A 60948-nucleotide genomic window follows, 5' to 3' on the forward strand; every position below is an offset into this window, starting at 1 on the left:
GCCTTCATACAAGACTTGCTTTAAGCCTGGTCGGCCTAGTTCTCACTTTGGAGTGTAATCAGCACAATAGACCTTTAACTACAATTTTAGATGGGCAGGGCTCAGCCCATGGCCCAACTCCTGCCAAAAGCCCAACAAAGACACATTTTTATCAAACTGAATTTGAATGTGTTAGAACCTTATCATTGGATTATGGATTAGGGTAAATTTCTGAAACCTCCCCTGAAGTTTGATTATTACAATCACCTCTCTTAAACTTTTTGACACAATTGCAAGTAGACCCCCTCTGTTAGAATCCTCTAACAAAAGACACAAAAATGTCTAAAATACCCATGGAATTAACAGAGAGGCTGGTTTCTAGATAGAAAAAAAAAAACAATACAAACTCCATAAACAACAAAACGAATTGCATATGTAGAACAAATTTAAAAAAAAATATTTAAAAAAGAGATTGGAAGAATTTGGGATAGCAGTATGAAGAGGAAATTTGGAGAATAAACATTTTGATCAAAAGTTACTGCATGGATATTTTGATATTTTCATCCATCTTTTTAAAAAATTCTAACAAAGAGGGTCTACTTCCAATTATATTAGAAAATTCATGGGAGGTAATTGCAATTATCAGGGAAAGTTTCAACGATTTACCCTTTAGATTATACCCCTATTTGAATTTAATTCAATCCACTAACAACTCTAACTATGAGAGTTAGAAGCTACATAATGTTTCAACCAGAAACGTGGTTTATTCCACGACCATACAATACTACATAAATTTAGCTAGCTGGGCTATCGAATGTGCTATACAGTTCTCAGCTCTTGATATGATAAACAAAATACACATAGTTAAAGCCATGGTTTTCTGTCGTTGATCAAGATGGTCGGACCATTCGGCTCGGGAATCATTCAAGCAATCAGTTTCATTTTACCCAAAACCTGTTCTCTGGCCAAAGACCATTGAATCAGTCTACGATCCATTGACCTAAACGGTCGAACCGTTGCCCAATTGACCTATTCAACGGTTTTGACTATTTTTTATTTTTTTATTTTTAATTTTTATTATCAGAACGAACCATCCATTTGAACCGGACAATCGAACCATTGATCCAGAAACTGATGGCCAGAAGGATTTCATTTCCAAATCATTTTTTAAAACCATGATTAAAGCAGATAAAAATAGGGTTAATCAGATTTAATTGAGCACCATAAAACCATGGAATCATATGCATTAAGGGCTAAAACAGCATTCATAGTATCCGATTACACCACCAAAGACTTCCATCCTTTGCAAAGATAACGCTAATGGTCCATTTGATTGCCTAGAAATAATGGGATGAAAAAGGAAATTTTGTTCTCTTATTTTGACATTTTGTGTGTAGTACTTTAGTTATTGAGATCAATTATCTTGCAAAATTTGCTTTTCAGTGTTTGGTTCTATTAGCATGCTCATAAGAATCATATGCCATTGATGAAAGAAACAGAGAAAAAAACAAAAAACAAAACAACCATATGCAATTGCACAAGATTTTATGGGACATATGGCATGCCATCATATAAAAAGAAAGAAGTCAGAAACATCGCCAATAATATTTACTATGAACAAAGAACATAATGTCTAGAACGATAGATCTATATATATAAAAAAGAATACCATGTTTAACACATTTTTTCTCGTCGGGGTCACACCATTTCAGCACAACCCCACATCCCACTAATTCTCATCCTGTCTCGGCCACCAAACACTTGAAAATGGGAATCTAATGGAAATATTCTCATTTTCCCATTCTAGTCACAACAATCAAACAGACCATAAACAGATTGCACCAGTAATAATACCACTTCAATACTGTCTTTTAACAGGGCTGTATACAGATCGAATTTGGACTGGAACTAGTTGTGTTTGCATTTACATTTGATTATGAAACCCTTAAATTCGCTTCTGCATCCAATTATCATGTTGGATTTTGAATAGAATTCAGGTTTAATATACAACTATCTTTATCAAACTTGAATTCTAATCAAATCGGAGGGGATTAAATCCACATCTGATTAATGGGATGTAAATTCTGGATAATCAGATTCGGAGTCAAATCGATTATCAAACTATCAGAGTTGATTGACAGCCCTAATCCTCAACCAACTTTAAAATGCATGCCACAAGATATTTATCACATTGTATGGTTTTATATGATTCATTAGACCTCTTACCAGCTTCTCTCGAATTTACTTTTACTTTTATCTTAACTTGGTAGCAACTTAAAGGGAATCAACCCTTAAATAAAGTTAAAATAGAAAAAAAAAAAAAAAACAAAATCAGAAACTGATACGCAATGCAATATGTGGCAATTAACAAGATTTGGAATCCCGGGCATGAAAGATAATACACACACAGAGGACTGGGTAGATGACAAAAGGTATACGAGATTATGGAACAAGTGATCACTAGCCCGTGGCATAAAAATAAGGGGTCTGGGCTCATCTACCTAGCTAGGCTCAACGGCTACAAAATAGTTGGGGAGAAATTGTACATATTCTACCACCTCAGTGTATGTGGGGTCTGAACCTATAACCTCCTCAACTTTTATTTCTATTATTATGAGGGAATTGTAGTAGCATATGACTGCTGATGGTTGAACATGATCTAGGCAAAGCCCAATCTACCATCTTATGGTAGGGGTGATCATTTCATCAGCCTGGCCCTGCCCAGCCCCGCCAAGCCCAAACACGGCCATGGTTGAACATGGCTGGGCTTGGGCTTGGGTTTTTTGTGTAGGCCCAGGCCTGCAAATTTTAGGACTGGGCTTGGGCCTAATTTTTTAGGCCCGGCCCAGATATTTGTAAATTATTTAAAAAAAAATTGATAATTGATGTTTTATATATTAAATAGAGATTTGTAGGAAATTAAAGATTTTTAATCCTAGGGTCTTAGATATTATCAAATTCTAATTTAGTATTTAATGAAATATAGAAATTACTAAACCCTAATCTTTCCGTTCTTGGCTCTCTCTCTCTCACCAATTTCACAAAACCACCAATTGAAACTTATAAATTATAAGGTATAATTATTTAATTTTATTTTATTTTATGTTAGAAGCTTTTATCTTGATATTAAGTTTAAAGTTTCTTACAGGTACTATAGTCTCCACAACAATAAGTGAAAAAAAAAGAGTATAGTTGTTAAAATTTGGAACTAATAATTAGGCCCGAAATCTTGGCTCAACCTAGACCGGGCGCAGGCTTATATTTTTAGACCCATAATGCAGCCTGGGCCTAGCCTAAGCCCATTGTTATGAAGGCAAAGCCCAGCCCGACCCATGATCACCCCTACCCCTATCTTAGGGGCTAGAATGCTACACCAGAATCTTAAAGAAGAAACATATAGACAATGGAACCCTATTCATTCAGCATCATTCTCACGTGTTTATGTAGGGCTGCAAACAAAATCCTTTCATCTGAATTTGAATCTGATCTGATTGAAGGATATCCAAATTTACCTATTCCTCTGTGATCTTGGTGAGATTGGTTTGAATGTTGTATGAGTATTGAAGTGTCATATGTTCAAATTCTCATGGAAGTTAATATCAATTCATTTTAATCCTAATATACAATATTAAACTCATTTTTATAGTTCATTGGAAGGAACTTAAAAGTAATTCGAGATAAAATGAGAGAAAGGAGATTAAGAGGGCTTAGCCATCGGCTGAAAAGACCATGTATCACACCCACAAATACGAAGTGATCAGGATTACAGTAAGACCGATACAAACACTCATATTAATTCAGTTATACTATTTCAACCTCATATAATTAAGATAAAGCTTATATGATGGATTATTTTAATTATTTAAAAGAGATCAACTAATCCGACATGCGTTCCCTGTGGACTGATTTGCGTGAAAGAATCTGTTTAGTTGAAGTACTGTACTCAAGTGAAAGGCAATTTTATGTAAAAAAAATATCAAGAGATTTAGAATAAGGGAATTATTTGTAGCTGTGGCAGAACTGTATTTTATTATAATGCCGCTGCTGTTTTGAAACGTTATGTAGGCGAAATAATTAAGGTTTACACATGCATTAAACAGGGCGCCCAATTTTTATTTTGCAGTTGGACGATTGCAGAAAGTGATGATCCATACGATCTAGATTCTTTGTAACCATCAAACTTAGAGCTATAAAACTGGTCCTGCTGGGCCGGCACGACACGGCGAGTGTGTGGTTTATGCAAAGTGCGGGCCAGCCTCCCTCCTTTGAGATAGTTTGAGAGGTCAACCCGACACATTTCATCGCCCGAGTCCATACAAATCTGTGTCGTGTCATGCCGTGCCATGGGCCAAAATGATCAGTAAGGCAAGTCTTAGCTTAGGTCCGACTGTAAATCGAGCTATAGCTAATATATAAATATATATGGGCCGTGTTAGCCAGGATAACACGGCCCCATTTATACCTTTACATCAAATTGTGAACCGTGACTAAATAAAACCTAGACCAGACAATTTTTTCTTTTTGAGAAACTATTCTGATTTGTTTAAGCATGTCTACTCATTCATCTCTCCTTCACAAAGGTTGTGTTTGATTTGATAGAAAGTAAGAGAGAGAGAGAGAGAATATGGAGGATAAGTTCTTTAATAACTTTGGTGATATTCCTAGAAAAATTTTCATCCATTTACTATGTTTCTACCCGAAACATTTTACATTTTGGATCGATCAATATAAATTGTTGTTTTTAATCAAGATGATGTTTTCACTAAAAGCATAAATGATCAATCGTATTCATGAAAATTTCTAGATGAAATGACTTTTATATGTGATGTGACATTACATGGTTGAAATGAATGTGGGCCCTTTTGTCATCAAGTTCTCAACCCAGAGGGTCAATCTACAACTCTATCGGTTTCATTTTCTTTGCAAAGAAATTCACTTGTAAATGGAGAAATTAACTACAACTATGGCAACAGCATAAAATGTAAAACATTTGTCATTGATTAAGGTTAATTTTTAACTAACAATCCCATTCTTTATCTATCCTAGGGGAGTATCTTTGCAAACCCCAAATGGGGAAATGGGTCTTGGTCCATGACAAAATAGTAGAGTAGAGACCCTATGGCCTATATTCAATTAATGTAGCGGTGGTCAGTGGTCACTCTAATCCAAACCTCGAATAATGAGGACCATCACATAGGGAGTAGTTATCAAGGATTATTTACTAAAGTAGGCAAAGTTACAATTGTGCTCATGGAGCTAGGATTATTTACGTTTCTCAATGTAAATTTGGTGGAAAAACTTTCGACTACAATGAAAACTCTCTGCAAATGGAGTACAAATAATATCTGAAATATGTCAGTTGAAGAGAAAATTAGCAAAAATTTTCAGTTCCAAGTCTGAAAGTTAGGTTCCTCCATTGGGAACTAGCCTGGAGAAAGAAATCAAACAAATGGAAACATACATACATTACATGTGCATATATATATAAATAATCAATTAGTGAAGTTGTAGAGCTCAGTGTACAAAAGGAGCACATGATCTGAACCAACCCCATGAGTCAAGATTCAAGACTGCACACAAAGTAACAGAGCTTAAGACAAATGGCTTCTTCCATTATCCTGCCAGAATTGGAAATTTCTTCTAAGCTCTTCTTTTTTTTTTTGTTGGGTTGACACAGCTGAACCACATTTGTTAATTTTTTCTGTTACTGTAAAGATTTTTCATGAAAAGGGGCCCATTATATAGAGTAGACAGCCATGATGCATGGCATCAATGCATCATCAACCACTCTGTAATCTTATCAAAAAATAAAATAAAACACTGTGCAGAGAAGCATGTGGTATTGAATGATGAGTGCTTTTCGTCGTTCCAATCCATGCATAAATGAGAGAAAGATGAGTCAAGATAATGAAGCTACCTCTGTATTTCACTGGTGACTCCACTGTAACTAGAAGCAAAACATTTGGAATTATAACACAATAATTCAATAGATGGAATCCTTTCAAATCTAAATGAAACCAGAGTTTACAAAATGAATTCGCTCAGACGACATGAATTCCACCTATCGCGGCCAATTCATATCTACAGAGTAACAGCCACTTATTTCATCACCTTCCCACTCATATTTATCATCGCCAAATACAAGAGAAAAAAAAAATTGCAAATTAATGAATCAAAGTTCTCGCAAAGAAGAACATTTAACAGAAAAAAGAAATCAGTTTTTAACTTAATGAATATCGGCAACTCTTCTTTCTCCTCTGCTCTGACGGTTAGTTTAATTCATTAACCTCTCCACTCGATACACTGCGATGTCGGCCTCGTTTTCTGGTTACCTGCTTTCAACGGGCAAGGCGTCTGCACTGGCGGGACCATGCAATTATACTGCAAACAGAGTGAACTGCTCACCGGAATCTCGACCGCCGGATTAATCTGGATTCCCGTCAGGTAATTGTGCTGTAGATAGAGTACCTGTATGCCCGCAGCCAATAGCCTATCCACGAAGCTGCCCGGGACTAGTCCCGTAAATTTGTTGTTGTTCAGATACAAATTCTGGACGGTCGAGAACAGAGGCGATATTTCCCCGGACAGTCGGTTGTAGCTGAGATCAACGGTCGGGATTGTTACCTGATCCAATGGAAGTACCGGACCGATGAACACGTTCCTCTGTAACTGAAGGTTCGTGATCGGGAATGTGAATAGATTGCCCGGGATGATGCCTGTGAATTGGTTCATGCTCAGGTCCAGGTAGTTCAAGCGGTTAAGCCGGGATAGTAGCCGGTACACCGGCCCGGTAAGTCGGTTGTAAGATAGTGCGAGGTACTGAAGCGACGGAGGCAGAGACGTAGGCGAGAGAGTGCCCGAGAGATCATTGTGTTTGAGGTCGAGACGCATTAGGGATTGCGATAAGAACGGAGGGACCGAACCAGAGAGACGATTGTGACAGAGAATGACATTGGATAACGCAGGTAGAGTTCCGATTGATGGTGGAATCGAGCCGGTGAGTTGGTTGTAGCTAAGATCGAGAGTTTGAAGGCTTCCGAGTTCGGCGAGATTAGCTGGAATCTCGCCTGAGAGGAAGTTCCGGCTGATGGCGAGGAACCGGAGGTCCTTCAACTGAGATAGTGCTTGTGGAAGAGTGCCAATGATTCTACCAGGAACTACGGAGAGATCGGCTAATGCTGAAAGTTTACCAATTGCAGGATCGAGACGCCCGGACAGGCCAGGAGAACCGGCTCTGGGATCGCCGAGATTTAAAGCGATTACCTTGTCGTCTTGACAGAGCACGCCGGCGAAGGTGCAGGGGTCGGAAGTGAAGTCCCACGAGGAGAAAAAACTGGAGCCTGGCATGTCATCTAGGGATTTCCGAATTGACTGCAAGGCTAAAAAATCAAGAGGATCCAATATGGCAAATGCGCATAACGGAATGTACAGCGAAACTAAGAAATGGATAACGGAGAACAGAGGTGGTCTGCCACTGTTCTGCATCATCTCCAACTCCTACAGAAGCTTGGAGAGAAGAGATTTCAGGAAACCTGGAAGGTCTAGATTGACGCAAAGGGACTACAGGGGTTATAAAGTGGAGGGGATGACCTTTTCTGCAACTTTTCCGTGAGATTTCTCGTGCGAGACGGCGTGAATGCTTTAATGGCGAAGCAGTTGAAGACGGCATCAATGGGCAAGACTCGAGCGAGATAGTTGGAAGACAGACAGATATATCTTGAGAGAGAAGATTAGGCTTCTTCTTCGATCTTTTTCTCTGGTCTCTACGGTGTTCGCTTGTTCATTATTCTGGCTTCTCAGAGAAGGCGCAAGGAGGCAAGGACTACTGCTTCTAGAGTTCTGCAACTACAAAGCAGCTACGAAGACTTCCTTTTTTTTTATCTATTTTGATTAATTTCTTGTTTTTCTTACCTAGGGAGTAGGTTCGGGAGGGCAAACGGTTCTCCGAGCCTAGGTGGTGATCCTAACCTGAGGCTCGTGACACAGCTCATCGGATCCCAACCCCCGCGAGTCCCATGTGAGCGTACGACGTGCCAGAGAGGGAGGAGCAGCCTTTTGGTATCACATTGCACAGTCACCAGACACTGAGACACACCACCACTACCAACCGCGGCTCTAAATGCCACGTAATCGATTTGAGCCACGTCATATGCCGGGAGAAGTATGGCAAGCGTTAGCCGGTAACCCATACCGGCAGGTGGCGGTACCGAGCCGGAGAGTGTGTTGTCGTATTCCCACCAGCTCGATCTTATATTATTGGGGACAAATATCTTTTGACGCGAGGCACCATGGGATAAGGGTCCTTGTATGAGGGGACACCAACGGTCTCTTTCTCCTTGGCATGTTTTCATGCAGTGGGGACGGGGGATAAATATTATTCCACGCAGCTCACCTGCAAGCTACAAGGTAGTATACCATGGACGACCATACATCTACGGTGATTATTTGAGGACGGGTGGGGCCAACATCAGGTTGGCCAGTTTGATGTGGGGCCCAGAAGGTTAAATGGGGATTAATAATAAAAGAGATCAGTTGGGTGATGGTGGAGGTGGCTAGGTGGGGGGTGGTTAGCGAATCATGTGACTTCTTGTGGAGTAATGGCCACTTGGCGAGTTTCATGGTTTGCTGGGAGGAGTCCGTCTGTCTGTCAGACGAAACAATCAGAACTCAGAAGCCAGAAGGGGAAGAAAATGAATGCAAAAGTAAGAGTTGGGAGTTAATGTGTGGAGACATGGAGTATGGTGTGTTAAATGGAGTGAGAGACTGAGAGGAGTGGAGTTCTTTTTGTACCATATTTCCTCGTTGTCTAGTTTTGGAGCACGATTTGATTATGTGGATGGCAGCCCGGTCTCCATCAGCCAGGGAGGCCGTCATCTTCCTCATGGTTGTGGACCTTGTTTGGTTGTCAATGTCTCGGAGATTTGGATCGGTGCATCCAAATCAACGTATGAAATGCTTATATATAATTAAGCCGAGGTTGTATTTGGCTTGAAAAAAAGAAAAAATGCTTTATACAGATTTACCTACCTTTTTTTTCTTTTAAACCAAACACAGCTTAAATGCTTGGATATTTACCTACTTTTTTTTTTTTCTTTTAAACCAAACACACAGCCTAAATGCTTGGATATTTACTACTCCAAAGTCTACCAACATCTAAGACCCACATCCGTAAAATTTCAGTGGAGCCCACCTTTACGCCCAACCATCAAGTAGATCAGAAGGTTGAGTGCTCTTGTTCTTGTGCAAATGATCTTGGTGGTTTTACCTTTTTAGCAACATTAATTTTTACATGAGAAACGACAAACATGAGCCAGGTTTCTTTTAGCTGAAATTTCTTCTAAAATCTCAGATATATAATTAATAATAACATAGTTTTTAAAATCGACCCGGAAATCAAATCAGTCAGGGGTTCGGTTACCGGGTCCCAATTGTTCAGCTCGTTCTGATAAAAAAATTAAAAAAAATTAAAAAATAATAATAAATAATAAAAAAATCAAAACCGTTAGAACGGTTCAAATAGTTAATCGTCCAGATTAATGGTTTGCTGACCAAAATTAACGGTTTTTTGAGAAATCCTGGTTTTGGAAAAGAATGCAACCGATCAAGTGACCAGTTCTTGGTTTTTCCAGTCTGACGGTCCGGTCCAGTTTTAAAAACCGTGATTAATAATGATGTAGTATTATAAAATAAAAGGAAATATAATAATAATATAGCTAAAATTTATTTACGAAAATTAAAAAAAAATCTGAAATTTATAAAAGGGCAGAGAAAAGGTCCAAGGCTATAATATAGTATGATTAGCATTTCTCTTTGTGTAGACTTTAGGCCATAGAAATACTAGCAATATATAAGATTTTCTCTTCAAATTCGAACCTATACAATGCCCATATACCTAAAAAAGGCTAAAGAATGCGCAACTGAATAATTTCTCTCTTTTTAAAAATTTTTCCCAATGCAAAAATTAACTACAAAAGATGGGGTCGTTCATGAGTAAAGGCTAGCTCGTACTTCATCATCTTCTTTAGCTAGTTAATAATTCAATTGTCTTTTAAAATTAAAATTCATTTACAAAATCTCAAAAAAAAAAAAAAGAATAAGAAAACTGGTTCCCGAAGTGCAAATGATGCTTTTCTTGAACCATAATGGGATAATTGAATGTGGTATGACCTTGAAGACAAGCAGAGAATGTTTAAGACCTGAGACATACACGTACAACAACCACATAGCTAGCACATCTACTAGCAGACAAAAAAATACAATTATAAAGCCTCAATGAAGTTTAGTGTTTAAAATATCGATACATACGATACAAAAATTTGTGTATCATACGCATTTTGATTGATAGATTTAATTTTATTTTCACTTTGATATTTATGGATGAACTTGTTAGTAGGGGTGTCAATTGGACTGGATTTGGTCTAATCCGATCCAGTTTAATATGAGTCTATTACAAATGGATCAGTACAATCTATTCAAATTAATTTTATTTTCAGTTTGATATTTATAGATGAATTTGTTTAAAATCCAATTAATATTTTGAACTAATTTGAATTGGTCCAATTTAATGTCTGACTATTCAAATTCATTTTGATTTAGATTGGTTTCAACTCAAATCCGATCCATTGACACATATATTTTTATCTTATATCAATGGACCAGATAATTGGCTTAATCCAACTCAATCCAATATAAATCGGTTATCAACAAACCAGGTTCAATCCAATCTAATAAATATTTTGGATCAGATTGGCCCAATCCAATATGCCTTATTGGTCTATCCAAACCATCCAAATTGATTTTGGACTGAGTGGGGTCTAATCCAAAACCGGTCCATTGACACCCTTATTTGTTAGGATGTCTAAAAAATCAGCTATTTTGGGCTGTTAATAGATCAAATCTGGGTCGAGACAGAGTAAAACCGGTTCCAAATTTTGGCCTTCTAAATTAGTGTTTTTGAAATGGGACTGAACTGTTAATTTGGTCAGTGAACCGCTGACTCAGACAATAGTTTTTTGCCATATTTTGTTTTTGTTTTTTTGTTTTTTGGTTAAAATGGGCCACATTCGGACTGAAAGACTGGACCATTCGATTCAAAAACCAAACCCCAAAACGGTTCCACGTCTGATCTAGTTTTAAAAACCTTGTTCTAAATTTACAATATATATATATATATATATATTATCAAGATTTTCTTCCCTAACGAATAATCACTTGTTTTAAATTGAGCAAAGAACAAAAAGTTTTTGAAAACATTACTCAAATGATGATTACAAATTGAACATTTTGATTGTTGATGGAGAACATGGCATTTCCTCTACTACCTGAATGAAATATGGTAACGCACTTAAATGCAGGGGCTACCAATAAAGAGATGTCAATCTCATAGCATAGTTGGCAAAGTCTATACAAACCTAGGAATAGGAATGAATGTAGTGTCTCTCAACTCTGAAAAGGAGATGGGAAATTTCTTAAAATCAAAAAGCGTGTGAACATGTTGAGACTTGAGAGCAGAGCATTCTCCTTTCTATTTTTTTGAGAATAATTTCAAACATTCCCAATCTGCTCTTTTTGGCACGTTGTGCCTAAAAGCCTAGATAACCAATCACACAGCGTGGCATGCAGTAGATCAAGGCCCATTTCCAACTCATTCCTTTTTCTTTTTGATGGATTCTGTTAGGCTCGGTGTGGGAAGAGTGGAAATACAAATATGTACATTTGTATAAGTACAAATACAAGGTTTACATATATAGTATGCATATTTTTATTTGCACTTTTCTCAAACTGAGCCTTTACTTATTTTTTGAAAGGGAAAAATCCTAATTAGTACCCTACACTTTGGGCTTAGTGCCAGTTTGGTCCCCAGACTTTAAAATGTGACAATTCAGTATTAAAATTTTAAAATGTGATAATCTAGTACCTATCGTTAACTAGCTGTGGCATTTGAAAAAAAGACACAAATGCCCTTCAAGTATTATTTAATTTTCTTTATCAACCATCTAAACATTGACAAAATATTAACAGTCCCAAATCCTTGCCTTTTCCATTCAAGAAAGTTGGGGTCACGTTTGAGTGGGCATTCTGGTGACTCCAACTTTCTTGAATAGAAGAGGCAAGGATTAAAAATTGTTAATTTTTTGTCAATGTTTTGATGGTTGATAAAGAAAATTAGATGACATTTGAAGGGTATTTGTGTATTTTTCAAATGCCACTTAACGACTGGTTAACAACAAGTACTAGATTGTCACATTTTAAAAGTTTGGATATTGAATTGTTGCATTTTAAAGTTTGGGGACCAAAGTGGCACTAGGCCCAAAGTACAGTGTACTAATTGGGAATTTTCCCTTTTTGAAATGGAGTAATGGCTTACTTCTTATCCCTATATGGATGTTCTGACTTCTGAGGGGTAGCTTAGGATCTGTTTGGTTCACAAGAATAGGGATCTAGAATTGAAATCAGAATGACCTATTTCAGTTCCAACCGTTCCATTGTGATGAACAGGATTTTAATTCCCATTCTTGGTGGAATGGCATTCCTCCAAGGGAATGGATGAATAAAATTTTCATTCTAGCCAAGGTTCAAAATATCGATATGCCCGATATGCTGGTAGGGGCATATCGGGCATTTCAATACTTATTTTTTTTACTTTCTTTTTATTTTTTTCAAAACCGGTTCAGGGGAGCCAGTTTAGGACCCCTCCATCCCCTGAACTGGTTAGACCCTCGATACACCCACTATAGGGGCATATCGGAAGGGTCTTCGAATGATATGTATCGACCGATATAGGTCGATATGTAACGATACTTTGAACCTTGATTCTAGCTGGTCAAAATACACACACACACACACAAGTGAACTTAAAATCCCCCCAAACACTATTTCTTTTTATCTGGTTCCAACCTTCCACGGGAATTGTATGTATCTTATGAGATCCAATCTCAAATCCCATTTGAGGCTGGGTTGGTTCAGGTTCAGGTTGGGCCCACCCAAGTTGTACATTTGCACTCTTAGTGAGGAGCCTAGATTTTTTGACCACAAAGCATTATGTATTAGGGGTGCAACTTGGGCAGGCCTAACCCAAGCCTGAAATATTACATGGGTTGGGCTTCAATTTTTGGTCCTCAGATTGGGCTCGTGCCTAAAACTTTAGGATTTTTATGTTTTGGGTTGTCATTTCAGTTGCCACTCCCATTGCTAGCCTAGTTCATTGCCGCCTTGTCGGAGAATGTTTGTTGTCATTCACCACCTCACCACCTTGCTAGCTCCCTGCTACCTAAGTTCATCGAAGAAAGTAATGTCGTTGCCGCCTACTGTTGCTAACCTATGTTCGACAGTTGACACCGACTTGCCGGAGATCGTTGGTTCTTTGGTGGTGCTGGTGGTTACTACTTGCTAGTTATCATTGGTTAAGCTAGAGAGAATGAGAAGTGAGATTGACGAAAACTGAAAAGAGGGAAAGGGTTAGTCGGGTTAAGGTTTAGAAATTATAAAAAAAGTAATTATATATTTTATATTATGGGAAAAGTCAGGCCGAGCTAGGCTCGAGTTGGGATTTTTTGACAAATCCTGAGCCCGACCTGAAAAATAATCAAATCAGGCTTTTAGGCCCGAGGTCAAGCCCGCAGGCTGAAAAACATGTCCAAGCTTGTCTGGAGACCGAGCTGGGCTTTTTTGACAAATCCCAAGCCCGGTCTGAAAAATAATCAAGTTGGGCTTTTAGGCCCGATGTCAAGCCAACAGGCTATAAAACATGTCCAAGCCCGTCTGGGAACTGGGCTGGGCAGGGCTTTTTTGACAAATCCCAAACCCGGCCTGAAAAATAATTGAGTTGGGCTTTTAGGCCCGAGGTCAAGCCTGCAGTCTAAAAAACATGTCCAAGCTCGTCCGAGGATCAGGTTGGACCGTCGGGCTACCCGACCCATAAACATGTCTAATCATAAGGGAAGGGGAATACATGATTCGTAAGTTTTTACAATTTCAAATATCTACCAAAAGAATTAAACAATACAAATCTTATCCTCATACCCAAAAATAGCTCATGACTGTCCCATCAGTCTTTGCAATGTTCATATAAGATTATTTTGAAAATGGATGGTCAGTAGACTTTAACCTATTTTGCAAGATTTGATTTATTAAAACCTGTCATATTACTAACAACATTATTTAGGCAAGAAAAATATTGCATAAAATGAAGAAACAAAAAAAGGCAAGAGTTGTATAGCTCTAGAGTTGGACATGTCAAAAGGCATTTGATTAAATGAGATGGGATTTCATCATATCGGTAATGGGAAAGATGAATTTTTTAGAATATTGGATTAACTTAGTACACCAGTGAATATTTCTCTACCAAAATGGGAGGAGAGGTCTCGGAAGATTTTAATCTAAAGAGAGGGTCGAGACAAGGAGATTCCTTGTCACCATATTTATTTATCATAGGGATGGAAATCCTTACACAATTAATCAATAAGGAAGTTTCTTTCTCTTGGAAATCAATGTTACAAAAGTTTGAAGATGCTTCAGGTCAAAAGATCAACTACAAGTCAAGCATTCTTTCTATTCAGTAAAAATTTTCACAAACAACATAGTAGGTTTATCTCAGAAACACCTAGGAGTGAACACAAGCTAGCTTTGAAGCAAACAACTATTTGGGTGCAAAGCTCTGGCTAGGGAAAAGCCTACTCAACAACATATAAATATTTCATTGAGAGAATCAAATAAAAAATGGAGTCATAGAGAGCAAAATTACTATCCCAAGCTGGCAAGCTGGTTGTACTACTCTCATTCAATCAGTTACTCAAGATATGCATACATATACCATGTCTACTACCATATTGACAAAAGATCTTATCAATAAATTTGATAAGGAGCAAATGAACTTTTGGTGGACAAGCTGTGAGGAGAGGCAATAAAAACACCTAATTTCTTGGTTAAAACTTGACCAACCAAAAGCAAAGCAAAGGGGGGATTTGTTTCAAACAAAGCCAATATATGAACAAGGCCATGTTTGGGAAGCAAGTATGGAGAATTCTCACTAACCCCAACACACTCTTGGCCAAGAACATCAAAGCAAGGTACATTAAAGACTGTAGTCCATTTCAGATTAAACCAAAGTCTCGTGATTGTCTTTGGTGGAAACATGCAATTAAAATAATGGAAGAACTCAAAGTAGAAGTGATTTAGCTGATTAAGGATGGATCAAGAATTGATACATTGCGTGATACCAAACACTACCCGGAGGCATCCCACAGTTGTCGGACAATGGTATGCATAATCAAACACATTTAAGAGTCTGATTTTCTGCTTTCAAATGGATGGTGGAATCTAGAAGCTCTTCAACAACATTTTAATTAACCGAATTAACTGAATTAAAATCGAATCAATTTGAATTTGGTTTGGTTCAGTTTGATTTCAAGTCGAATTTGATTCGATTTGATTCATGAACTGAACCAACCAAATGAACACCCCGATGTATAGGGACTGGAAAACAACAATCTGATACAATTGCTATCATCTATTGGTCTTCTTGGATTGAAGACTGGTCAAGAAGCTTAAGGATACTATTCACCTTTAGAATATGAACATGCTATTCAAGACAAGATACTACACTTTCAGTCTACAGAACATGAACATGCTAGTTCACCTTTAGAATATGAGTAGGGGTGTCAATTGGACTGGATTTGATCCAATCCCATCCAGTCTAATGTGAGTCCATTATAAATGGATCAGGTCCAATCCAATTCAATCAATGTTTTGGACCAATTTGGACTGGTCCAATCCAATATTTAGATCGTCCAATCTGTTCAGATTCATTTTGATTAAGATTGGTTTCAACTTAAACCCGGTCCATTGATACATATATTCTTATCTTATAATAATAGACCAGATATTGACTTAATCCAACCCAATCCAATATAAATTTATTCCAGACCGATGGGATCCAATCCAATCTAATAAATATAAACCAAATTGATTCAATCCAATATGTGTTGTTGATCCCTCCAATCCATTCAAAACTGGTCCATCGACACCCTTAAATATGATGCTTGTACATCTGGAAAAACTCGAAGATACCATATGCTAGCCTCTGATAATGTACGCATATTCTCACAAGATGTTTTACCAGAAAAAAAAATAAAAAAAAAACGGCATGAACACTATTGGTGATCACTGTTCGGCTGACCACTAAAGTGTGAACGCAGCATCTACATCCGCACATCGGGAGAATTTCTAATATCGTTCCATGTGAGATGTTTCCAATGTGTAATTTGCACACGAATGTAGCCAGCGTTTTGTGATCAGCAGATCCGCGCTAGCTATAGCTATTGACCTCAGGTCCTCAGCTGAGAGACAGAACGATTAGTGTCACTGTTTCACGCAACCGTTGTTTCCCTTTCATGCAATTTACAACGGTTAGTGTTTCTCTTTCATGCAACCCGCATGGGGTTGCACCGTGCAGCTGCAACCCCATCGGGCTTTCTCCTTTCTCTTAAATGTGGAATTGTTGACCGGATGTCCGCGTGGTAGCTTGCCACGTGTACTTTTCGTGGTCTCCAGTTTCCTGTACTCCCATCTTTCTTTCAAGTTTCAACCCTCTGATATTTTGTGGGGCCCAGAACGATTGACTAATAAATGAGTCATGATCAGAACTAAAAAAATATGCGTGCGTCGAAACTTCACAAATCCAGAAGGTAGTAGAATTTGATGGCTGAGATCTTAGTAGTACGTTATTAGAATGTTATGTTCCGTATTTTGTAGATTTCTCCGTATGGCGAGACTTTACCGCCTAAACCAAGGCCGACACTACAGATTGACGGGGGATCAGAGTTAACGAGACATCGTCGTCTGGGTCCTTTGCCAGATTGATCATAACTCGTTAAGTCTCCCGTCTCCGGAACAAGCGATCGTCACACGTTTATCTTTCTTTTCCTGTGTAGCGGAACGGAGAAGGAGAAGAAGGAAAAGATGGTCTCTTCAGCAGCCAGGGTTTCATTTCGAGTGGTTTTCTTTGTTTTACTGCTCCTGGTGGCCTTCTATATCGGTCGTCCTCTCTACTGGAAAATTTCTGCAACAATTCACGAGATCCGAGAGAAGAGACAGACTGTTAAAGAAGGTCTCTCTCTCTCTCTCTCTCTCTCCAATTAATGTATTTAATTTATTCAAAGAAACCTATTTTAACCTATTTGCGTGTGGTTGTGTTTGTTTCAGGGATTTCGCAAATCGTTCTCGAAGCCCAGAGATCCGTCGGATGGGTTCACGACGAATCAGATCCCGGAGTTAGTGAGGATCAGAGAATCGGTAAAACTGGAGTGGCCACAACTAGACGAATCCTTCAGTTTGTTGATGCGCAGCGAAGCCAATGATCAGGTTCTGTAGACATTCTTGTGAACTCCTTTTCGTTATAGATAGTGGAACTAAGCACTAGTGCTATCATGGGATTAGATCTGGTTGTCTTGATTGTAATAACGGGAGAATCTCAGCATGTCATTTCAGTAAAGTCCCGAACTTATCCTATTGCTCACCTGGAGTTCCTTGGCGAAACTTACAATTTCTTGGTCTGGTGAGTTTGACGATTATAAATTTGGAATTAAGAATGTGCTAGATTTTTAATGCCGGCCAATATTACTTTTCTTCTTCAATATACAATTCATTGATATGAGTGGAGAGAAGAACTTGCTGATTCTGCTTTAGTACTACTGATAAGTCATAAAGCACACTGATTAAATTCCTTTCTGTTGGAAATGGCTTTATTTGGGACAATGCCGTATGCTATTGTATAAAATTGAATGTGCAAATTGGATTGTGTTTCCATATGGAGTATTACACTGCTTTATTGTCATCTAATGGAAGCAGGAAGAACTTCAGAACTCACAATACACTCACAAAACACTGATTGGTGGCAAGGTCTGCAATACGGCGATGAGGACAAACATGAAGGGTGGAACATAAAATAAGATTTTGACAGTAGAATGGGATTTTTTAAGACCATAGACTTAGCTTAACTTATGTAACTAGCAATGCAATGAGTAAATATCTTAAAGTTCTTAAATATTGCTTTTTGATCCTCAATCCACCAGTTTGTTACTTCTTGAGGACTTTGTAAAGTGAACCCTGCCTTACCTACCTCTTTTAATCCAAATTTAGAGAAGCAGCTCACCCTTTAATCAGATGATTGTTGGCAACTGCTATTCCAACTGGAGTTAGGCTTTCTTCTAATCTTCTCTGAGATCCTTTTGCCAAACATTTGTGGTTGATGACATTAATCCTGTTTTACCACTCCATTCTATCATTTACCGAGGACAATATTGTTTATGAATTGTGAATAGTCAGATTCTTTTTTTAATCCTTAGTACTTCAGCCTGCATCCCTTTTAGCCTCCTTGCTTTTTTCTTAGAACCGTCCATTTGAATTACTTGGCTCTTTTTCAGTCGTAATTTAGATGTCTTTTAATGCTCTGATCAAAGCAATCTCAGTTTGCTCTCTCTCCTTTGTCATTTATTTTTGGTCATAAATGCTCTTTCTCATTGAAGATTGTATACATTTTCTAGGAAAGCAGCAATCAATCTCGGTGAAATATACTTGTAGAACTAATAATTCCATTGTTCACTTTTCGGCAAAGATATGAATTAATGCTTGTTGTAGTCATGTCTGGGAAGGCAGTACCCCAGATTACATTGTTGAGCGTGTAAATAAGGAGGTCGTGTAATTCTTTGATTGATGGTGAATGGAATAAGCGTAGGGGATACTTCAAATAAAAAAAAAAGCTCTTTCTCATATACTACCCTTTTAAGTTTAACCTTACCACTTCTCCATCTCAACATTCTTGTCCCTACTACTCCCATTGTATGTATATTTTTTTTCTTAATTGCTCTACACTCTGCTCAACATTAGTGGTCATATGGTTGTCTTACAAAGTTTTTCTTTCAATCTAATTGGCATGAGTTGATCACCCAATGCTAAATGCCAAGTTCTCTGCTATTTATCTAAAAAATGCAAAGTTCTCTACTCCATCCACTCCACTCTAATATTATTGGCGGCAACCTTTTAGATCTCTTGCTTGTTATTGGTTATTGAACTGATGTAGTGAAAATTATTGTTCTATCTTTTGGTTACCAATCTTGTAACTTCATTCCTATTCTTGTCATCACTAGTTTCTGCTGCATACATTCCATTTTAATCTTGTTTAATTTTAGGTAATTTTTTATTCAGACTCATCTATCCACAATTTTTGCTTTGCATTTACTTCAAGTATCTACTTTGACTGGATTTTTTTTTCTTCCAGATGTCCTCGTTTTCTTTATCACACCATCATGCATATTCCTATCTAGTTTGATTTACCTAATTGGGGCTCAAAACTCAATTTTGGCGAGAAGTATGGTCATTCTCATGAATATGCTTCCAATGAATGTCTTGTAATAGCCCCAATTATACGTTGCTTAACTTTTCAAGTTTGTTTCCAGTCTCAAAATTTTTCATTGTCTCTATAATCCAGTATTTATGATCATACCAATAAATTCAATATGACTTGTTAGTATTGCACCATCCACTGTATCGAGATTGTCATCCTCTTGATGCATTTATGATCCTTTTTTCAATGGTGCTATTGGGTTAACATCTCTGTTTGTGTTGATCCCTCAAAAGATTAAAAAGGGGGAAAAATAGAAAGAAAGAAAGAAAATTCTTTTTGATCTTTTACCCTAATGGTGTGTTTGGTTTGTAAAGGTTTCCTTACCTTTCTCTTCCTTTCCCTATCTTTTCCTACAAACCAAACATAGCCTAAACTTCTTTTCCAAACAAAAAACAATTTGTGATGACATGGGAAGAGAACCTTCCTGCCATCTATTACCCAGATATAGCAAGAACATGGCTGGACAAGGTGTTAGATACAGAATTTGCACTAGAAATCAAAGCATTTGACATGAGGTGGCACCATCATACAAGTATCTGGTTATAATAAGTTGCCATTCAGCAGTTCTGTTTATGAAAAACAAATATTACCTTAAAACTTTTTTCTTATAAATATACCCCAAAAAAACTTTTCTTTTATAAACAAAGAAGTGCAAGTTATGCAGACGCTGAAGTCTTCTGTATATCAACTCATTCTCTGACAGAGTTTAGGGTGGGAAAAGATTATGATATTTTGGTTCCTTTGTTGGACTAGCAATTTATTTATGTACTAACATTCACCTTAGCAATACAGTTTCTTATCTTATAAATAAAAACAGTGGAAATAATCTATAAAAAAAAGAAAAACTCTTGAAACAGACGGCTAACTAATAATATTTGACCTCTTGATGAACTACGTTCAGGTTATTCTTTTCTTCCTTTTGCTTATAACGATGTGCTTGGTAGGAAACATCACTGAAGATGTATGGTGTATCATGACAATTTTCTTGGGACACCATTATACTTGAAGGTGTTCTACAACATGAATTCAGATTTGCTCCTCACAAAGTGTGCCCCACACCAACCTCACAGTGCATCGCAACTGTGCATTGGGAACATCTCTCCATGAATGATAACATCAAGTATGGGAGATGTTCTCAATGCATCGCTGTGATGTGCTGTGAGGTTGGAGTGAGGTGCGCTCTGCGAGTAGCAAATCTGAACAAAAACAAAAATGTGATCCTGAAGGGTGTTTTTTGCTCAGAAAATAAAAAAAAGTTGGTATTGCTTAAAAAAAAGCAATACACGTTTGAAACCATCACAATAATCATTTTTAAAACAAAAACAAAAGTCGCAGTATAGAAATTAAATCATTTATGGGACATGGTATTGGAAATATAAAACACATGATATAACCAATGCGATGTTTTCTCTTCTTTCTTTTCTTTTTCTTTTCTTTTCTTTTTTTTTTTTTTGTTTCTTTCCCCAATTTTTTGTTCCATGGGGCTACAAATTGGGGGGGAGGGAGGGTGGGGGGTAGCTGGTGGATCCCCCAAATCCATAATGTGTCCAGTAAAGGCGGGAGTTGATCTCAAGTCTCCGCTACACCCAGTCACAGACCTTACCCACTGAAAAACTCTGAAATTGTGGAATATTACATATAAAAAAATACAAAGAATAGATAGTTTTTTATCATCTATTCCTGAAATTCTTGAATCCTGTATTTGCAAAATAACTGTGGTCTGTGGCTAGCAAGTGGAGTTCAACAGGAGTTCTGGAAAGTGATAATTAACAAAATAAATCCATGTACGGGACCTCCACTAATAGATGACAGACATCAGATCCATTACCACACTGTTTTCAACTGTCAGAAAGGTTACTACACAATAACTGGCCACCAAAAGAACACTAATGTATCAGTGTGAGTGACAGGTTAGATGGTCTAAATAACTTCTACACCTTCAAAGTAACGGGATTCTTTTCTGCACAGGGGCTCGGGTGTCTATAGATTAGAGGAGAGAAATTAGAACTATTAGAACAATTTGAAGTAAATGGGCATCACCTAATCAAAATCAAAATATAAAACCTTGAAAACTACAAATCCTTGAAGCAATAGATCAGACATGGAGAAATTAGCTTTTTTTCTTTTCATTTCAAGGGGTAAAATAGGAGTTTTAGAATATTAAAAGAGGTCTTTAAAGGGGAAATTAAATGGAATTCGGATTAATTGAACGCTTTGGCTGTTCAGCGGCTGTGGAATCAATGGTGAGGCTCTATATCAGTAATAAATTTATGGGGCTCACTGTGAAAGATATAAGCCCCGCATATTTTATTACTGGCATGGAACCTTATCATTAGTTCCACAGCCTGCTGAACAGCCAAAACGTTCAGCTAAATCAGGGGGTCAGTCCATAAGTCTTTAACCCTAATTTTTAACTTGCAATAAGAAAAATAATTCGCATTGGAGAACAATCCCTTAATATTTCAAGTATGCAGTACATTCATTTATGACTTGAAATAACATAGTTCACATCATTGATGATCAAAACACAGAACCATCTACTTCCTACATTCTCACTCTCGAAGGATTTGTAACCAATATGATCTGATCATCTTAAGTAACCAAGAGCAACTCCAATCTGGAAGACTGTCTTAAATTCACAGCTATTTTTGTTTTTGAAAAGCAACACTTTAGTAATGTTAAAAGAAATGAAATGGAACGAAAAGAAGCTATCATGACAAGTGAGGAATCATAATATAGAAAATGAAGAAAAATTACGTACATAAACCCAGCCTTTAGTGCATTCGATCTCATGGATATTGCCTTTGCCTAGGAAAATCCTCCAGAGTTCAGAAAACCCGGGGATTCCAAGATAATGAGATGCCGACGTAGAATGGTGTGAACTGTGTACCTCTCCAAGTATATAAGCTAGCCTCCAAGACTGAAAACAGTTGTTGAGCACAAATTCAACGAAAATATTAATTCCTTGTTCTACCTTTATTCACTTAAGCTAGTAGATTCTTAGTCCCTTCAGTACTATAAAGCAGGGATTTCCACTCTCAGAAAAGCCTTCCACCTGTGGCCTGTGGGTGGCGGGGTCTGATAACTCAAAGATGAGATTGGATTCACTGTTTGAAAAGTGAAAACTTTTGTCATTCATGATTGACTTGGCTCCTTTAAGAAATGCTCATTCTTCTTCAGCTTGCTGTAACTCCGATGAGGATGGAACTACCGCAAGTATGGTAACGGTATCATTCGATATTCCACAGCAACATCTTGAAATTGAATGCATTAGTAATTCTTGTAGGGTCCACGGCAATATGATACTCGCAGGTCGCAGTTGCTTATGGATTTTTATTTGGAAGTTTGAATTATTACTAATTTACTATGGAGCATTTCAACAGAATTAATATAAAGCTTGCTTTTCCCACTTACACGGAGATTTATTTATTTTTAATATTTAAGTGGTAATTCTGGGGGATGAGTTCTTAGTAGGTGTTTGGCATCGATGCAGTTGTTTATGTTTTCTGAGAAGATGGTGTTGCTTGTATGAAGGTTTGTTGTACTGTTTTCTCAAAAAATGGTTTTTTTTTTTTTGGCATTGATGCTGTCACATAGGCTATTTTCTGGGAAACAACACTGGTTTTGTTTGGTATCAGTGCTGTAGAACCTTTTTCAACATTGGTCTATATTATCTAACGTCCAAGATAATGCCATATTGTTGCCACATCATTGCACTATTGGCAGCAACATGTTTTTTGAGAAAGCATTGAATTTGGCTTTTTTCAGACCCTACTTTCTCGATTTTCAAAGTGTGTTCTAGAGCAACGTTTTTTCTAAAAAAAACAGTAACAAATAAGATGCCATTTTCTGAAGCACCGCTTTTTCTGATGTGGCGCCTACATGGGTGCCGTTTTCTGAGAAAATAGCATTGATGCCAAACACCACCTTAATCTTCTGAGCCACCAATACATAACTACAGCCCACTCTTATTTTCTGGGATTCTTCTCTAAACTTCGAGGGATCTCTCCCCATTGATCCATTCTTTCTTATGTTATCGATACTTGGGATTGTTATCTACATTTACTCTTGCAATTGCCTCCTTTAGTGGTTTTCAGGATTTCATCTTTTGCCTTGATATGGGTGATAATGGGCTGGGTTTCTCATTTATGATCATGGGGTCCAAACTCTGGGCTGATATGCCAGTGTCCATATTGAGAATTTCGGATAGGGTGTCAATGGACCAGTTTTGGGTTGGATCCCATCTAAATCAAAATCAATTTGGACAGATTGAATAGACCAACAAGACATTGAATTGGACTAGTTCCGACTTTATGGTCCAAAATATTTATTGGATTGGATTGGTCTTGATCCATCCATAATAAATTTAGATTAGATTGGGTTGGATTGAGTCAAAATTTGGTCCATTGATAGAAGATAAGAATATAGTCAATGGACTAGGTTTGGGATAGAATTAATCTAGATTAAAACAAATTTGAACAGATTAGACCATCCGGGCATTAAATTGGATCTGGCCAAAATGATCCAAAATATTCATTGGATTGGATTGGACTGGTCCATTTGTAATGGACTTACATCGGGCTGGATTGGATTGGACAAAATCTACTCCAATTGACACCCTTAGTTTTTGTGACTGGAGTCCTTTTTTCTTATTCTTTCTTTCTCTTTTCTTTTTTTTTTTCTTAACTTTTTGTTTCATATTTTTACAGGGGAAACCTTGCCTATGGGCTATATCCAAGGCCTGGCCCAGGCCCGTCCTAGATGCACCCAGGCTGGAGATATAAACCTGAGCACGGGCCTACGTGGGCCTGGTCCGGGCTTCCAGGTCTATAATTTTAATTACACTATATTAAATATAAAAATATATATATATGTATAGATTGTACTTTTATAGTTTATATATTATCGGTTTTTATTCATAAATATATAACATAAGATTAAATGAAAACATATTTCGTATAAGCAAGGCTATGGCTATTAAGGCCATGTTTGGGAGTGCTTATTTGAATCGGGATCACACCATTAAACACTAATTAGTGTTTAGGAAATAAGTCCAAAATAATTGCTTATTTTAAAAATAAGGGCTTATTTTTTAAGCCCAAATTTCTAGCTTTTTTAAGTGCTTATTGTATAAGCACTGACTCAATTTTTTCTTTTAAAATTATCCCTAGTTGAATTTTAAAATACCACTTATAAAATTATCCCTAGTTGAATTTTATAAAAGTACTTTTGTAAAAGTATTTTCATAAAAGTATTTTCGTAAAAGTGTTTTTATAAAAGTACTTTCATAAAAGTGCTTTTATTAAAGTATTTTCATAAAAATACTTCTGTAAAAGTACTTTCATAAAAGTGTTTTTGTAAAAAAGTACTTTTATACAAGTACTTTTCGTAAACATGATTTTATTAAGGTGCTTTCATAAAAATACTTTTGTAAAAGTACTTTCATAAAGTGTTTTTGTAGAAGTATTTTTATACAAGTACTTTTCGTAAACTTGCTTTTATTAAAATGCTTTCATAAAAGTACTTCCGTAAAAGGAATTTTGTAAAAATATTTTTATAGAAGTGCTTTCACAAAAGACTTTTATAAAAGTGTTTTTGTAAAATTTGAAAAAAAATAAAGGACAAAATAATCACAAATGCTTATTTAAGTGTTTATTGGAGAAAAAGACTACCAAAAACCAAATACCAAATATGAAATGAATACTTATTCAATAAGCACTTGAAAAAATTGAGTTCCAAACTGCAGTTTACACATTTCCTATACATGGGACATTACAGCTGTGCATTGGGGCATTGGGAATATCTCCCTTGTCATAAGGAGATTATTCATGATCGGATCAGCTGCCAACATAACGCACCCCACGGACGCCCCACCATGCACTGGGAACATCTCCCGTATTTGTGATGGGGATATATTTCCAGTGCACGGAGGGCAGCTGATCTCGTCTCTGGTGGTGTTCTATGGGTTATGACGTAGGAGCAATTTTAGCAGATCCCGAGTGAACTTTCAACGTCTGAAGCCCAGGCCCATCTCCGTCATGTGAAGCCGTTACAGACTTGCAGTCTTCCAAACACAGAATGCTGCTTGAACCCTGTAGGGTCTGGGTTGGAATTGGACTTAAAGCATTCCAACTTATAGTATTAATTCATGAAATTGTAATTTTGATGCAAATGGAATTAGTTTTGAGAATATACTTTTTGTCCTTTTGCTAATGGCAAAGCTCATGTTCCTCAACCTCAACGTGATGCCTTTTTTTATGCTTTCTAGGGGTGCAAATGGACTGCTTTATCTGAGATTCGATCCTATTTTGTTGGATTTGGATCTTTTTATCTTTGGATTAGATCGGGAAATAGGATCCGATTTGGATCACTTCTATCCGATTTGAGAAGATCTGATCCAATATATATGTTATTTATTTATATAAATATATAATAAATATATGTTATTTATTTATTTATAAATATATTATTTATATTGCATTTCTGTAAATTTATTATATTAATTATTTTTTTATAAAAATATGTGTATATATGTATGATAAAAATAATTGAAAAGATACTTGTATTTTTTGTTTTTCCTTTTTAATTATTATATTATTTCTTTTAATAATTTATTAATTTTTAATCAATTTAAATCAGATCAGATCCGAAAATCTAGCTTCTTCATCGGATTCGAATTCGAATCCATACTTATAAGATTTGATTGGATCAGATTCAAATATACCCTGATTCGAATATGATCTGGTCTATTTGCATCCTTAGTGCTTCCCGTGTAAACGATGGCTCTTGAGCCATTGCTTGTATCGCTAGGAATAGATATAGCGAAGTCCTAGATGTCAAAGCCGGAGTCACCACAATCGATATGGCTGAAGCTTGGGCAGCGTGGGAAGCCTACAATGTGGCTCTCAATTTTTCTAGACATCCAATTTCCATTGAGGGGGATTCTCTTCTCATATCTCGCTGAGGTTTCATGGAGATTGAAGACCATCATCGAAGAATGCCACAAGTTCCCTGCTGAAGTGTGGAGTCTCCTACCTTCATGTTTTTTCATGAAACAAATCAAATTGCAGACATACTGCTCATGAAGCTCTCTCCTACAGGGTGTCTCCTATTCACATATGCACTCATGTCCTTCCCTTAGATTTGTCTTCCATTTGTATTTCAGATGCTTCCCTCCCCACCCTTTGTGTAAGGCTGCATTTGGCATTCTTTATTTTAAGGGCTTATCTCCTTTTTATAGTTAAAATGCCTCTATAAGCACATAGTTTTTAACTGCAAAATGAAGATAAAATCCTTAAAATAAATAATGCCAAATGCAGCCTAAAATTCTACTTCATCTATTATTTCACCGGAGGACCCTTTCAGTTGATCCACCATTTCATTTCAACCCATGAGTCCATGACATTTGAATCTATTTATACCAAATTCTGTAACCAATTATCATTAGAGAAGGTGACTGTGGAATATAGATGTGGACTAGTGACTCTACAATGGATTCCTCTATTATGTGGCAAAAACAGGGGTTGGTGATGTAGGGAATTTCCCTACTTGATCTGATTAGTGAAGTTGTTTTAGAGAAACTAGGTTTGCCACTGGGATGAGTCTTGTGACATTCTTCCTAGCAAAATTTGAAAGGCCAATTTGGTAGAGTCTAATAAAACCCCAGAATTATTCTCTTCTTCATCGTCAAAGAACGCAGCTAAAACGAAGTCCCCTTTTGGGCTGAGCCTTGGATTGACATTTGTCTTCAAAGAATTCCCCCTTCTGGTGGGGCAATACTTATCCTACCGCCTCCTGATTTTCAAAACTCCCCTTTTGGGCTGAGCCTTGGATTGACATTTGTCTTCAAAGAATTCCCCCTTCTGGTGGGGCAATACTTATCCTACCGCCTCCTGATTTTCAAAACTAAACTTTAAATTCTTATATCTAAACCCTAAAATCTAAACTCTAAATCCTTAAATTCCAAGTTCCTAAACCTTAAACCCCAAGCCCCTACCTTAATCCTAAATATTAAACCCTAAAACCTTAAAATATAAACTCTAAACCCTAGAACCTTAAAATACAAACACTAACTAAAGTGAGAAAAAACATCTAAACACTAAATCCTTAAAACCTAAACCCCTAGCCTTAAATCTTAAACCCTAAACCCTAAAATCTAAAGTCTAAACCCATAAACCATAAACCATAAAATCTAAATTCTAAACCCTTAAACCCTAAACTCCAAGCCCTTACTCCTAAATTTTAAACCCTGAAATCCTAAAATCTAAACTCTAATTTTTAAACCCTTAAACCTTAAACCTTAAACCCCTAACTTTAAATTTTAAGTTCTAAACCTAAAGTCTGAACTCTAAACTCTAAACTCTAAACTCTAAACCAAGGTTTTAAAAACTTTTCAGGAAATAGAACAATTCTAGCTACTAGTTTTCGGGTCAGCGGTTCGACCGTCTGGGTTGAATGGTTTACATTAGGGCAAGATAGAAAATGCCAAATAGTATATGAGAAACAAAGAAAGGAATGGAGGAGTGGAGAAGAGTCCTTTGTCGGCTGAGAAAGAAGAGAAGAAAGAAAGAAAGAAAAGAGAAAGGAAAAAAAAAAAAGGAAAAGAAGAGAAAGAAAATGAAGGAAAGAAAGAGGGAAGTAGGAAAGAAGAAGGAAGCGGAGGAGAATGATTCAACGCTCACTGGCGACAGCAGTAACAATGCAGATGATAGATCGGAGATCCTCGTATCTCAGATCTTAAACTTAGAGTGAAACGAAACCGATTGCTTGGACGGTTTCTCTCCTCTTTGCAATTTCTCTCTTTAGATAACATATCTGAGTTCGTGTCTCAAACTTAGAGTTTCTCTCCTCTCTGCAATTTCTCAAACTGTGAACGCTGTCTGGGTCAAATGAATCGACGGTTTGACCACCCAGGTCAACGGTTTCTGATAAAGTCAACGATTTTTTATCCAAGAGCGGGTCAGGAGTGAAACGAAACCGATTGCTTGGACGGTTTCTGAGCTGAACGGTCCGATCATCTGGGTCAACGGCAGTTCAAAAACATTGCTCTAAACCATTAAAGTGTGAATCTTAAACCCCTAACCTTAAATTTTAAGTTCTAAACCTAAAATCTGAACTCTAAGCTCTAAACCATTAAATTGTGAATCTTAAACCCCCTAACCTTAAATTTTAAGTTCTAAACCTAAAATTTGAACTCTAAGCTTTAAACAATTAAATTGTGAATCTTAAGCCCCGAAACCCTAAAATTAATGTATAAAATAACTATGGTAGGGTGCATGCCCTCTAATGTGGTAGGAGCCAAGTATTTTTCCTTTTGGTGCACGTCTGAAGATTCATATTTTTTCGAAAGCAGAAATGAATGAACTCCTTTGTTTTTATTCTCTATTTCTCTTAACCATAAAAAATGGTTTCCATTTTACATGTTCCTGTCAAGGGCAATAAAAGATGACAACAAAATTAACCATTTTATTAAGGCTCATTGGCTGCAGTGTTGGCTGTATTCCATGAAATTTTGGTAGGTGAGCTTTGAGTTATCCCCTTCATTCAGGTGGTATTTGCCATTGCCGTTGGGGTCATTTTCCAGTCGGTCTATTCTACAAAAAAACAGTTAATTTCGTTGGCTTTGAGCAATAAAAGACGACAAATTAAGGCTCATCGGATGTAGTGTTGGCTGTATTCCATGAAATTTTTGTAGGTGAGCTTTGAGTTATCCCCTTCATTCGGGTGGCGTTTCCATTGCCATTGGGGTCATTTTCCGGTCGGCGTGTTCTAAAAAAACGGGACCCATTTGGATGAATGAATTCAATATAATACCAAATATAAATTAATAAAAATAATTTTGAATTTATTTTGTTCATGATTTGGTCAATATAGAGGGAGTGGGCCTCAGGCTCTCAGCCCTTAGAGCTCAGAATCGGTGAAAATGACTTCATTTCGTGTTACAAAATGGAGATATTCTCACATCTTTTTTTGTATACTTTAGAATCTAAAGTGCTTTTTGTTAAAATGTGGTTTGAGTTTAATTTGTTATCTTAAATTGCTTCAAACAAATCCAAATTCAACCTCATTGCATATCGATGCGCACGAGACGCAAATATTGCATTCCACATGTAAAAAGATGATATTCTATTTTTGCAGATGTTTCATGGACCAGGGTTAAGAATGTTTATATGGGCTCTTATATTTGAGCACAAAAAACACTCCACAAATCTATGTGGGTGTTTGGCATTGACTCGTTTTCTGAGAATATGGTACCATGTAGGCATTACATCAGAAAAAGTGATGCTTTAAAAAATGGTTTTTTATTTGGTACAATTTTTTTTATAAAAAGCGTTGTTTCAGACTATGCCTTGGAAATCGGGAAAGTGTGGTCTAAATCAACGTCAAATTTGATTTTTTTTTTAATTGTTGACAATAATATAATGATGTGACATAAATGTGGCATCATCTTGGATGTTGGATAATATGATAAATGCTGAAAATGGCTCTATAATCAGGTCATTTTCTTAAAAAACAGCTTATGTGATAGCATTGCTTTCAAACAAAAACTAAGTACCCTTTTTTCAGAAAATGGTGTTTTCAATTCACACATGCTCAGCATCATTTTTATAAGAAAATGGTGCAGTGTTCCCAACACCATTGCTAAACACCTACTATGTAAATAGCATTTTAGTGGGTTCAAAAACCAATGGCAATAGGTTTAGGTAAGGTCCTTGAATACGTTTCTGTTCTCTAACATCACTTTTATTGGGCTTGAAGCATGGATAAATATATGTCTATTCATACCTTGAATTTAAATTTAATTAATTATAATAATGATAGTGAAAATGAAAGGCTAAACCATTTGGTCTAACAAGCTTTGATAGAATCTCAAAATCTTAAAGAATTATTCATCCTTAAAGCTTAAACTGTCCTGAACATATTTGTTCGGATGTGAAATCCCATTAATCAGAACTTGAAGTATGAATTTGATAAAACAGATTTTAATACCATATCAAGTAACCTGTGAGGTCCCTGAATAGTTTTTTTTTTTTTTCTAACAATATAAATTAAAATTATCTCTCTCTCTCTTCTCCATTTATAATCACCTCCTACTTTCTTTTCCTCAACTCTATATCCTTCTTTAAAATTTCTCATCTAAATTCACAATGCTTTTTTCTTTTCTTTTTTTTTCTGCTTAATTTACTCTATAAATGATGAGTGTACGTACTGGTTCTCCTGCTAGACAAGGGAGTTTCTTCACACAAGACACGAGGTCACCTCTACTTTCAAAATAAAGTATCCACTCTAAAAGCAATTCTATTGAATCCATGGTACTACTCTCAAAAAATTAAAGGGTTAAATATGTAATTACCTCCACCCTGGTTAATTGATGCCAAATTGCCAAGAAACATCATTAATTACAAATTAAACCTGATTTAATTTTCCAAGCTAAATAATAAATCTCCATCAAGAAAGTTGAATAAGAAATCGACTCAAATTTCCCAAACAGAATATAACAATGGGTGTTGTTAGGGTTTAAATTATCGACATATAGTTCATTGTATCATGTGTATTATATTGGTATCGAGACTTGTAGGTATGATGAATACTGCTTCAACATCTTAATGACCCCTAGATATGTATTCCATAGACATTTTTTTGAAAGAAAAATACAAGCAACCCACAAAACAAGAAAACAAATACAATTAGACTTGACAAAAAATTGATCCAACCCGTGAACCCGACCCAGCCTAATCTGAAAAAACAGGGTTAGAATTTCACATTTAGCTACCTGAATAAGAGAATGACCCGACCTGACCCAACCCAGAAAAAACTGGGTTGGTTGGGTCATGGGTCAACCCGCTGACCCGATTGTCAAGTCTAATTGGGACTATTTATGCATTGTTAGAAGTTTCTGCTCTTTAATTTTTTCTATTTAGTCTTTACTCTTTAAATTGTTAAATGTTCAAATTTTTTATTTTATATTTAGAATTTTAAGGTTAATTCATTTAATTTTGGCAATTTTCATGAAGTTTTTCTTTATTATTTTTTAATTTCAGTTATTTTTTGAAATGACCTGAATTAACCCATTGATCAACCCTAACCCATCCGAACATTTAGGGTTAGGATCTGGTATTTGATAACCCAACCCGATCCTGAAGTATTTTGACCCAACCTGAACCCGACCCACCCAACCCAATTATCAGGTCTAAATACAACAAAAAAACAACTTACAGAAATTCAAGAGTGACTCGCATCACGTAAAAATTGACTCGATGGACCACCTTGATGGCCCATGCATAGATTCTTTGAATGCGTTCGTAACGCATGGATCTCTTTGTTTTTGAGTAATGGTGATGCAACTATATATGATAATTAATGCATCCTCCTATATAGTTTTCAGGTCTCATCAATGTTTGTCAATATCCACAATTGCTATGTATGTTATCTCCTTCAATTGTGATTGATTTTTTCACTGTCATTCTTCCTAACTGTACATACAAAAATTTCTAGAGTAGAGTAATCAATAAAAACTCTGGTTTTGTAGCCGTTTGGATGTATGGAGTGTAATTAAATACCAAAAACCGATATAAAATTCTATTCATATCGAGTTTGTAAACATTAATTTTGATAAAAACGATGTAAATTTTTTAAATCAATAATTCTGGTTTTTATAGAGAAAAACAAAATCATTTATATATAGACAAACACCTCCTAGGTTTTGGAATAAAAAGAATAAACATTTGAAAGCAACAAAACTATCAACCTGTCCTGCCCCACTTCTCCAAAAGCAATGGCGATAAAAGACATCAGCCGTGCTGCTGGTGCATGAATTCGCCATTCATAGAACATAGACATGGTGATGGAGACATCAACTTATCGTCGGTGATCGATATAAGGACCCCAGGAGGTTCATACTTGATACGTTAGTTCATGCAGGGAGAGCCATAACTAAAATTTTCTCATTTTAAGGGCCTGTTTGGGAGGGCTGAGTTCAAGATAAGCGTTAATTCAGTAGTTTTGAATAAGTCGATTCACATATAAACTATGTTTGATGAAAATTACCCTTAAATTAATTGTCTAAGAAGTTAGAAAAGTTGAATGATCTTGGCAAGGGGCTCTGTATGAGCTATTGAAAGAGATTGAAGTAGACAGCTCTTGAATTGGCCGATCGCAGCTGATTTTGACTCTTCAGATTTTTTTCACCAAACATAGCTTATAACCTATTTGTGTAGGCCGTATACATGAACACCCGGAAGCCGCTGTGGCTTCTGTCCTCCCAAACGGGTACTTAAATTATGAATTCGACATTATTTGGGCTTGGTCTGATCTAAGTCAAACACAACATAAGCCCATGTCAGCCCATTCCGGTGGCAATGTTAATTATCCTGCACCCACCTTACTGGGACAACCACATCCTCTGTTATCTTCTCAAACCTCCAACCAATAAGGAGAAAGAAATTGAACATAAAGCTGAGAAATCTCCTACTCTCAAGGCAATAACCAGGTGACAAACATCTCATATAAACTTTCCGTTTCATCAAAGCTAAAACATAAACCTACACTTCCTGGAGGAGATTTGTGCCAGAGAGAGTTGACTAACATCCCCAACTCCTGAAGCTGATCAGAAAGTGGGTGATGCTTCCTTCCCTGAGCTACAATTGGAATTTTGAAAACCGACTGCACCATTCTTGAGATTCATCCAGAACTAGGTCCTAGGGTTAGAGTGTTAGAGAGTTGCTTTTCTCCTTAGGGACACCCATACAAATATGGGTCTTTGGCCATCAGTTTTCTGTGCTAAGTGTGAACATTTTGAACAAAATTAAAACTCTCCCATCTTAAGAAAGCAAGTTGACCTGAGTATATATGCATGGTTTACACTGAAGAGATGGCTTGAGCTTTGGAGTTTTGAATCTTTGATGGGAAGCAAAACTAATTTGAAAACTTGGTTTACTTGTTTATTCTCTAGCTTAATTTCTCATCTTGATTTGTACAATTCTACTTCACGCTATGTATTCTACACCTTTTTAAGCTATGTATGGGTTGCATCCAACTAGGTCAGCTACAGCCCATAGGTAATTAACAGTACCCCAGCCCAAGCTGCGCTGTATCATGGTTCTATCTTTAGTACAACACTAGTGTATGTTATACGACTTGAATATAATAGATGAAATAAGGCCCCAGCCCATCTCCTTTCAGAACCATTCTGTCATGTCGTATTGGTTTTTTTTTTTTTTTTTTTTTTTTTGTAATTTTAATTCATTACTTGGTGTAATGGAATGGTAAAACCTTGAACCGACAGGTATGAGGTGAGGCCCACTGGTCATACCGACCATTATTTTGTGCATAAAACTGCTAACACAGTATCCAATTTACCTCTCCCAAAACCCTATAAAGTCATATCAACATTGGATAATTAGGGAAATTTTATACCTATCTTTTAATATCATTCAATTCAAAGTTCAAACTGGACAGTAATTTCATGGCTTTTTCCTACTTTATTTTTTGATATCAGACTCTAGTTGGGTTTTTTGAAATTCTGAAGTCAGGTTAGTCGGCCAGAAGTTGGACAGAAATTCCACATTTATTTTTACCTTCTTTTTCATGTATATCTGAGAATAGTCAGGTTAGATCACCACTCACCTCAAAGTGGACAATAGTTGGGTAGATGTTGGACAGAAATTCCACATTTTGTTTTCCCTATTTATCTTTTTTTTTTTTGGTATTTGAATATTCAAATTAGTCAGTGTGAAGTTGGACAGAAGTTTTCACATTTTTTTTTGCTTAATTTTGTAGTTGGTAAGATGTTAGTAGAGATAGAGGGATGGGGACAAAGCAGGGTGTACACCCAAAATCCATGTCATATACCATAAAAAAGCCTGCAATTTCATGGGTTTGAATCTATGTCCTTGGTATGAAAGTGATGGTGAATTGGTGAGTGACCATCTCAACTATTGGATTTTTGGCGCGTTCCATTATTAGTAAAAAAATGGCTGCCTAAAAAATATATACAAAAATGATGTAGGGTGTGATATAATTGATTGGTTATACAGCTCCTAACACAGCCACCTTGTTCAACTAATCCACCTAGACCAACCCATTACTTGATTACTTCCCTCAAGTTCTACATTGAAGTTGTATCAACAGATCCCATCTATCATCACTCATTGATTAACTATCAGGCCCATGTGGATGAGCCCAGTTTCGCAGATAATAAGGCGCTACCAACAGAGCTTCCAACATGATCTATAGCCACACATCAATACACAAGTATGAGTAGTGTATGACCCATCAATGACAATATATACAAGTATGAATACATATTTATGTGACCATGGTGTTAGAGAATATCAACCTATTCAATGACCTCACTTAATAGTGACCAAGTGATCTACTGTTTGATTTTCATTACCCTCATTACAATTAATTAAATTTCAGCCCAAGGTATAGGTGGGCCTGTGCTTGTTCACACTTTAAGTCCAATGAACTTTCATGTAAAAGAACATATTTAGCAAATATGAACCTATTCAAGGACCTCACCTAACAAGTTAAGCATTTAAGTTGAATAGTTCTTTGAAACATGGATCATATTGGGGGGTCAGCTCATAACTAAATATAAAAGAACACTTAATTGGGAGACTACATATATTTGTGGTGTGAAGATAAATATGATAGGACTGGAGGCATTCCTTCCAAACGGTAAGAGTCTCAAGTCCTGAGTCTTGACCCATTTCAATTTTATTACTCGAAAAGATTAAGAATGCTGCTTCCTTGTAATATTGCCTACTTGGTTGGACGAGAAGTGGGCACAATTGGTGCGATTACTCTCACAGGTCTTGACAGAATGTGATTGAGTGAGAGCTGAGAAACCCAATTGACCATTTCTTCTGCTGCTATTTCAATCTGTCTGTGGTGTCAATTCTTTAACATCCTTTCATTGATGATTTGGAGAAAAAGGGAAAAGAAGAAAAGAGGTCGGTGGTTACAGGTTCCTACATTTTATGTCCCATGCAGTAGGCCCTTTTTGAAGGATCAACAAAGGGGGAAGAGTTGAGATCTCCCACAGAAGAGTCTGCATCCATATATCCTTCCCAACGGGGCTCCACCCCTATCGGAATCTAGATGTACATGGTCCGACTGACATGCTTCCAAGGACAGTGATACAGTGGTAGGTGGAGGGGATGGGCAATTCCTGATCTGACCCACCAATCTCTCCTGTTCCTACTGACCTAGTGACACTCACTGGCTGCTATTATTTGGACACCAGATCAGCGTGCCACTGGAGTCCAGATCTGCTCCTCACACCGTTCTCATAGCATGTTCTAGCCGCACATTGGGAACATCTCCTTATTTATATATATTACTCATAGGAGATGTTCTCCATACATGGTGGGGTGTGGTTATGAGGTGCATTCTGCCCAATTCGCCCCACATGCATATCTCAACATGCATGAAGAATATCTCCCATATTTATCATTGAGAGATATTGTCAGTCTCTGAGGTGCCAATGTGAATTCTATTATTTACCAATTGGTTAATTCACTTTTATACCTCACAGAATATCCCAATCGTGTATTAAGAATATCTTCCACTCACAATTTCGATAAATGTTTTCAATGCATGCTGAGATGTACATGTGGGAGAGGCTAGTAGGGCTGTTGTATCACTCATTGATCACCTAACCTAGGATGATGTTGAGCCAAAAATGGCCAGGCAGTTTAATTAGCTTGGGTTAGTATATATGACTCGTATAGAATCATAGATGCCTGCTTTGCTTCTCTTGCAGGCTCTCAGATGTTTGTATAGAAACTGTATAGGCCCCACAATGGGTGTCTCATCAATTAGAGACCTATCTGGACAAAGGTGGCATCTTTCATTAAGTTTCCTTTCTATTTACCCATCCTTTTTAATTTCATAAAAGTACACTACATTATATTGCAGGAATCTGAATTTCACTGCAACTCCACATAATTCAAAATGACAAATACCCTCATCCTAAAATATCAATATCTCACCTGTGTATTAACATCAATTCCGAGATAGCACCTGCCCCAATTATACTGTGGAACTAAGGATTTTTAACAGTCATGAATAGTCACTCCCATGCCCCATCACCCCGACTCCCCTAGGAGGTGAGGAATGTCGGGCTCTCCTTGATATGGGTAATAGGGATAGAGACGAGTTGAGCTGAGTTAAATATTAGATTGTTCTAGATAAAGTATAAGGTCCGAGTTCAGGCTTGAATTTGATTCAAGTTAGAAATACTACTTTGAATTCAACTTGAGTCATAAGCTCATGTTTTCAAGTTTGGTTCGGTCGAGGCTTGAGTGAGTCCAGCTTCACAAAAACATTATAAGAAGTTTATATTTCTTATTGTACATATAAAATATAGAAATTAAAAATACTATATATAAATTTGATTAGGCTCACAAGTTGCATACAATAAAAAAAAGTTTCATAAAATATATGTCTCAAACGTGACTCAAAGCTCAATTTAAACCAATCTGATCTCGAATGACTTGTGAATAGCTTGATTCGTATGCACTCCTGATTGGTAGGGCGAAGCTGACCCCGGTCTATCAATTAGGGATTATCATGGTTTGAGATAGGCTAGGCTCGGGCTGGGTGTTAACATGGTTTGAGCTAATTGTAAGGCATCTCTTATATTGAGGTGGCACGGTTTCAAATCACAAAAGATAAGTTTTTTAGGTCCCATTTTGCATCCTATCACGAGACTGAATCTGCTCCTCACACCGGCATCACAAGCATATCCCACTATGCATTGAGAACATCTCCCGTATTTATATGTTATTATTTACGGGAGATATTCCCAATGCACGGTGGAATGTGTCCCACCTCTTCTTTCACTCCTTTCACTAAGTCAAACATAACTTTTTTGTTCTTCAAGGATATGTACTCACTCCACATACCCTATCATTTTGAATCCCGAAGGAACCTTAGACTCTCCCTGGTATGGGCAGTGTGCCCGGTAATTCATTCACCATCAAGTCGGTGTCCTAAACATTTTTTTGGGCAAATTATTGATTCTTCTACTTCACAAATTTTGTCATTATTTATAACAATAACAGGTAGGGAATCTGAAATAATACAAAAAATAATATATTATATACTAAGTGAAAGTTTTGCAAAATAAAATAAAAAAACAAATAAAAATGTGTAAACCATAATTTTCATTTTTTTTTTATCGAAGATGCAAAATCTTGGCATTATGTGTCACTGGGCCATAAGTGCATCCTGTCACTAACCCCATTTACCCTGGCTCCAACCTACAACACCTAGCCCTTGTGGGGTTAAAGCCGCATCACCGTACCGAAGAAAGGTATGGGCAGTGGGCCTTAACTGCACCCTTATCTGTATACGACTACTCGAATTTCAAAGTTCAAGCACAACAAGCCACAAGTACGGAGGATACAATTTTCATGACCAAAATTGGATTATCACAGCAAGCTAAATGGGTGTTTCAGATTTAAAAAGAAAAAAAAAAAATCAAGTTAAAGGGCTGTTTGAGTTATGGAATTAGGTGCATTTTGGTGGTTCCCGTTGGCCCTCTCTATCTCCTCTCTATCTATACAAGGTTTATACAAGTTTTTCTACCTTTTTTCCATGGTTTTCAAAATTGAACCGGACCAAATGGTCAGACCGGGAAAACTGGGAACCGGTCAGGTGACCGGTTCTGTTTTTCCCCAAAACCAAAATTTTCTTAAAAATTATTGATTTTGAACAACAAACTGCTAACCCAGACGATTGATTGTTTGAACGATTTTGACCATTATTTATTTATTTTTTATTTTTTTGTCAGAATGAACCGACCATTCAACCTGGAAACCGAACCCCTGATCAATTCATTCTCCAAATCAATTTTAAAAAATTTGCTTTTTTCTTCATTTTCCTACCTTTTCTTTCAAACCAGACAACCTTAAAAGGGGATGGGCGCATGGCACACCGTGGTACCATTATCAGCCAGTAAGTTGAACAGAGATTTGCTTAATTCCACTCAATAGCCACATCTCCAAACACAGCCTCAGATTTATTTGTAGTAACAATAAAGGTTCTGACAAGCAGAAAGACAAAACAGCTTGATTGCTTTTCTGGGTTTGACTTAAATAAACAATTGAGTAATTATCCTTCCGGCCACTTTTTGTTGTTTAAGGAAGCAAAAGAGGGAGTTGGACTTTTTGATCTTCCACCATGGAAAGAAGTAGAAGGCAGGAGCCCATTTGCTCAAGATGCAAACCCTCATTCAGTGGTTAAGCCCATCAAGTACTATCTATATCTGATAAATAATAGCCAAAAGCCTCAAAGCTAAGCTGAGGTGGTTGACAGTTACATCAAGTACTAACCGATAAATATGCCTAGTTTGTGATCAGTCACGTGGATGAAATATTAATTCTGAAAAATAGGGAGTAGGTTGGAGAACAAAAATGAGAAATTGATTCAGTCCGGAGTATATATTTACAGGTAGTTCGAGATGGTTGAACCGCTGGACCAAGGCGATTAAACCACTTACTCAGAAACCAGTGGTCAAAGAGATTCTGTTTCCGAGTTCGTTTTTAAAACATTGGATTTGAATTGAATCAGTATTATATGATGACAAAAGGGAATTTTGAGTAAAACTCACAAGTTTTACTAAGGAACCCTAATGATCATTTGATGGACTTAATATACAGTAAAAACCGTCTTTGTCTCTATCTATGAAATGGTTTATTTATGATCTAAATTTATGTCTATAAAGGGATTAATTTAAATTAACCGTTTTTGAAGTAATTTCTTGTTATTTAAAGTGCTTTACTTAATGGAATTTATGGCTTTGAAACTTCATTGCTGTTGGGAGGTATCAAACACCTACAAATAAGTGGGGGTACCGGGGTAGTCTATTGGTCTAGATTCTCATTTGTGTATGAGCAAGGTTCAAAATATCGGCCCGTATCGGGGCCTTTCTGATATGTTCCTATAGGAATTGTATTAGGTCAGGCCATGGTTCAAAGGGTTGTCGGGATTTAAACCAATTCTTCTGAATCAGTTTTAAAAAGAAAAAAATAAAACACTAAAAAAACACTGATACAGGCTGATGTATTAGCCTGTATCGATATTTAGAACCTTGTGTATAAGAAGGAGAAATAGAGAGTTCCTCCCAATCAAGGCAGGAGTGTGAATCCAGAGGGAATCGAAGCTGAACTCACTAATTAAATTTATAAATTTTGCTTGATCTTAACAGGTTATTAAATCTTGTGAAGTATATTACTTTGATTGAAAAAATGATGAATTCAACTCTAAGAATGCCAAAGGCAATTAAGGGACCATTACTTGGTGTGCTAATAAAATCTCAGGCTGGCAAGTGAGAGAATGCAAATTTGGGTCTAATAAAAGAGACTGTTTTGTGTTAAAAATACCAAAATAGATAGGACCAACATTAGGTCCAAGAATGATGCCAATTTTTTCCAATTTGGGTGCATTAAATGTCTCCCATGCACTATCAATTGGGTCTGTGAAATGTGAATAACTGAATATATTATTTGCATTTTGTTTCTATTCTATAGTTTTATTGACATTGCTATTAATTTTGAGTAAATTACAGGGACCTCTCCCATGGACCCTAGATCTTTTGTAATTACATTTAGGTCCTGTATGTTTTTTGTTAAATTACTTATTCAGGTAATACGTTCTTTTATTTTCCATTTTTTATGTAAATAAGACAATGACCATTTTAGCCATAAAAATCCATTATCAAAAGAGACACTTTTGTCCCATTGAAGTATTAATAATTTTCCTCCAAGTGGGAAAGTTATTTATCCACTTAAGAGATGGGGTAAGTGATACCCAAAAAAATTAACTTTTCCTTGACCCTCACATAAATCTGAAAAAAGAGCATGAAATTCTTGGTCAATAAGAATCAAAATCCTATTGACCAACTTTCCCCCTCTAAAATCCAGAAAATGAACGTCCCTCAGTGTGTAACAAGTATCTCAATATACATAATTACTTTCACTCTCAGAAAAGTATTCACTTCAAATGACATGGGACCAATATTAACAATATATAAGTTTTTAATTTAGTGTTCTAATTGAAATACAAGATTTACTATACTAAACACAAATTAAACCTGATTTAATCTTTCTAAATTAAATCTAAAATCCAATTCATATTTATCACATGAATAATATATCGAAACAAAATAATAGGTGTGGTTGCCCCGACACTTAGTACGGGGTGGCCAGATGCTAATGAATGATATACAAAGAGGACAACTGTCACATGTCACACATACTGAAGTGTAAGAAAAAACAGAGGCTCAGTTTGAAAGGAGTAATACAAAACCTTATATTTTGTATTATTTGGTATACATCTGTACTAAATATACTTATATTTATATTCCTTCCAAACTGACCATGGGAAAAAATCCAGACCCTCTCAAATATGTTCAAGGGAGGGTTTGCCACAGTTACCTAAAATAATTAGCTAACCTATTGATGATGAACGGAATCTATTCATAATTTGGCCCTAATTGAAAAAACAAAAAAAAAAGAAACCCAATTGGTTGCTATTGAATATCCCTATAGTTTAAGAGGTGAATGATGCACTGAATTGTAAATTATGATAATATATACTCCATTACCATTCACTTAGTCCGCAGTACTTTATATAATAATTTTGCAGAAAAATTATGATGTATTCATATTTTCAATACTGATTAATTATATCCTCTCTTTTGTTTTTTTCTATTGTAATACTGATTAATTAAAAATATTTTATATAAGATGGCCACCCCTTCACCAGGAGTAACTCATGCATTTTTTTGTTCTCTAATATCAATCAAATAATCTCAGTTATTAAGTACCAAATCAACCAAACAATCTAGGCTGTTAAAGTGGTATTCAGAAACCAATTAATATTGGCCATTTAAGTAACTATTAAGATTTCAATTAATCAGAGCCGTTCAAGTGATGCATCAAATTTCTAAAATGCATTTCACATAATGATGCACAAAGTAGCCTCTTAAGATTAGTCAATTAATCTTGGCCATGAATATTATTTACCAAATCAACCTAAAGATTCTAGGCCATTGAAGTGGTTTCATAAGATCAATGTACTAATCTCAACCATTAGAATGATGTACACCAAGGACTCAAACAATCTGAGCTATAAACAGTGTTTCAAAATCTACCCAAAAATCTAGACCATCAAAATAATCTTCTAGAGCAATCGATTAATCTCATACCAGACAAATGCTATGCTAAAGTTTCAATTAATCTAGACCATGGTTTTGAAACTGTTTTTGAGATGGTCAAAATTTTTCGAATTCTATATCAGTTTTTAAAACATTGATCTAAATTATCCAAATTACACCATGCATGTCACCAACACTCTAATCCATCCAAGTGGTGCATACAAATGAATCAATAGAATTAGGCCATCCAAGTGGAAGATCATGAAGGGCTGTCCTGTACCGACCTAAATAGGAAATTAGTTGGTGTGGATTGATTCACACTATACCTTACACCTTACGGTAGGAATCAACTACATCACACTACTATTTGTAGATGTTCTATAAAAATGTACAGACTAAAATTGTTCATGCTCATAGAGGCAATTTTTTGCCCTCAATAAAAGATAATATTTTTTTTTTTTTATAAAATAACCCAAAAATAAGATTTTTTTTGAAAAATATCAACAAAATTGCCTTCCTCTACCGCTAGAATCGACAATCCCGGCCGGAAGACATCTTGGCTGGAGCTGTCATGGGATGAAGTTATAGCAACCGTTGCTCTCTCTCACGGCCGGAAGACATCTTTCCTCTCTCGCACGGAGACCTTCATGCCGTTATAGCAACCATTCGGGCAGATGAAGTAATAACATTTCGCCTTGTCAAGCGGGATGAAGCCCTTGCCGCTGCTCCAGTTCCCGACAGCTCCGTAAGTGTCGTAATTCGTCTCGTGAGATCTGAAGGTGGGGTTTTAGGGATTTTATCAGGGATTGCAAGGAGGGGGAGGCATTTACAGATGAGGTCGCCGACGTAGAAGGTGTGGTTGTTGGCCCAGAGTGTATAGTTGATTCCAGGGTTCCAGCCGTGGTTGGCTCCGATGATGTGGTCGGTTCCGCTAACGAAGGTGGCGACGGTAGTGGCGACGCATACGAGTAAGAGGAGGCGGAGGAAGGAAAGACAGAGAGCTGAATTCAAACATGTCGCATTCTAAGACAGGTGTCGTACATTCAATAATAATTCTTTATAAATATATGAGAAGTGGGAATAAGCTCTCATTCTCATTCATTCCTAAAAAATTGCAGAAAATGTAGAAATTGTTATCCACAACTATTTTAGTATGTAATTTCAATACTTAGTGTTATTTGAATTTCAAATTAGACAAATAGTGAAACTCAAATAAAATCTTCTAAAAAGTCAAATAAAATAATATTACTATACAAAACATAAAAAAAGAGTAAAAATCAAAACAATACGTATGCATCACTGCCCCATAAATCAAATAAAAATTTGTCAAAACAATAAATGAAAAACCTAATATAAATTTTTAATATAAACGATTTAAAAACTCACCACATTAAAGGATGCAACTCTCTCTCTCTCTCTCTAGCCAATTCAATAACAAAAGTCGACTGTATGGTGTAATGTCCATTTTCTTTTGGTTCAATTTTGACACTATGATGTGACAAAATCGATATTCATTAAACCATATTGGAAGGGCATTAAGAATATGCACATTAGTTATAGAACATGAAATAAACTGCTTGCTTACTCGTTTTAGGACTGGAGAATAATTTCACACTAATGCATTAATTAATTTGCATACCTTTCTTCTGCTTGTGATTTTGTCAATGTTTCATAAGCTAGTGGATATAAATGTAATGTGTCATTGCACGTGAGAATTTTGGAGTGGGGGAGGCCAAACCGCCAAATCACTTCACATTTATTTTGAACGTAATTAAAGCACATATCTACTGAAACAACAACTAACATATGGGTGTGATTTGAATTATATACTTTGTTTTCTTAATGGAGTATATATATATCCTTAATAATTGGTTGAAGAGGATATTTTAAAAATAATATCCATTCTATGTATGACAAACATAGGTGGGGCATGCAAATACACATTGAAAATATCTTCCTCTCAATTTAATACATGAAAGACACACTGTCTATCATAATAGAGCCCATGAAGTGACACAAAATAAGACAAAATTAGGCAAGTGGTATCACCTTATCAATGGGGGTGAGGTATCCAAGAGTTTCCAGAATTCTATTTTTAGTAGAATTCTTCTTTTTGAAATATACCTGGTGGTTTATAAAAAATCAAAATGGCCCATTCCAATTCTAACAGTTTGTTGGGTGCAATAAAAATAATTTGATTATCATTCGCGGTGGAATGTCATTCCAGCTTATTCTAATTTCCATTTGAACTAAACAAACTGATAAGGTAAAATCGTAATGGACCCTAAATTTTCAATTGAAAAAGATTGATTTTTTTTTTTTTTTTGTGACATTGACAATTTTGATTAGCCGTGCCATAACTTTTTGTTAGGGCCTATTTGGTTCGTGAGAATATGATAGGAGTCTGGAATCAGAATTGAGATGGGCCATCAGTTTGGTTAGACGAAATCGTATTTATATTCTCATTTTCATTCTTGATGGAATGGCATTCCCTCATTTCCTATCCCTCCCTTGGGAGTAAAATCCCATTGCAGTTTGTTCTAATTCTCATTCTGATTCCTGTCTGAACTAAATAGACTATAAGAATAGATCATTTTGATTCCTATTCTGATTTCGATTACAATTTTTAGTATAAACCAAAACATACCCTTAGTTCTTCTTTATATCTAGATGGCTGTCATGATTTGTTTTCAGGGTGTTTTAAGAACCCACTAAAATCTGTTATAAAGCTTCTAGATAACAGAAGGAAGAAAATTTATTAACTTATGACCATGTCTATGTTACACCCAAATAAAAAAAAAGAGCATTAATTGTTTAATGTTTACACTTTGCCCATTTATGACTTAAAAAGGCAGAAGAGACTCATAATCTAGAAATATGATCATCTTGGTAGAACACGGTGTTCTAACTATCATTTATCCGAACAATCAGACCATTTTGGGAAGAGTGTCTAATTGGTGGATGGGAAATTTAAGTTTTATGAAATCAGGCCCTGAAATTTGATACCTTTTCTAGTTCCTATTCCCAAGCCATGCATGGTGATCCAAACACAGCCTAGTGATTGATTGCACTTTACATAACTACACATTTGTTTTCATGCTAACGCTTAGTTTGGGAAGAGTGCAAAATTGCATTGTACATATTTGCACTCTTCCCAAAAAGGGGCATATAGTATTTAAATTGTATGAAATCAGGTCCTGCAATTTGATGCCTTTACCAGCTCCTATTCCCCAAGCCATGCACGTCGATCCAAACACAGCCTAGTGATTGGTTAGGTTGCATCTTATTAGGTCCAGTCAAAACAAATGCAGCCATTATTGAACTGGTCTGAAAGCATAAGATGGTGGTCAGAGATCGGCTTCTATGAGGGCAACTATACCATTCTAACAGCCTTTTGTAATCTTGTATTAGGAATCTCTCCATGAAACAAAGTATATAAGTAAACAGTAAAAACTGCCAATATGGACTTTTCTCTAACTGAAGCCAACTCAGATCAAACGTACATAAGAAGATGGTGGTCGAATCAGACATTGAAATTTTTTTCATTTCCTTTGAAAAGAAGATCAATCAAATCAGCCCCTACAATGTTTTACAGCTCCTGCCATACATTGAAAACATCTTTCGGTGATAATGCTAAAAATGATATTATCATCATCGAAAAATGTTCTCAATACACGGTGAAGATGTACTATGAAATGAAACGTTATGGGGGGGGGGCAATACTTGTGGGGGCTGATTTGAACTCTGAAAAAAGTGAGGTTAGGCTTCTTTAAATGGTGGGTACGTAACAATTAATAAATTAAAGCTTACGTCCCGTTGCCCATGTATGAAACAATCTTAGATTTTACGTGATAACTAAAGTTTGTGATTGACATTTGAACAAGCAAATCAAAACCCGATTAGTGCCGGGGAAATTTGATGGTGACCATGTTCATGCTTGTTGCTTTTGCTTCATAAAATATACATTTCATAATAACAAGTTGAAACTTTGTCAAAATACAACACGGAAAATGCATACGAATATGAAGACTTTGATCTTCAAATATAAAGAAAAAAAGGAAACAAACAAAGTAGTGAAGTACATAGCAAAAATCCTCCATGATCAAATCTATGCTTGGTTTCAAATTGCAAAACCAAATAACTAATGAAGATTATTTGTCGCACAAAATCCAAAAATAAAGATTTGAATGATACAAGAAAATTAATAAAAATAGAAATAAAAAGTAAGAAAAGAGCATACACAGATTTATGTGGTTAGATTTATGGCCCACATCCTGAGGTAAAGGAGGAGAAGAAATCTAATATGAAAACAACTATGAAGATCGCATAGTAAGCATCACATTTTTCACAAAAATCTTAAACCCCAAAGCACAAAAAGCCTCTCTATTTGTCCTGAAGGCTTCGTTTGGGATCAATGTATGAGTTTTTACATTGAACCGTAAAAAGTTGACTGTTACATCAAAAAGTGTGGAATTACATTGATTTTATTGATATAGTATTTATGTCGATATATAATCGATGTAAAATTCTACATGCACGTGATGATATTTTACATCAACGTAAAACTCCACTCCATCTAAATGCCAACCAATCCAAATTAGAATGGAATTTTAGGTTGATTCTGATTTACACTCCTTTCAAATGTCAACAAAACTGAACCGATGTAAATATTTACATCAACCTTGATTTACATCACTTCCAAACGCCGTCTTTAAGTAAAAACAAATGTATACAAGAGAAAATCTCCAAATTACATAATTCTTCATATTTCAGTTGAATCCATAAGCTGAATATAGATTGGGTCCGTATTGCTCTAAGTTTCTACCACAAATCAATATGAAAAATTTCTTTGGATTTTTCTCAGCTTTATTGGGTTATGGGGTTATGGGTAGATAGTCATTTGAATTCCATGGAATTGAATCTGGATGATTTTACTGCCCACTGATCATCAAAATCAAACAGTCTCTCAACAATACTTTTTATAATTCTTTTCCTTATTCTTTGGGGTTGACACTGTTGCACGTAAAATTCCCAGAGTGATGAAATTAAAAGTGGTGGATGGGCCCCCTTCAACCCTCATCTAATGGAATACGTGTAGATGCAGTTCAGAGCGAACTACAAACATTCTCCTGATAACTTAGTAAAGCAGTAGAGTAGTAACAGGGCTGAGATGAGCTGAGCTGAGATCTGATGAGAGTCCACCGTCCATAGCAAGAAACTTCATCTTCTCTGTGAGTCAAATATTAAAGAAAGAAGAAAAGGTTCAGCAATTGGAGGGGGATGGCCGCGTTCCTGGGCCGACCTCATTTGTCGTCGTTAGCTACTGCTGCTGCTGTTGCTTATCTCTAATATCGCTGTCGCTGTTGTGCCTTTAATTTGCTCTTTCTTTTCTCTATCTTCTTCTTTATTATATTCGTTTTGTTTGACTTTACTACTGATACATATATAACTGTATCACCCGTCATTAATTAGAATAATGTATTATTTAAGCATCTTCTCTCTCTCTCTCCTCTTTGTTTCATTACAACGTACTGGTCAGCTCCATTAAAGATGATGTTCTTTCAGATAAGCAAAGAAACAGAAAGAAAGAGAAGCAAAAGAGGAATGATCGATGATAGAGGTGCCCAAATTTGGAGATTGGCTTGATTGCTTACCAAACAAAAAAAAAGGGGGGGGGGGGGGGGGAATTTAAGAAGGGGTCCCCAAGAAATTAAAAGCCTTAGAACCAGTGCGATTCTTCAATTAATCATTTTTATTGAATTCAAAGATGCCCTCTCATAAGAGGAGGAAGAGGGTAGGAGCTATAAATGATCATGCTAATATTAATGGAAATTGTTAATTGTTTTATTAATTACTTTCATCTGAGGCTTTTGAATATCCTATCTAGACTAGATTAACATGCTGCAGTGCAGACCATATGGGATGGTGGGTCATGGCCTCATGGGACATGGGGTCCAATAATTAAGATTCAAAGGGTGTTAGTCTTAGTCGTACCTACTACCTAATGACATCAATGATGGTCTTATCAACAACCTCTGAATGGCCAATGCAATTGACCATGCACCCATAAATAATAAATTAAGTACTCTTATTAAAGGTATAGTACGTAGAGCCAATCTCATTTTGACACGTGGGTTCTTCAAGATCCTGGGGCCCATTCAATGGAAAGTGCTAAGAAGGTATCGAGAACAGCTTTTGAATTTGTACTCTTTTAACACACCCTTTATCCTTCAACTTGCATGCTTAACGTGTTAATTATTTAATAATATTTATATTTATATATTACTAAGAGTCTAAGAGACTAATAGAGACTGTAAAGAGTAAAAGAAAAGAAAGAAAACCAGTTACCAGAGGCAGAAGTAGGCTAGGCTAGTAGACAGACAGACAGCTTACAGCTAGGAGAAGCACCAGGTCTGGGCTGGGCTGGGCTGGGGCACAACCAGTTTCCATTTTCTAATTTCCACCTAAAGCGGCAAAGCGTGCGCAAAGCAGTTTAGTAATTAAGAAGCAAATCTTATCTTAAAAAGGAAAATGAAAACCCAAAAGGCCAAAGCCCATCTCCGTGGATTTCCAATTCCATTCCGATTCCATTGCATTCATTATCATTGAGTAAGAAGATAAGGAAAAGTGTAAAACCAGGTCAATTAAACCACGTTAACTGAAACCGATAACCAACCCAGCAAAGCACGCAAGCAAAAACAATTGACTAAACAATAACGACGACGACAATCATACCATCGTCATCACCATTTATTTCATCAGTATATAAAGGCATAGCCAGCTGCAGCACCATTGCCATTATCAATCAATTCATCAACCACGAAACAAAGCTAAGTGCCCAAGTGAAATAAACTGTGCGTACAGTTATCACTCTCTCTCTCTCTCTCTAAAAGTATTTTCTTTTTTTTTTTTAATTTTCAACTCTCCTACTCTGTCTGTCTATCTGTCTCTATGCCGTTCTCCCTCTGGTGTCTTGCTTTGTCCTGGCTGCACTGCAGCCTTTCCTTCTTCCAAATGCATAGAGGTCCCAATAGGCAACTTCCCTCAGAAAACCCAGAAAAAATATCAATAAGATCTCCCCACCCCACTGTTCCGCTCTTCCAATCTCTCTCTCTCTCTCCCTCCAAGAATCCAGTAATAAAGACTCTCCGGCATCCCTGCTCCATTTCACTGCAACTTTCAGGCCGTACAACACTATAACATCCTCCTTTTCTTTTCACCAACTTCATCATCATCATCATCATCATCATCATCATCATCATCATCATCTTCTTCTTCTTCTTCTTCTTCTTCTTCTTCTTCTGTTATACGTCTTTTGCCTTTTCGTTTCATTCCATTTTATGTCTTTTCCTTTATGAGTACTAACCAGTTAGTGATTTTTGAATTGTTTTCAGGAGTGAGATTGATTAAGCAGTTTGTATTGACAAAGCAATTCTATTTCAAGTGAAGGAATTACTCGTACTCGGTTGCAGACTGTAACGGAGAAATGTGGCTGGGGAGACTTCTCTGCTTGCTGGTTTTGTTTGGATTTCTCGGGACAGAAAGTGTATCCGGGATTGTTCTGCCAAGACGGATTCTTTTCGATACCGACGTCGATACTGATGATTTCTTTGCTCTTCTGTATCTGTTGAAGCAGAACAGAACAGAAATCGAATTGAAGGTATTGTTTCTCTATCCAAGAACTTCAGACGATTGCATATTTGTGTTGTGAACACTTGGAGTTCAAAGCATCCCTTTGACCACTAACTTAGCCAGCAGATAGAGTGGCTACAGTCCTCTTGTCGGTTTTTGAATTATTCATGATTGATTCATGCAGAAGAATCAATTGAGAATTGTATTTAGATCAAGTCAAGTTGGTGCAAATCACTATTGGCCCAGAAGAAAGACTTCAGCTTGTGGTGCTTTTTGTAAGGCTTCTTTGCCTTTCAAGAATCAAGACTGGACTGTCATTCAAGCCTCTGTTGCATTGCATGCTTCAGGGATTGTATGAGACCTTCTAAGGTCAAAACATAATAAGTCTCTGGAGTGGAATTTTATTGCTTTGTTTCCACAAATTGAATCTCTTAGGTTTGTTTCATGGTAAATTAACATGTTCTCGACTTGTAAACTGAACAAAAAAAACTGTATTTTTTTTTAAATCTCCTTTTGACAAAGTGCATTCTCAGGAGCTTTGTCCTTTGATGTTTTCAAGCATCAGATCACATACTTTATCATTTGGACATTTATTGTAACCTTAATACTAATTGCATGCACAGCCATGAAGTACTTTTATACTAAATGCTTATCTTACTTTTAAAATTAAAAGTATTATCTTGCTGCAGGCAGTCACTATCAACACCAATGCATGGACTAATGCCGGGCATGCTGTGAATCAAATCTATGATATTCTCTACATGATGGGTCGTGATGACATTGCAGTTGGGATAGGAGGTGAAGGTGGAATACTACCAAATGGTACTATCCTTCCAAATGTTGGTGGATTTCTTCCATTAATTGATCAGGTTAAATGGAGTACCATTCTCCTATGCTGTTTCATATGCAACATACCAATCCCCTTTTCTCCACATCATTTCTAGAACATTTCCTTCAATAATCCACATAAAAATTATGCTAATGTCTTGTTCATAATTTTCATATATCTCTGTGAAAGATCTATTAGCTCCCGTGTGTTGATAGGCACTCTTGATGGTTATTCATTTTCCTAGTGTCTTTAACATTTTTGGCAGGGAACTTCAACTGCTGGAGGTTGTCGGTACAGACAGGCTATTCCTTTAGGCTCTGGAGGGAGATTAGATATTGATACAAACTATGGACTGCGAAAAGGTTTCCTTCCACAGGTATGGAATTTGGTAGTCTTAACAGCTTTCCTAAAAGTTAGAACCTTTCTGCAGATTGTGAAAAGAATATATAGTTAAGGGATGTGGAGAACAATTGACAACTAGAATTCTGTAATTGATATGCATGTAGGCTTTATGATCTTCCCTGAATTCTAATTCTAGCTCATGCATTTGATTTTTTGTCAAAGCAGGGGAAGAGACAATATTGGCCCCTTCAGCAACCTACTGCACAACAATTGATGATAGACACAATATCCAAGGGTCCTGTTACTTTACTCATTACTGGAGCTCATACAAACTTTGCCCTTTTCCTCATGAATAATCCTCACCTGAAGAACAACATTGATCATATTTATGTCATGGGTGGTGGTGTGAGGTCTAATAACCCAACTGGTTGCTGCCCTAAGAACGCCATTTCTTGCAAGCCTAAACAATGTGGTGATATTGGTAATCTGTTTACGGCATTTAACAGCAACCCATATGCTGAATTCAATATCTTTGGAGATCCTTTTGCTGCATACCAGGTAATACAAGTTGTTGAAATTGTAGATCAGTCAAAGGGCATCATCAAAAAATAAATGGGGTAGCATCTGTATAAAATGAAAGGGAACTATGCATCTCAATATAATCTTAGTATTTAATTTTTTTTAATTGTATACTGTATACTATATGCTTGTAACAGGTTTCTTCATTTTGCTTTATAATATAAATTTACTTACCTCTTAAAAAATTTATACTTTACTCTATGCTTACAACACATTGACGCTTGTGATTCTTCCTTTGGTTGTAGGTTTTCCATTCTGGCATTCCAATCACCCTTGTTCCCTTGGATGCAACAAACACTATCCCTATAACTCAGGATTTTTTCACAGAATTTGAAAAGAGACAGAATACTTATGAGTCACAATACTGCTTTAGGTCCTTAAAGATGGCTCATGATATTTGGTTTGATGACCAATTCTTTAAGGTAGTTACTAAGCTCTACTTTTTGTTGATTTCTGTTCCCCTGTGTAATGACTATTTTATCTTCTGGCATTTCTTGGTTAAATGCATAAACATTGTGGAATAACATGATCAATGGTACTCCTTAAGTGATTTTAACTGAGCTAATAAAAAGAGGATGGCCTCTGCAGAGCTATTTTATGTGGGATTCTTTTACATCTGGTGTAGCTGTATCAATCATGCGTAACTTGCGTGACCATGATGGGAAAAATGAATTTGCTGAGATGAAGTATATGAACATTACAGTAATGACATCAAATGAACCATATGGGATATCTGATGGCTCAAATCCATTCTTTGATGGTCGCACAGTTCCAATGTTTAATTTACAGAAAAATGGAGTACATAGTGGTCATGTTCAGATGGGGGTTCAAGATCCCTTTTGCTTTGTAAAGAATGGGAAAGGGAGATGCCAGGTAGTTTATTGTTGACTTTTCTCTTAGTGGAATATAATTAGTCTTGTATGATCTAATGGAATAGTGCATTGCAAGCAGGATGGTTACACAAAGGAGATAACTGGTAAAGAGGCAGTACGTGTTCTTGTTGCTACAAAGGCGAAACCAAATCAAGACATTGACAGTTTGCTGGATCGAGAATTTTTTAAAAGCTTCTTGGATGTAAATGATTCTCAGTGTTCTTTTCTTCAGGTTCTTTATGTTTAGATTCGTACATTTCTTTACTAATTGCACACAATAAATGTTATTTGAGAGCAGGTTCTAAACCTTCCTCAGCAATCTGGGCGGTTCAATATTTCGACTCAGTTTCCCTACTATCGAGAGGTTATGTACAAGCCAAATTTTGGAACAAGAAAATTGGGAAAACCTGTTATATTTGACATGGATATGAGTGCTGGAGATTTTCTCTCTCTAATTTATCTCCTAAAAGTACCTGTTGAAGTAATAAATCTCAAGGTACAGTTGGTTTCCCTCTTCTTTTCTTTCTTAATTTCATTGGTTATTACCTAAAGGCAATGTACTCAAAGTATTATCCAGGGGATTTAATTGCCTAGCTAGTATCCTTGGCACATAAACCTAAATTAGTGTCTAGGCAGGCAGTGTCTTGATGGTAGACTGGTAGTTGCATTGGTATAATTTCAAATACAAGGGTCAGAGATAAGGTGATAACTTGAATACTGCTTCCATGGTTAAAAAGAAATTGAAACTAAGTCATTTGTTTTTTAGATTAATTGAACAATTTACTTGAAGGATTTTCTAAAAGTGATTGAGTTTATAATTAAAAGGAACTCAACTTGAGCAACTCTTATTCCAACAATTTGGTTGGGCTACATGGATCCTATTTTGCCATTCCACTCTAGCAAATGACGCATCTTCTTTTAAATTGTGAATATTTTCTTCAAATAAAACAAGGATAATTGGTTCATGAGGTTTGGGGTCCTCATCCCCTTTCTTCTCCTCTCTCCATTCAAGTCAATGTCAAAGGATCATTTAAAGTCAGTTCTCACACTTATAGTTTTACGCAATTCTTTACCACTTCTATGGCTGTCTGTCTTTCCCTTCCAATGTCTGAATTTATATGCATTACAATTAGATGCCTTACCTTTTACTTTACGAATTAAGTTATGTTTTTTTAACATTTTTTGGTTGCACTGGTATCCGTTTATTATTTGTCTAAATTGGGATGCAACTTGTGTGCCTTCTTATTTATTGTCATGTAAATAGAGCAAAAATATTACCTATGGTTATGTTAACTCTGAAGGCTTTTCTTATTTGAATATTTGCATTTTAGAAAGTTAATAAATGACATTTGGATCTGATCACCATGCAAGGCTATCCATCATCTAGGCAGTGTCTTTCCTAGAAAGGCTATAATTTGCCCAGGCATAGTCTGGATGCCCCTGACTACACTGCTTATATGAATACAAGGATCTTTAATGAGGCAATAGCTTCAATTAGAAAATGAGTTCTACTGCACTAACATTATGACAATATCTAAATTTATGTAAACATTCAAGGGGCATATGGGTGATTATACTTGATGAATCATGGCTCTCATGTCATGATACCAGTACCAACTTCATATGGGCAGCACAGTTGGTGGAAGATCTTGAGAGTCAAAGATACCACCTAGACACTTATTCCCTCAGGAATGCCAATTTATGAAGTATTTTTTTTTTCATGTAACTAAAATCCCGTCTTTTTTGTGTCCAAGTTTAAGACCACTTGCTGTCTGATTGAGATGGATCATGGACCATTATGAAATACTTTTTACCTTGCAACTCAATCAGTTATCACATATTTCTTGCATCTTCCAAAGAATAATTAACAAGTCAATTTTCTGAAAAATGTAAATTCATTACAAATAGACTAGCTTTCACCTGCTTTGTCAGCTAATTATTTTAAGAACCCTGACATACAAGTTACATTTCCCTTTGGCTTATTCTCTCTTTCATCAGGGAATATTAGTAAGTCCAACTGGCTGGGCAAATGCTGCAACAATTGACATCATCTATGATATACTGCATATGATGGGCCGTGATGACATTCCAGTTGGTTTGGGAAGCATGTTTGCAATTGGTGAGGTAAATCCATATTTTCCTTCTGTTGGAGACTGCAAGTATGTCAAGGCTATACCACATGGCAGTGGTGGATTTCTGGACTCTGATACACTTTATGGATTTGCTCGTAATTTGCCACGAAGCCCTAGAAGGTAGTCCTTGCATCCTGTTAAATTTAATTGTAAGTTCTTTCTGAAAGGTTGTTTTCTGCATCAATCATAGAACTCTCACTCTCCTAATGTGGTTAATTACATATTTGGTGTTTTAAATGAAACTTACAGAACTTAGATCTTTTTTATTTCTAGGCCATGTTTATGAAACCTAACACCATTTACAATGACAGCTAAGATTTATTGTCCAAATAAATGTAATATGTTCTCCCATCACCCCCATGATGCAAAAGCTGGGATTCTACATAAACACTGATAGTGTTTTCTACTACAATATATTCATTTCCTATTTTAGGTTCATAAATGAAAGACCAAAAGCTTTAATTCTTTAGGCCTTGATGATAAAATCAACACCTAAGGTCCAGAAATGGTTATAGACATTGCTAAATGACAATGTTCCCTCATCTATTTCAGCATCCTCATATCTGTTGTGCTGATTTTATGGGTATATTTGCCCAAGAATATACCCATCACGTTGATGGTACCTCTTTTCTGGCATCATCGGCATAATTGTCAAATAATAGACATGGAATCTCCACCTATGAATGCCCAGTTGACATCCCTAACCATACCAATACAACCTCTAATGGAAAGTAATAATGCTGCACTTATGTGTATTAAATTTATTGTTTATGTTGCCTTCTTTACATGAACAAGATTCCTTTTAGGTGTATCTCTCTGAACTATTGATAAGTTTAATAAGAAAAAATAAAGAAAGATGAATGAAAAATGTCTTAGATACAAAACATAAAGATAGATGTATACTAAAATGTGCACTCTCACTGTACAAAACTTAGCCTCAGTATACCTTTTAGACAGAGAATCCATTAACCCATTCTCTTACCTGGGACTACACTCTCACTGTACAAAACTTACCTGTGATGACCCAGCATGCTGCCTTAACCTCAGTGTTATCAGACCTTGTTGTAGGTAAGGATGCCTATATTGAAGAAAATCCTATTTCTTTTATGCAGAAATCCCCCAAAATGGATAGGGAGTAGCTTACAAATTACTGATTTCACTAAGCACCAACTTGTTTAGAGAACCTCAAAAATGGTGCCAAATCATCCAGACCGCTTTTCAATGAATAAGTGGTTGATTAATAGATTCACTGCAACATATACATGCAGAAACAAAACAATTTTCCTTCTTTTTTATGCTATTATACCTGGATACCTGTAGAAGACTGCAAACTGTGTCATATAATTCAAATTTTAGTAGAAGACTGCCATGCAGAAAGAAAGTCTTTGTTGTTGATTTTTTATTCTTGAATTTATCTTGTCGTCATGTTATTTCGTACTCCTGGAAATTTATTTATTCATTGAATGCCACTTGGAGTTACATTTCAGGTATACAGCAGAGAATTCTGTGAAGTTTGGAGCTCCTAGAGATACTGATCATCCTGAACTCAGACAACCTTTAGCATTAGAAGTTTGGAACTCCATTCTGAGTACAATGGATTCAGGATCTAAAATTACAATATTAACCAATGGACCTCTGACTAATTTAGCGAATATTCTTTCTTCAAACAAGAAGGCAAGTTCAGTGATTCAGGTCAGTGTCTTTTCAAGTTCTTCTTGATCTTCTCTTTATTCTTTCGAACCTAGACATTTCACTAACTTCATAGAACTTTATGAATCCCTATTTAATAATATCATCAGTTGTTTATTCCTGCTTGCAGAATGTATATATAGTTGGGGGACACATCAGCTGCAATAGCATGGATATAGGAAATGTTTTCACAGTTCCTTCAAACAAATATGCAGAATTCAACCTATTTCTTGATCCATTTGCTGCAAAGAAGGTCTTTGAATCGGAACTTGATATCACACTCATTCCACTTGGCATCCAAAGGCAAGTCAGTTCCTTTCCTAAGATTCTGGAGAGCTTGTGGCTTGCACAAAAGACACCCGAAGCTGTATTTGCAAACAAGTTTCTGTCAGTACTATCTGGTATACAGAAAAAGCATCCAAGCTACCAACATATGGTAAGGAGAAATACATTTCTAAATGTGAACAGAGGAAACTAAAATACCATTCTAGTATACTTTGAGGACAGGCTACCAGTGGAATGCCAAATGCTGGTAGATATGGTGAATGAGCATGGTTCAGGGACCCACATATTTCTTCAATCTTACATTTTAGATAGGGCATGAAATGGAGTGCTCAATCCAATAGTCAACCCTGCTCCATACCCACACTTAGTGGATAACCCAATGACAAGGATCTGAAAAATAAAGTGAACAGAGTAAGGATCCCCACCATACATGTTTTGCTCTTAGATCCAACTAGTTATTCCAACACTGAACGCATAAAAGGATCAGGCATGGTTCCATACTATAAGATCTAATGAGGATCTAAATGTGTAAACCCACTTCTTCCATTCAGATATGGATCTGCTTGTGATCTTACCCATTTCTAGCCCTGAATTTGGAGGAAAAAAATAGAACCAATTGAATCATTGTAGACAATGGGTTCATGAACCTTTTAGTTTTTGAACGGCTAGACCTATCACCCTTTTCTTTGGACAGCCCAAGGAGAAAGTTATAGACTGCTTTATGAGGATCTTCTGAAAAGGTCAAACTTAGCCTACAAAATCCATAGATGAGACAAAAGGTCAAGCTTAACCTTTTTTTTTTTTTTTTTTTGCAGTAGCTTGCATATACTATTGTTTGTGTAACTTGTGCTTTAGTAGCTGCTCTAGTTACTTGCTGTTTTATCTGGCTACAGGATACATTTTTGGGCGAAATTCTCGGTGCAATAATCTTGGCTGATGATCATAATGATTTACAACTAACTTCACAAATCAAGCCCATTAAAGTCTTGGCTACTGGTGATGTATCCAGAGATGGACAAATTACCATTGATGAAAAAAAGGGAAAGTTGGTCAAAATATTGGAAAGTGTGAACCCTGTGGCATATTATGATCACTTTGCAAGTCGATTGTGTGATAAATTGCAGTCTGCTGTGATTGGCAGCTTTGATGAGCAGAAAAGAATCTGGAGTAGACCTCCAAACTAAAACCGAAAGAATCACTGAAACAAAGTAGAATTTATTTCAACAATAAGAAATAATTCTTTTCCTTTGGTTCAGATTATACAACAATCTTCATTTGTATTATTGATATTGGAGATATTTACAGGATGGCATACTTGTAATAAACAGTGTGAAGTACAAGTTCAATGAAAGATAAAAGAAAAGGAATTTACACTGAAGTTTTTGTTTTCTTGTTGAGAAAAGTGGTTTCATAATGCATCAAGTCATCTCTCATATCTCCATCATTCAAGCTCAAACTTTAAAAGGTATTTTTTTCAAAACCCTTGAAACTAAAAGAAAATTGACACCATGTATTTTTGGGATAATGACACTTAACCTCTTGAACTTTCTTTTCCAATGAAGACCTACCATGAACTTTCAAATAGGGATGGCAATTCCTGTTCTCATGTCATGTCGTGGTATGGGCATTCAGATATAAGGGTGGATGCAAATATGGCCTGTTTATTGCACTGGTAACATGACATGACTTGCATAACTAGAATTAACACAAAATCAACATGGAAATTAAATAATAAATAGATTTGAGTAATAAAATAAATATTCAATTATCAATTACTTAAATAAATTTTATGGAGTTTTGGGCTGATATAACATGTTTTTTATTTACATAGCATAGTTAGGGAGTTATTGGGCCTTAGGCCCATTAGTTTACATTTTAAGTTAAGAGTGTTTTTAAGTTCTCAAAAGTAGCCAACTTACTAAGGGCATACTTGTCTTTGTACTCTCTTTTATTTATGAGTATATAATCTAATGAAAGGAGCGACCATACCTAATTCTAAGCTTCCCCATTCTCTTCTTTCTCTCTTCTCTCTCTTTCTCAACCGAAACCTTTTCTTCTCTTTGTTTTCTTCTTTCTTTTACAGTTTTTATATCAAAATATGTTGTCCGAATTTTCTACTACTCATAAAACTATTTGATGTTATCTTTACCTACCATAATAGTATTTTATCCAAATGTACATACATTATCTAATACTTGAAACTTTGGGACATAAACATGTCATTTTCGAGTTAGGTGGGTCAATCTTAAATTGAAACATTTATTAATCATGTTATCGTGCTAAACGGGTCAACATGATTTGACATAATATTATTAAGATAAACCCAAACCCATTAAACTTGTGTTGTGTTCGAGCCATTGTTTATGCGCCATGTCAAATATTCATAGCCCTACTTTTAGATTCTACTATCAAAAAAAGATCCTCATGTGATTATCATGCGCATATTCAAACATTTTTAAAACCCCAAACTGCCCTTATGTCATTTTATGAGACCATTATTTAGAAAATTGGTAATATAAAAAAAAAAAGAAGAAAAGGAAGAGTATGAAATTGTAGAAAATACAATAAATAGACAAAGAATGAATAAAGAAATATACAAAAAAACATAGGAAACATAGAAAACAATTAAAATTACAAAGACAAAACAAAAAAGTACAAAAAAGGAAATTGAGAAAATACAAAAAGAATACAGAAAATTTTTGAAAACAAGAAAAAGAGGAAAGTTATAAAAAGACAAAAAGAAAAGGAATATAGAACTTTAAAGGAGCATTTTCATAAATTTATCTTTACCGCCAAACCCATTAATTGGGTGGGGGTGAAATGGTGGAATGTGAAAGGTTAGGATAAGTCTTTATCACAAATTAAAGTTCGGGGGGCTAAGTTTCATGCAATACAAAGACATTTTGTTGCAAAAACCCAAGAAAAGCATATTTGAATAGCACCCCAAATGAAAATAAAACAAAGATAAAGAGAAGCAAGCACAAAGAACACACAAATTTACGTGGTTCGGGCTTATAGCTTACACCCAAAGTGAAGGAAGAGCAGAAATCCACTACGTAGTCAACAATGGAGAAGAAAACAGAGTTGTACACTCACAACACCACTCATAGAAATCCCTAAACCCCAAATACACCTAATGTTTCACTCTTCTCTCACAAGACAAAGACTAAGTATACAAGAGAGAAACCCCCCGAAATACATAACTCTTCGTATTTAGTTCAGATCTATAAGCTAAATATGGATCGGGTCCATACCGTCGTGGGGGATACACCCCCACACCCCCAATGGTGATTTGTGATGGGCTATATGCTATGCTTCACCACAAACTATTATGAAATTTTGCATTCGTTTTTTTTCTCAAATTAATTCAGAGTGGATTCATGAAGTAGGTCGCCATAAAGAATTTAAGGCACAAACATAACAAATCTCCACCTTGGCTTAAATTCTCTCAAGCATCATAGAATAGCAATCTCCCTCCACCTTCTCCAACAAAAGCCCTAATGGGCAAACTCAAATGTTGCAAACACCAATTAAGTCCAAGCAATGCTTGAACTTAGCCACAAGAAGAGGCTCTGTTAACATATCAGATGGGTTATTTGCAATACCAATCTTCTTCACAATGATATCTCTTTGTTCTACAATATCATGAACAAAATGGTACCTCACATTAATGTGTTTTGTCCTCTCATGATACACTTGATCCATGGTCATATGAATAACACTTTGACTATCACAGTACACGATAGTCACCTTTGAAACCAAATTGAAATCACCAAACAATCTCTCGATCAAATAGCTTCTTTAACTACCTCAGTCACTACCATATACCCAACCTTAGTAGTAGATAAAGCAACTGTAAATTGTAAACTAGTTTTCCAACTAATAGCACAACCACCAATAAAAAATACATAACCTATGAGTGACATTCTCCTGTCAAGATCACCTACATAATTTGAATCAATATTAACCCATCAAACTATCACTACTCCCAAACTCCAAACAAGCATTTGATGTTCCTTTCAAGTATCTAAGAATCCACTTCACTACCTGCCAATGTGCCTTGTTAGGAAATGACATATATCTACTCACCACACTAATTGCATGTGAAATTCTAGGTTGTGTGCAAACCATAGCATACCTAATACTCCTAATTGCACTGGAATAAGGGACATATGACATATCTTTCTTTTTCATCTATATATGGTGATAAATTAGCTAAAAGTCTAAAGTGTGCTGCAATTGAAGTACTTATTGGTTTAGCGCCTTTCATGCCAAAATGCTCTAAGAAATTCTCAACATATTTTTGTTGTGTCGAATACAACTTCCTTTCTTTTCAGTCCATTTGAATCTCTATGCCAAGAATTTTTTTTCTGCACCCAAATCTTTCATTTCATACTCACTACTCAACTGTGTTTTTAATCTGTTGATTTCAAATATTTCTCTTACTACAATAAGCATATCATCAACATAAAGCAACAAGTAAACAAAAGAATCATCTATAAGTTTCCTAAAATAAACACAACTATCATACTTGCATATAGAATACCTAAGAGCCACCATAAGAGAGACAAATCTTCTATACCATTGTCTAGGAGACTGTTTTAAGCCATACAAATATTTCTTTAACAAACAAACATGGTCTTCCTTCCCTTCAACAATAAAACCCTCAGGTTGATGCATATAAATCTTTTTTTCAAGTTCTTCATCTAAATGTTCTAATTCCAAATTATGCATGGAAGCCAAAGCAAAAAACAAAAAACAAAAAACAAAAAACAAAAAACAAAAAACAAATAAAAATCACGAATAGAATTATGTATAACAACTGGTGAGAAAACATCATTAAAGTCAATACATTGTTTCTAACTATAGCCTTTTGCAACCAGACATGCCTTATATCTAACATCTTCTACACCTAGAGCACTTTCTTTCCATTTGAAAATCCATTTGCATCCAACAATCTTCTTTCCTTTAGGTGGTCTTACCAACTCTCAAGTCTGGTTCTTATGCAATGATTCAATCTCTTCATGCACAGTTGCCAA

General features: G+C 36.2%; 3 protein-coding genes and 1 long non-coding RNA gene across 9 annotated transcripts; 3 read left to right on the forward strand and 1 right to left on the reverse strand.

Moving 5' to 3' along the window:
• Positions 1 to 5940: 5940 nt before the first annotated feature.
• LOC148861712 (uncharacterized) lies at positions 5941 to 7858 on the reverse strand. Its single transcript, XM_088982654.1, has one exon. It carries the CDS (start codon positions 7465 to 7467, stop codon positions 6262 to 6264), a length of 1206 nt encoding a protein of 401 aa, XP_088838780.1. The 5' UTR covers positions 7468 to 7858; the 3' UTR covers positions 5941 to 6261.
• An 8942-nt stretch (positions 7859 to 16800) lies between these two features.
• On the forward strand, positions 16801 to 19515 carry LOC148861713 (Low-density receptor-like protein). Of its 3 annotated transcripts, none has more exons than XR_016112897.1 (3): positions 16801 to 17086; positions 17182 to 17533; positions 19256 to 19515. XR_016112897.1 is itself a non-coding variant. In XM_088984438.1 (3 exons), the coding sequence occupies exons 1-2, from the start codon at positions 16939 to 16941 to the stop codon at positions 17334 to 17336; spliced, it is 303 nt and encodes a 100-aa protein (XP_088840564.1). In that variant the 5' UTR covers positions 16801 to 16938; the 3' UTR covers positions 17337 to 17340; positions 19256 to 19515. The 3 variants fall into 3 exon arrangements, 2 of the variants coding, with proteins under 2 accessions (XP_088840564.1, XP_088840563.1); XM_088984438.1 differs by having other exon boundaries at positions 17182 to 17340; XM_088984437.1 differs by lacking the exon at positions 19256 to 19515 and having other exon boundaries at positions 17182 to 17593.
• Positions 19516 to 42161: 22646 nt separating this feature from the next.
• LOC148861714 (uncharacterized) lies at positions 42162 to 47040 on the forward strand. The gene is made up of 2 exons (XR_016112898.1): positions 42162 to 42581; positions 46585 to 47040. It is a non-coding gene; the product is annotated as an uncharacterized LOC148861714 (long non-coding RNA).
• Positions 47041 to 48343: 1303 nt separating this feature from the next.
• Positions 48344 to 57287, forward strand: LOC148861715 (nucleoside hydrolase 3-like). Of its 4 annotated transcripts, none has more exons than XM_088984441.1 (13): positions 48344 to 48403; positions 48944 to 49209; positions 49871 to 50050; positions 50276 to 50386; positions 50578 to 50910; positions 51177 to 51353; positions 51520 to 51804; positions 51883 to 52005; positions 52102 to 52299; positions 53802 to 54055; positions 55423 to 55627; positions 55755 to 56060; positions 56803 to 57287. In XM_088984441.1, exons 2-13 carry the CDS (start codon positions 49036 to 49038, stop codon positions 57091 to 57093), a joined length of 2637 nt encoding a protein of 878 aa, XP_088840567.1. In that variant the 5' UTR covers positions 48344 to 48403; positions 48944 to 49035; the 3' UTR covers positions 57094 to 57287. The 4 variants fall into 4 exon arrangements, with proteins under 4 accessions (XP_088840567.1, XP_088840566.1, XP_088840565.1 ...); XM_088984440.1 differs by lacking the exon at positions 48344 to 48403 and adding an exon at positions 48487 to 48735; XM_088984442.1 differs by lacking the exon at positions 48344 to 48403 and adding an exon at positions 48555 to 48573.
• Positions 57288 to 60948: the final 3661 nt, after the last annotated feature.

Source organism: Nelumbo lutea, chromosome 4, assembly GCF_056320005.1.
Source record: "Nelumbo lutea isolate HS-2025 chromosome 4, American lotus-T2T, whole genome shotgun sequence".
Taxonomy (NCBI): Eukaryota; Viridiplantae; Streptophyta; class Magnoliopsida; order Proteales; family Nelumbonaceae; genus Nelumbo; species Nelumbo lutea.

What these genes read in the sequence shown, in the direction of transcription:
- LOC148861713 (XM_088984438.1), top strand. Translation starts at nt 16,939, where the DNA reads ATGGTCTCTTCAGCAGCCAGGGTTTCATTTCGAGTGGTTTTCTTTGTT. An exon ending in GAGACAGACTGTTAAAGAAG is followed by an intron (nt 17,087 to 17,181) that starts GTCTCTCTCTCT and finishes TGTTTGTTTCAG; the next exon opens with GGATTTCGCAAATCGTTCTC.
- LOC148861715 (XM_088984441.1), top strand. Translation starts at nt 49,036, where the DNA reads ATGTGGCTGGGGAGACTTCTCTGCTTGCTGGTTTTGTTTGGATTTCTC. An exon ending in GAACAGAAATCGAATTGAAG is followed by an intron (nt 49,210 to 49,870) that starts GTATTGTTTCTC and finishes ATCTTGCTGCAG; the next exon opens with GCAGTCACTATCAACACCAA. An exon ending in TTGAAGTAATAAATCTCAAG is followed by an intron (nt 52,300 to 53,801) that starts GTACAGTTGGTT and finishes CTCTTTCATCAG; the next exon opens with GGAATATTAGTAAGTCCAAC.
- LOC148861712 (XM_088982654.1), bottom strand. Translation starts at nt 7,467, where the DNA reads ATGATGCAGAACAGTGGCAGACCACCTCTGTTCTCCGTTATCCATTTC.